Genomic DNA, 72,089 nt, shown 5'->3' with positions numbered 1-72,089 from the left:
CTAAAGGAAATACTCAAAAGCTGCCTTTCAGTTTTCAACTCAAGCAGACATTGCTTTTTTTTTTTAAGTATCCCTAACTTTTGCATAGGACGTATCCTATCGGGATTTTGATTCTTTTTTCTTTACCCTAATTTTTTCCTAGGACGCCCTTTACGGGTTTTCGTCCTAGCGGGTTTTTTTTATGCAATGCTTTTATTCTTCAATTGGGTTTTGTTGAAATTCCCTAGAAGTAAGGATTCATTCATTCTTGATCATTCCTCCTATCCCAACAGTTATCTTTTTCACATGGGGAACTCTTGGTGTTTGAATCGTCAATTTCGGCGTGTTATGCCCCCCAGTCTTCTTGCACAATTACTGGTTTTTTAAGTGCTTCCAATTTGATGTATCGAGTTTGCACTTGATTACCAGTGATCTCATTATTTGATTAACACACACAAGTTAGGTTTCCCTTTTTATTCTTATTTATTATTTACCAGGAAGACATGTTATCTATATGAGGTGCAAAATAGGATGCAAAGATGATTGAGAAATTTAACAAATATCATTCTCATTGATTTGTTTGTTTAGAGAACATTCTTTGTACAAGATCTTTCGGTGCACTTTGATGATGTTGTTGAGGCTACAGAAGCTCATGCTTGAATGATGTCCCTATAGACATGCTTGCTCATTCGTTGATTTGCAATTAGTTCTTGTTTCTTCTCAGATTCTCTTCTTGCTATTCCCATCAGAAGTAACCATCAATAGGATCTTGGGGTTCACCACCATTTTGGTGATTGCCAAAATTTTCATCTTTATTCACGAGATTGATGAGTCAAAAAAGAAAGATGCAGTTTGGAGTGATTTGATAATGAATTGGAGGTGTAAGGGAGCTTATCATCATTTTTTTAAACTCCCTAGGTTCATGATTTCTTGTTCATCAGCGGAGTTTTCTTTAGCTTTCCAAACTATGTTCTTTTGAAGCAAATTATTTTTCTTTTTTTTTTTTGCTTCAATTTCCTTTTTTGCGTGCCTCCTTTTCGAAATTTCAAATAATCTCCTATTTGAATTGAGGAATGACACCTTTCTAGATTGGAAGAAGTCTGAGAAGATGTAGACTTTGCCTTCTTTTGAAAGGATGACGAGAGTTCAAAGTCTAGTAGGCCTCCTTAGTATAAGGACACACGATTCTTGTACTTTAGAATGTTCTCCTTTCTCAAAAATCTTTGCATACTATGTGTCTTCCATTTTTAATGAATGTATATGCTAAACTAAAATATGCATGATATTTGTTTTCTACCTAAATTTTATCATTTTTTTTACTAAGGGTTATGATGCATGATTTTTTTTTGCTATATATATATATATATATATATTTTTTTTTTGAAATAAACTACCCTATATGATGCTTTAGAGTTAGGGTATACAGAAGGGATTTAAAATTTTTATCATATTTTTTTATTAATATCTATTTGTTTGTAATTCTTATCCATTTGAAATAAATAAACACAAACAAATGCAACACACATATGCTCAAACAAATGTCCACCCGCAAACAGTCACGTTTAAATCCTTGGTCTGTGGTCCCTGCAAGAAAAGTGCATTGTATAGGACGGTTCTAATCTCACTGGTCTTTAAGACCCCCAAGGTGCCCCCATTATAGGGACCCAGTATCTCTGTCGCCGTCACTTGGCAAACTCTAAGGTCTGTCGTAGTATTTCAGGCTAGAGTAACCGGTTATCACCTTGAGCGTGATTTCCGACAAGGCTCGCAGGCTCCAAGGCCAAACTTGGGCCAGTCGTACGTCAACCACTCCCTATGTTTAATACCCTCATGCCCCCGAGGTGTAGGGGGAACTGTTGTGTGCAAAGGTTTGTGTACAATTTTATTTTAAACAGGTGCAGAATTTAAATAAGCAAACAGATATCAAAGCCAAACAAAGAAAACAAACAAGGTAAAGGGGAAAAATATTTAAATTACTACTTTTTATAATACTAATTTCATCATTTATATGGGCCTGACCCTCTTAAAACGTCCCTAGTGGAGTCGCCATCTGTCGCAACCCGAAAATTTTCGATCTTGCGACTAATGGTTTAAACATCCTTTTGAAAGTCTCATCAATTAAGGAATGCCTGGACACCAGAATAATCCTTAATCAATGATTTTGAAAACATGTTCTATGGAGTCGCCACCAATGTTTTACTCAAAACATTAGAAAAAGAAAAAAAAAATTAAAGTCCAATAATGGCCTGAATAACCAGAATTGGGTTCGGGAGTCGATTACGTGTAGGGAAGGTATTAAGCACCCCTACAACGTCCTTAATCGGTACCCTATAATGAAGTTAACATTATAAATGATAATAATATAAATATTAAATCCCCTTTTATTAGTAATTATTTACATACTTGAAATTTAAATTATACAATTAATCCTAAAATGTCTACATGATTATTTTTATTATAACAATATTTATTATAGAGAAATAAATAAAAAAAGGAGAAAGAGATTAACTGAAATACCTCTTGAATGAGCTGTATTGAATCTTCAAAATAGGAAGATTTTGGGTGCTTTGTGGCAACCCTTCACACTATAATGCCTCACAAAAATCTCAAGAAATACAAAAGAGAGGGGGAGAGAGAAAAAAAGAAAAATTTCGTGCTCTAAGGAGTCTGGACGAAATTTTTTGGAGTCCTGAGAAATGAGTCCAATATGTCTATTTATAGCCTTTAGAAGGGGGTCCAGAACGGCCCGTTCCAAAATCGGAACGGCCCGTTCTGGATATGGCCGTTGCGTGTAAATTTTATAACTGGAACGGCCTGTTCCAAAATTGGAACGGCCCGTTCCAGAAATAAGATTAACATGTATTTTGGTATACTGGAACGGTCGTTCCAAAGAAACGTTTTTAGGCCCTTTTCTTAACCTGGAACGGCCCGTTCCAGTTTGGGAACGGCCCGTTCCAGTAAAGGTTTTGACCCTTATTTTATAAGCTTGGAATGGCCTGTTCCAATCTTGGAACGGTCCGTTCCAATCTTGGAACGACCCGTTCCAATTTCGGAATGGCCCATTCCTATTTAGGGTTTTTGGCCCTTTTAGAAACGTTGAACGGCCCGTTCCAAATTGGGAACGGCTCGTTTCGGTTTAGGAACAGCCCGTTCCAGTCTTCTAAAGTCAGCTTGTTTGGGCTTTTGGGCCCTCTAAAATCCTGTCCCGTTGTTTGCATGCCCCAGGACGAAATTGGGTGTCTACAGTTTGGACTGCAATGATCATACTATGTATGGGAGTAGAGCAGGGATAGGTTGGTGTATTGAGGCAGATCTGTAGCTGGCAAATAGAGATGATATTTTGTTGTTGTAGGCTACTTAGTGTAGCAATTTGGCTGTATTTTGTACTTTGACTTTGAGCCCCAAGCTAGAGACATATGTGTATAGATTCTATTTTTTATATATGTATGCTCTATTTTGCATGGTGTTGGTTGCTGTGTGACGGTTAGGCGGGTCGTTACACTTTTATGGTATCAAAGTAGTTCGAGTCTAGTGGACACTCTGTGGGGGTGGTTCCTTTAGGCTTTTGTTGTGCTGAACTCTGTGTTGTGTTGATTGCTGTGCTGATTTCTTTGTTGATTAGTTTAGTTATTGTGACACTCTTATTACCCCAACACATATATTGTAATAATGTAATTAAATTAAGGAAAATAAACTTTCAAAGTTGGTAAAAGGGTTCACATAAAAGCCTTCGCAAATGTTCTTGAATACCCAAAATGATTGAAAAATGAAAATTGGAAAATAAAACATAAGAGTTTACAAATTATTAGCATATAATAAATACAACTCCAAATCCATATAAAAATTCCATATCCTAGAATTTTCTGCCCCGATTCACAATATCATAGCACACCCACGATTCAACTGTTAGCATCCTAGATGCCACTCAAAGTCGGATCTTCCTCACCTAAAACATCCACAAATTGTACGGTGAGAAAAGAAAGCAAATATATATAAAGCACATAAGGAAAACGCAACATATCGTCTCATTATAACTCTATACTTAATAAAATATTCATAAACCTTTCAACATATCATAACTCGATCAATCATGCATCATCATCACGTCACAATACACAATCACACTAATCATCACAAATCTTGCACTTCACACTATGCCAAGGTCACGTTACCCATTTAACAATCCAAGGTCATGCTCACCCCTGATATAACACTGTGCCAAGGTCACGGATCCCCTGTAGCATATGTAGCCCAGGGTCGTGCTCACTCCCGACATGTTAACCAAGGTCACGATACCCACGTAACAATTCAAGGTCGTGCTCACCCCTAATATAACACTGTGCCAAGGTTACGTTTCCCCTGTAGCATATCTAGCCCAGGGTCATGCTCACCCCTGACATGTTATCCAAGGTCACGATACCCACGTAACAATTATGAGTCGTGCTCACCCCTGATATAACATTGAGCCAAGGTCACGTTACCCCTAACCTAGGGTCGTGCTCATCCCTGACATGTTATTCTAGGTCACGATACCCACGTAACAATCCAGGGTCGTGCTCACCCCTGGTCATAAGTGTGAAGAACCACAATCACATCACATTCACATTCCACACAACATCTCATCTCATGTTCACATACTCACATCATAATTCATTGGGTATTTAAGTCATAACATACCATTCGCAACATCATGTTATCAATTAATATAATAATCCATGGAATTACACATTTAATATAATCTTAACATAAACAGTAAAACTCTCAATTGTTCCAAAACCTAACTCACAGGCACTTTTCTACAATTTCGTTCTCGATCCCAAATCATCGTTCTTACAAATTAAATATATATTTCTAATCCTCAACACATACAGAATCTAATGGGATCATTAATTCTTCAAACAGAAATAATCCAATTTTTCCAAAACCTAACTTACAAGCACTTTTCTATAATGTCGTTATCTCTCCCAGAGCATCATTTTTACAAATTAATCATATATTTATAGTCCTAAATACATACAGAATCACATAAGACCAATAATTCTCCAAACAGAAATAATTATAAAATTACTCATAATCCTAAGGTACTCTTCCTCTACCCAATTCCTTCATGTAACTCTACATATAAATACTTACCTTTTCCCCCGTACCTGGATAAATAGCAGTTGAAACTAAAACAGAGATCTCCTTGGTATCCTCCTCTAAGTGCCCCTCGGTCTTCAGAGAGTGTAGAAGGGTAAGAAGAGAATGTTCAAGAAAGAAGTCAGAACTAAAAAAAATATGATTTTGGGAGTGCCAAAGTACTCAATTTATAGGCATCAAGTGTCTCTGAAACGGCCCGTTCCAAATCCAGAACGGCCGGTTCTAGACCCTTAAATCATGAGTAAAATTCACATCCAAAACGACCCATTCTCAAACCAGAACATCCCGTTCTGGGTTTGCATTAAAAACTCACAACGGTCATATTTTGGAACGATCCGTTCTCAACTAAGAATCATAGGCAAATTTAATAGTTTGGAACGGCCCGTTCCATTTTGGGAAAGGCCCGTTCCGAACCACTAAATCACCTTCATTTTAGTAACCTCGAACGTGCCGTTCTAAATTTGGAACGCCCCATTCTGGGCTACTAAAACACCCCTGGTAAATTACTAAATTATCCTCATTGGGCTTTTGGGCCCTCGTAGATTTTATGAAAATTGGGCTATTATAGTTATTGTATACTGAAGGTGTTGTTACTTTTGTAGACAATGACTAGAACCAACGAGCAGATAGCCCGTGCCATGGAGATGATGGCTATGGCTATGCAATAGTAGAATGCCTACTTTGCTAGGATGGATGTTGATAGATCTGCAGCTGGTGCAGCAAGACTAGTTGGATCACAAGAGAGTCGGGATCTAGCTAAGTTCCGCAAGTACCATCCTCTACAGTTCAAGGGTGATGCAGACCTAGAGGTAGCTGACCACTAGATCTATGAGCTGGAGAAGATCTTTACTATGTTGGGATGTTCTCAAGAGAGGAGGTTGGCATATGTTGTTTATATGATGGTTGGAGAAGCTGAACATTGGAGGAGAGGCACCCACCACATGTTGGTTCTTAGAGGTATTGTTGTTGACTGGGAATGCTTCAAGAGGGTATTTCTTGATAAGTATTTCCCCGAGAGTGTGAGGCATGCTAAGGAGGCTGAGTTCATGCGGTTGCACCAAGGAGGGATGTTAGTGTCTGACTATGCGATGAGATTCGAGCACTTGGCTCATTTCTATTTGCAAGCTATTTCTGAGGCCTGGAAATGCAGGAAGTTTGATGAGGGTTTGAGACAAAAGTTGAAGAGGGTGGTGGTGCCTATGGCCATCATGGAGTTTCTGGCCTTAGTGGAGAAGGCGAAGGTTGTTGAGCGGTTGGAAGGTGACAACCATGTGGTGAAGACTGTTGAGGGACCCGTTGGGTCCAAGAAAGGTGGAGGTCAAAGGAAGCCATATGATAGGCCCTAACCACAACAAGGGGGTCCTATCGTAAGGCAACCTACTAATGCTGCTAGAGGTAGGAAGCAGGGTGGAGGTTCCACTCTCAGGTGTTACAAGTGTGTTGGACCCCATTTTGTTCGGGATTGTCCTCACATAGAGAACCGGTGTTTCAGGTGTCATCAGATGGGTCATGAGTTAACCAACTGTCCTGCCAAAAATAGACTGGACAGGGGTGCTCCGAGAGGTGATAGACCTGCTAGTGGTGGGAGGGTGTTCGCCTTGACGGGGGTTGAAGCTTCCACTTCATCTGACCTTGTGAAGGGGAAGGGTAAAGCTGCTGGTAAGGTTGTGATAATTTTATTTTATTCTGGAGTTTCCCACTCTTTTATATCTTATGCTTGTGCTGCAATGTTGGGTGTGCTGGTGTGTGATTTGGGGTTGAGACTGTTAGTGTCGACGCCCGCTTCTGCTTCTATGGTTGCTTCTAAGTTGTGTGCTGGTTGTCCGATTGTGGTGAATGAGAAGAAGTATAAGGTGAACTTGATTTGTTTGCCTTTGGTGGATATTGTAACACCCCAAATTTTTCTATTAATACTACGAATAGTTATTATTTATTTTGTATTTATGAAGATTATTTCCTTATAATTATTTTGATTAATTAAATGGGTTTGATTGAATTTTTAAAGGTTTTTAATAATAATCATTTATGAAAATTATTTTGTACATAATATTATTAATTATGATATTTTGTTATAATTATTATTTGAAGAAAATCATGTTTTAAATTGTATTGATATTTTATTTTAATTTGATATATATATATATATATATATATATGTTATTTATTTATTTATTAATTAGTAATTTAGGATTTTCAAAGCCCCGGAACGGGCCGTTCCAATTTGGGAACGGGCCGTTCCAGATCGAGCATGCATGGGTAAAATTTTAATCCAGAACGGGACGTTCCAAAAGTGGAACGGGCCGTTCCAGATGTGGTTTTAAAGAACAATGTATTGACTCAGAACGGGCCGTTCTGGCTTTGGAACGGGCCATTCTGGGAGAGGCTTTTGTACCTGTTCTGTGTGCCCAGAACGGGTCGTTCCGGGTTTGGAACGAGTCGTTCTGGCCGTGTCCTGATGCCTATAAATAGAGCGTTTTGCACTCTTTAAAACTCATTTTTTTTCATTTTCTAGTATTTTTCCTCCTTCCCCTCTGAGGACGAAGAGGAACCTAGAGGGGGCAACCAATAAGTTTCGGCTCCTACTTATCGAGGTAAGGGGGAGTGAGAAACCTCGCTCTAGGTGTGGGATTGTATGCTGGGTAGTGGGATTGGCCCCCAATCCTGTATTTGTTGTATGCTTCTTTATGAGGAGTTTCTACCAATTATATTTGTTTCTTCTATTTGCTCTTTTTATATGTAAATAAATATATGATTTGAGATCTCTATGGGTTCATATAGGAAATCCTAAGGGAATGCATTGGTGATTGTAAGAGGAGATTGTTTAAAGAGTAATTATATGAGTAAATTATATTATTTTAAATGTTTATTGTATGAATTAGAATGTTATGTGGGTTCTTGTGGGAACCCTATGAGAAACAGGCAAATTTTAAATGTATTCTATTTTACCTTTTGAGTTTTCAGTTGTGTTCTTTAATGTTTATAGAGTGTAAATAAGTGTCTAATTTTGAAAATAAACAAGTTTTGATATGAATTAGTTTGCTCAGTGGGAACCCTATAAGAAATAGGCATATTTATAATATTTTATATTTTACCTTCTGATTGTTCTGTTGTATTCCTTGTTGTACGAGATGTATGAATATATGTTTACTTTTGAAAATAAACATGTTTTGATATGAATAAAAGTGCTCAGTGAAAATTATGAATATGATGTGATAATGCCAATGTGATGATGAAATGTAATGAGGAGATGTAATGATGAGATGTGTTGAGACATGATAATGTGATATGGGAATGAGACATGAGAATGTGATATGAGAAAAACATGGAGTCTTGATTGACATGCATCATATGCATAAATGTTTTTAAGGGTACGATATGGAATACACCGCCAGAGAAGGCCTCCTAGTGTAAAAGCTTTGGGGATTAGTCCTTGGGGATAGCTCAGTTTGGAAGTCCCAGTCTCGCCCATTGTGTGCAAGGGATTTATCTTGCGCGGCTTAGCTATCCCGACGAGACTCTAGTAGTATATCCTTCTAGTGAGAGTGCGTAGAGGGTGTGACCCGACATGTACTCCTAGACTACTCCTCGTGTATTGCTAGCGGCAATATGCCATGTGATGTTTTACTGGCGCCACATGCATGATAATATGTAGTTTGTGTCCATACATGTGCATTATCAATGTTATGTAATGAATTGATATTTTTATGTCTTGGATGAGTGAGATGTAATATTGTTATTAATATATCTACGCTATATCTGTCTTGTTTGTGTTTGGCTATTCGGTGTGCGTTCTTACACCGTGAGTCAGAGTGAGATGTTTCTCACTCCCTTCTTTTGTGTTGTTTCCCTTGTTTGATATACAGGAGACCATCAACAGCATGAGGCTGAGGATGTGGATGATGGAACTTAGGCTTCTATGTTGAGTTTTGCTCTGATAGGACATGTGACATCGGGACATAGATAGAGTTAGAATATGATGTTGTTTATGTTTTATTAAAGTATATATTTTGAAAAATTCAATTTTTATTCTTTGTAATTTTATTTGCTATTTGGATTAAGTACAAGAATGTGAATTCTCTACTCACATGATTATTGGAATTGTCGTTTCAATTTTAAATATTTTTTTTATCCAGTAAGATATTTCTTTTTATTATTATATATATATGTTGGGGTAGAGGGTGTCACAGATATTGACATAATCTTAGGGATGGATTGGTTGTCTGCCAACCGCATCCTTATAAATTGTGCCAATAGGCAGTTGATCTTTCCTCAAATAGAGGATGAGCTGTTGATTTCAGCTAGCCAAGCTGAAACTTTGATGAGAGATGGAGCAAAGTTCTGTATTCTGCTTGCTTCTATGAGTGTGGAGACCGAGAGGGTCATTGCTGAGATTGAGGTGGTGAGGGATTTTTTTGAGGTGTTTCGAGATGAGGTGCCTAGGTTACCTGCTACTAGGGAGATGGAGTTTAGTATTGACTTGGTTCCTGGTGCGGGGCCAGTGTCGGTTGCTCCCTATAGGATGGCCCCAGCTTGGTTGGTTGAGCTGAAGAGTCAGTTGGAAGATTTGTTGGAAACGCAGTTGGTGAGGCCGAGTGTGTCTCCATGGGGTGCTCCCGTGTTGTTGGTGAAGAAGAAGGATGGAGGTAGTCGACTGTGTGTTGATTACCGGCAGTTGAACAAATTGACCATTAAGAACAAATATCCATTTCCTCGGATAGATGACTTAATGGATCAATTGAAGGGAGCATCGGTGTTTTCAAAGATTGACTTGACGTTATGATATCACCAGATTAGGGTGAAGGAGGGTGACATACCTAAGACTGCTTTTAGGACTAGGTATGGTCACTATAAGTATGTTGTGATACTGTTTGGTGTGACCAACTCCTCGGCAATGTTCATGGATTACATGAACAGGATCTTCCGGCCCTTCGGGATAAATTTGTGGTGATGTTTATTGATGACATCCTGATTTATTCAAGGACCCCGGAGGAGCATGGAGAGCACTTGAGGTTGGTGTTGGAGATTTTGAAGGTGAAGCAGTTGTATGCCAAGCTATCTAAGTGTGAGTCATGGTTGGAAGAGGTGAAGTTCTAGGGCCATGTTATTTCAGTTGAGGGGATTGCTGTTGATCTAGCTAAGGTGGAGTCGGTGTTGCAGTGGAAGTGTCCAAGAACTGTCATCGATATTTGGAGTTTTGTGGGTCTAGCGGGTTACTATAAGAGGTTCATTGAGGGATTCTCCAAGATAGTAGCACCTCTAACCCAGTTGACTAGAAAGGATCAGCCTTTCATTTGGATAGACGCCTGTGAGCAGAGTTTTGATGAGCTGAAGAGGAGGTTGACTAATTCTCCTGTGTTGGTGTTGCTTGATTCTAGTGAGCATTTTGATGTGTATTGTGATGCTTCTCACCAGGGATTGAGGTGTGTACCGATGCAAAACAGGAAAATAGTGGCATATGCTTCAAGGAAATTGAATAACCATGAAAGGAATTATCCTACTCATGACTTGGAGTTGGCAGCAGTTGTTTTTACCTTGAAGATATGGAGGCATTATCTGTATGGTGCTCGGTTCAACGTCTTTAGTGATCACAAGAGTCTGAAGTACTTGTTTGATTAAAAGAAGATGAACATGCGGCAGAGGCAGTGGATGGAATTTCTAAAGGATTATGACTTTCAACTGATGTATCACCCTGGGAAGGCCAATGTTATGGCGGATGCGCTGAGTAGGAAATCCATCCACATGTCTAGTTTGATGGTGAAAGAGTTGGAGCTGGTAGAGGAATTCAAGGATTTGAATCTCTGTGTGGAGCTAGCTCAAGATCATATTAGTTGTGGGATGACTACCATAACTATTGAGTTCTTGAGGCAGATTGGATTGAAGCAGTTGCAGGATGTAGAGTTGGTGCGAATTCTTGGTTTACTGGGTACCAAGAAGGAAGTTGGTTTTGAGCTGGGCGGAGATGGAATTTTGAGGTTTAAGGGCAGAATTTTCCTACCTCAAGTTCTGAGTTGAAGAAAGCTATTATGGAGGAAGGCCACAAGAGTAGACTTAGCATACATCCTGGTATGACTAAGATGTACCAAGACCTAAAGAAGACTTTCTGGTGGTCTGGTATGAAGAGGGACATAGCTGAATATGTGGCGGCCTATCTAACTTGTCAGAAGGCAAAGGTGGAACACCAGAAGCCTGGTGGTTTGTTACAATAGATGGAGATTCCGGAATGGAAGTTGAATAGTATCATTATGGATTTCATTGTGGGATTGCCTAGGTCGGCTAGGAATAGTGATGTTATCTAGGTGATTGTTGATCGGTTGACCAAGTGTGCATATTTCTTGCCTGTCAACATCAAGTGGTCCTTAGAGAAGCTGACACAGTTGTATGTAAGGGAAATAGTACAGTTGAACGGGGTGCCTTCCAGTATTATTTCAGACAGAGACTGAGGTTCACTTTCAGATTTTGGCAGAGTCTACATCAAGCCTTAGGCAAGAATTTGAGGTTGAGTTATGCTTATCATCCTCAAACGGATGGTCAGTCAGAGAGGAAAATTCAGTCCTTGGAGGATCTGCTGAGGGCTTGTGTGTTAGACCACTTGGGAAGCTGGGAGGAAGTCCTACTGCTGGTAGAGTTCACGTACAGTAATAGCTTTCATGCTAGTATTGGGATGGCGCCATTTGAAGCCTTGTATGGCAGGAGGTGTATGACTCCTCTGTGTTGGTATCAAGATGGTGAGTCAGTGGTTGTGGAGCCAAAGCTAATCTTACAGAATACTGAGAAGGTGAAGCTGATTTAGGAGAGGATGAAGACTGCTCAAACTAGAAAGAAATCTTATGCTAATAAAAGGCAAAAGCCTTTAAAGTTTGCTGAAGGGGAGCATGTATTTCTGAAGGTGACCCTAACCTCTGGTGTGGGAAGGGTGTTGAAGCAAAGAAGTTGACACCTAGGTTTGTTGGTCCCTATTAGATCATCCATCATGTGGGTCCGGTCGCTTATCGATTGGCTTTGCCACTGTCTCTCTCAAACCTACACGATGTGTTTCAAGTATCCCAGCTGAGGAAGTATGTTCATGACCCTGGTCATGTGGTTGAGTTGGATGATGTGTGGGTGGAGGTGAATCTAACTTTTGAGAAGTCGCCTGTAACTGTGTTTGACTTCAAGCTAAAGGAGTTGAGAGGCAAGTCTATTGCCTTCGTGAAGGTGTTGTGGGATGCAGCTACAGGTTAGCCTACTTGGGAAGTTGAGCAGCAGTGCAGGGAGCGGTACCCTTTCCTATTCCCAAGTAAGTCTATTTTTGGGGACGAAAATTTCTGTTGTTGGGGAAGTTGTAAGACCCACGGCCTCTCCCTCCCATATCTCATTCTCTTCACTTCTCTTTTCTTTATTCTCCCAAAGCCCTAAATCTTGTTCCTGAATTTCCTTTCCTCTTAGGCTGAAGTAGTGAGTAAGGTGGTCCTTCCTTTAAACTCAAGTCATGCGGAGCTAGCTGAGAGTCGGATTTCTCATCTTCTTCTTCTTCTTTTCTCCTTCCCGGAAGCTTGAAACTTCTCCTCCGAGGTAAGGGAAGTTAGATATTTGCTGGATTGGTTGTAAATGAGTTTACAAACTCATGTGTTGGTTGCTTTTAGAAGATTGATGGTTTGATTAATGAAAAATGTGTTTTCGGGTTTTCGAGATTTTGGTGAAAATTTGGTGTTTTTATGTTTGGATAGTTGCATGCTGAAAAAGGGACGATTTTTGAGGTGTTGGATGGAAATGTGGTGTTTTGGGTGGATTGCATGTGCTTAGATTACTTGTTTTTGCAGGTTTTGGTGAAAATTTTTGAACTTGGAGAGCTGCTGCTTGGTAGGGCGCAAGCGCAGTTCTTGGCACCGGGCGCGTGACCATCAGAGGGCTCTATTGGTCAAGCCTGCCAGGTGCAAGGTTGTGTGCGCCGGGCGAGCTTGAGAATGGAAGCCCCTGGATGGCTCATGCCGGGTGTGGTTGGACCATGCTGGGTGCGTTATCAGTTAGGAACTCACTTTGTTGGGGTTCTGGTATGGCGTTGGGCGTGACTACGTCTCGCTGGGCGTGGATACTCCTTGGGAGTCTCTACCAAAGGGGCGCCAAGCGCAGTTGGTATTGTGTCAAGCATGAGACCTTGGGAAGGTCTCTACCTTCCCTGCGCCGAGTGCAATTTGAATTGCACCGGGCGCGTGAGACTCCTTAGAGTCTCTGCCTTCAATTGCGCTAGGCTCAATTGGTATTGCACCGGGTGCGTTTGAGGCTTGGGGCTCTCTGGTTGGTCCATGCCGGGCGCGAGTACTCTTGTGCCGGGTGAGAATGTGTTCTTTCTATATATGCTGATATATGCTGATATATGCTGATTTAAGTTGTTAATAATGAATGTTGCTGAGCTGAGTAATGATTGTGTTGTGCTGTTAGATGTTCAGGCTAAATTATGATGTTTAAGCTATATTGTTGTAAAAGTTGAGTTGTGCCGTATGTTATATGTTGTTATTACTGCTATGTTGTGCTGTATTGAATGTTGATATAAACTGTTGTAAACCGTAAGGCTGAGCTGTTGTAGGCCAAAAGGCTGAGCTGTTGTAGGCCGTAAGGCTAAGCTATTGTAAGCTATAAGGCTGAGCTGTTGTAGGTCGTAAAGCTGAGCTGTTGTAGGCCGTAAGGCTGAGCTGTTGTAGGAGATCTCCAAGTTGATATGTGTGACGACACATTGTTTGTTTAATGTTGTTTTTGATGAATGATGTGAGTTGTATATGTGATATGTTGTATGCTGATCTTGCTGAACTTAATGATGTGCTGATAAGATGTAGCTGTTTATAATTTTATTTATATATACATATGCTGATTCTTTTCACTAGCTTACCCTTGTTGTTTCCATGTGGTTTGGACTGCAATGATCATACTATGTATTAGAACATAATAGGGATAGGTTGGTGTATTGAGGCAGATCTGCAGCTGGCAGATAGAGATGATATTTTGTTGTTGTAGGCTACTTAGTGTAGCAATTTGGCTGTATTTTGTACTTTGACTTTGAGCCCCAAGCTAGACATATGTGTATAGGTTCTATTTTTATATATGTATACTCTATTCTGCATGGTGTTGGTTGCTGTGTGACGGCCAGGCGGGTCGTTACAAATGTAATATATAGTTTTAAATATATAAAAATATAAATTAATTAGTTACATTAAATTATTGAAAAATTTGAAAAAATTTAACCCAAATAATCAAGAATATATATAATTATAACTAGCTGGTTGAATTAATAAAATTCATATTTTATATTAAATTTATAATAAGTGATATAACTTATAGAGAAAGTGGGAGGGAGAGTGAGGAATATTTTTGGCTAATGATATATGTAACACCTAGTTTTTTTAAAAGATGGCATTTTCGTAATTATTGATGGTCGTTCCAAAAGAAGGAATATGCTTGTTTTTAAAGACCTAGAACGGGCCTGGAACGGGCCGTTCTGGTATGGAGAACGGGCCGTTCTGAAAGCAGTACGGGTCGTTCTGCTGAGATTGACAACGGGTCGTTCTGGTTTCAGAACGGGCCGTTCTGCTTTTTGGGAACGGGCCGTTCTGATTTTGGAACGGGCCGTTCCAGTTGAAAAATTTGCCCATGTTTGAAGGATCCGGAACGGGCCGTTCCGAAATCAGTACAGGCCGTTCCGGGTGCATCAGATTGCTTATAAATAGGGCCAAGGGGGGTGAAAATTTTATACTGAGTAAGAAGTGAAAATTTTAGAGAGAGAAAGAGGAGAGAGAGAGAGAGAGAAAGAAAGAAAGAAAGAGAGGGAAAGAAAGAGGGAATCTAGAAGAGGAGACTCTGCCCAAGTTTCAACTTCGCTTATCCAGGTAAGGGGGGAGTGAGAAACCTCGCTCAAGGGTGTGGGGATAATTGTTGGATAGTTTGTTTGTCAGATTGGCCCCCAATCCCTTGCCGTTGTTCTGTCTGATTTTCTATTTACTCTACTTTGCTCTTTGTTGAAGGTGCCATTGTTCTATCTGATTTTCTATTTACTCTACTTTGCTCTTTGTTGAAGGTGCCGTTGTTCTGTTTGATTTTCTATTTACTCTACTTTGCTCTTTGTTGAAGGTGTCATTGTTCTGTTTGATTTTCTATTCACTCTACTTTGTTCTTTGTTGAAAGTAATAAATGAATATGAAATTAATGTTAATAATAAATGAGTTTTAATATGAATAAGAATGTTCTCTGAATCTCTGTGAATACCTATGCGGACCTTATGAGGAGTATTTATGACATGACCATGGAAATATGGACAAATGACATGAGACCTAAGAATGGACTATTGAGACAAACTATGATTATGAGACTATGACAAATGAGGACATGATGTACTAAATGAAATTCTGTAATAAGTTAAATGTTGAGTTAATGAAATAATGAATGTATGACATGCATCATATGCATATATTACTCCAGGTGTGCCGCTGAGGCCGCATACCAGTGATGTAACTTGCTAACGAGGTGTACTTTAGGGTCACTAGTGATGTAACTTGCTAACGAGGTGTACCTTAGGGTCACCAGCGATGTAACTTGCTAATAAGGTGTACCTTGGGGTCACCAGCGATGTAACTTGTTAACAAGGTGTACCTTAGGGTCACCAGTGATGTAACCAGGTGTACCTTAGGGTCACCAGTGATGTAACCAGGTGTACCTTTGGGTCACCAGTGATGATATGTGAAACTTCCTTATGGCGCCACATGCATGCATTTATGAGTCGAGTTCATGACATTATTGCATGATAAATGAATGCATATGTGATATTGATGTATGTGTATTGTTTACATGTGACTTATATTTGTTGAGTGTGTGTGGGTGCTATCTAACCTTTATTTCTGCACCTGAAACTGAGTGAGATGTTTCTCACTCCCTTATTGTTCTTGTGTATGTTTAAATTATGATGCAGGTGATCAGCATCATGAGGATGTTGGTGATGAGGCTTAAAGGCTTCAATTGGGCATGCTCTGATAGGATGTGACATCGGGGCATAGTTATTTTAGTTTAATATGTTATTGTTTTAATAACTTTAGTTTCTCTTCTTTCGTAATTTCTAACGAAGAGATAATGTAGATAAAGTTTATAATTCAAGGAAAATATATGTTAAGAATTGTAATTTGAACGTTCTTGATAAAATACCAGAATGAATATCTTTGTTATATTTTTATTACATGATTTGGAAAATATAAATTAATCCCTAACCAGGAGGCACTGCCACCTTTACCGGAGTTAATTTATATTTCCTGTATTATTATTATTATTATTATTATATATATATATATATATATATATATATATATGATTTCTTGTTATCATTAAATTGTATTAAAAATCTTAACTTCTTTTCTTTTGTAATTTTTACATTGGAGTTATGATTTATGAGTTATGAATGTGAATCTTCTACCTTGTGATATTTGCGACATTTGTCAACTATGAAAGATTTTATTTACTCAAAAAAAAAAAAAGAATTTTTTTTATTATTATTACAGTTGTTGTATATTAATGTTGGGGTAGAAGGGTGTCACAATATATACACTTCCTTTTTTTTATATAAGTACACCTCCTTAATTTTTAATTATTTTTTAATATTCATAATTTTTTACTTTTAAAATTTTTAATTTTACATCTCTAACTTTTAATTTATTATTTTTTCTTTTTCACACACCTCCTACCTTCTTTTTTTTTTTTTTTTTTCAGTTTTCACATACACTATCATGATTTTCTCTAATTCCTCACCTATTTCAATGGATAGTTTTAGTTCTCTCAATTTTTATATTATTTTTTATTTTCTCACCTCTTTCACTTTTTCACATGCACCCAAATCATAAAACTGGTAGGCAACAACATTGTAGTTACGTGTAGCTTCTTCGACAGTTTCTATCAAACTAGACACACATTTTTTCTTTCAACACTTCCTTTCCTTTCACCCCTTCAAAAGACACCTCCTTTCCTTTCATTAAGTTTGCTGTTGTGTAAAAGAGATTTTCACTATTCTAAAGTATTATGCAGATAGTGAAATTAGCGAGAAAATTGAAAGAGGAAGGAAAAAAGAATAATGTAAAATTAAAAGAATTAAAATTATCTACCAAAATAGGTGGGAGTGAAAAAAAATTGAGGGGGTGCATGTGAAAATAAGGGAAAAAGCTATGTAAAAAAAATTGTTAAATTAAATGTTAGGAGTGTAAAATTAAAAATTAAAGATATTTTAAGAATTTAATTATTTTTTTTAAAAAGGGAGTGTACTTATTAAAAAACAGAAGTATATATATCATGATCCATATTTTTTTCTTTCTCATTTTTTTTCTAGCCATTAACATATGCTTAATAATAAATGGGTCTACAGTAACATGTGCTGTTGTAAAGTCTTGAGTTCACTTATAGGTTAAAATAGATAAATATCTACTTAATATAAATTTTCATGGGCTTGGGCCTTTTATATACTTTGAGAGCTTATGGGCTTGTCAAATTTTAGTGGGCTTTAGTAATTCTCATGTGCCAAATCAACAAATTGTACTAGCATAGAATTTATTGTAACCATGCAATCTCTAAAAGGTATTAGGAGAAATTACCTTACTTAAGTTTTTGAGAAATATTAGTTTTTATAAAGTCTCAGAATATTTCCATCAATATCACAAAAGAAATTAACTGATTTTTTTAGTGAGATTTCTTCTTCTAATAATGATTTTTTATTAGGTTTGTCAAATTTTGGTGGACTAGATTTTTTTTTCTGTTTCTAATGGTGTTGGCCTTCATTTTTTTTTTATTTCTAAAACAGTTGTTGATTTAAAAATTTAATATCAAATTAACCTTTTTCTTTCTCTCAATTATATTTCTATTTAATAAAGATTCACTTCACCAACTACTTACTTTTTTTTTACTAGAATGGACTGTACAACCAATGAGCACATAAATATTAATTCAACTAAATGAGATATTAAATAAGAAAGTTTTAGTACAATTTTATATCTATTAAATGTTTCTTGATCTATCTGCATTAACCTTAAACTATTGAAAAATGAGAATGAGAGGGTATGATCAAGTTCCTGTTTGAGTTGTTTGAACAAAATATTAGAATTGTTTCAAGACAAAACTTAAATAAATAATATATGTTATTGGTATTATTTTTCAATAAAAAAAATTTATTTTAGTATTATATATTTATATTAAATATAATTTTTAATTATACAAGTAAAACTCTATTTTTAATTGAATATCAATTACCAAGCTTGTTCCAACCACATCCAATAATTTATTTTAATTTATTTGAATTGCTAGTCAACACCCTGAGCCCAATAAAACTAGTGCTGTAAAAAGAAAAAGAAAAATCCCCTTTGCTTTTACATTTTTTTTTGTCTTTTCAAGAAGCTTTGGATCAAGAAGCCCCCAGGCCTGATATCCATGTCTTCAAAAGAAATTTATTTTCTGTTTTATTTTGTGAGACCCCGTAACTCTTTTCCTCCTTTCCCCTTCTTCACTCACTTGCACTTCTCGTTTGCATTTTGGGGGTTGCTGATCCTTCTTCCTCCCAAGCCTTAACCCTGATTCAAATTCCTTTCTTTCTAGCTGAGACCGTGTGTGACCTTAGAGACCCTTCTTTGCAAGCTTGTAGCCGGTCGGAGCTGAACGCGAGTGGAGTTCTCTTCCTCTTCATCTCTTTTTCTCATTGTGTTATTCCCAGAAGCTATGACTGATCAAGGAGGTGCATTCTCTCCAACTTGAAGCTGTTCGGAGCAAGTCGTGTGCGGATCCTCTTTTCTTCTCCTTCCACTTCCCGAAGCTCGGATTTCTTCAAACCGAGGTAAGGGAAGCTAGATAGTTGTTGTTTTTGGATGTAATGAATTCCAAAATTCCTTTGTCCTTTGATGATTTACTGGGTCTTGGTTGAGATTGCTGAAAGTGGTGCTTTGGGGGTTTTCGGGGTGTTGAGGGAAATTTTGAGAACTTCTTTGTTTGTGTTTGCATGTATGAAAAGGTAGTGTTTTTATGATCTTTGCTGAAAAATGGAACTTTTGGGTGGATTACATGTGGGTCTTCTGGCTGTTTTGTAGGATTTTGGTTAAGTTTTTCGAACTTGGTGGGTTGCTAATGAACCTCGAGCTGAGCGCGATTCTTCGCGCTGAGCGCGATTCTTCGCGCCGAGCGCGAGACCACCTGGGGGCTCCTTTCTGTCAAGCCCACTAGGCGCAACGATGTGTGCGCCGGGCGAGCTTGAGAGGGTAAGCCCCTGGTTGGCCCACGCTGGGCGGGACAGGGACCGCCCCGAGCGCGCAAGCAATATTTTAAGTGGTGGTTCTGCGCTAAGCGCGACCCTAGTCGCGCTGGGCGTAAGACTCTGTGGGAGTCTCTGATAGGAGGGCGCTAGGCGCAACTTGATTTGCGCTGGGCGCGAGACCAAGGGAAGGTCTCTGTCTTCCCCGCGCTGGGCGCAGGGCTAGGCTCGCTGGGCGTGTAAGACTCCATGGAGTCTCTGTCTGGAAAGCGCTGGGCGCAATTCTCAATTGCGCCAAGCGCGCAAGGAGCCACGCTGGGCGGGGGACGACTTGCGCTGGGCGCGATGTCCCCTGATGCTCTCTGAATGAACAGCGCTGGGCGCGCCCTTGAGCGCGCCGAGCATGCATTAGGCTGATGACTTGAGGTGTTCTTGGACGATAGACCTTGCTGAAATTACTAAGATAGTTTATTTAAGCCGAATCACACTGGAATTTGATGTATATTGTTGTAATGAAATGGGAGGTTAGCGATGTTGTTGAATGCTGATTCATACTATTGGTGTGTTGTGTTGTATATTTACTAAGTTGTATGTTGTGTATGACCACTATGGTGGTGCTGTTCTAGCCGTTGAACTGGTGTCGTAGTTAGCCACTAAAAGGTGGTGCTGTTATTGCCGCTATGCGGTGCTGTTGTATAGCCACTAGAGTGGTGCTGTTATTGCTGCTATGCAGTACTGGGAATGGTTGAATGCTGTGATATGGCACACGCTGTCCGATGAGCTAATAGATAGAGCTGAGTCAAAATTTACATTGTGATTCTATTGTATATTGATTTATTTACACTAGCTTACCCTTTGTTGTTTCCATGATGTTTGGACTGCAATGATCATACTATGTATGGGAGCAGAGCAGGGATAGGTGGGAGTCTTGTGGTGTGTCTTCAGCAGACCGGTGGAGCTGATCTCTGTTATGATTCTTTTGTTGTTGAGCTACTTGGGACAGTAGCATATGATTGTATTTTTTTTTGGTACACTTTAACTCTGTTTCAGATTGGATCATGTATATGTATATTCTAGACTCTATATATATACAGTTGTTCTTTTTTGTGCGGTGTTTCTAGTGTGCTGTGCCGGGTGTAGTGACCAGTCGGGTCGTTACACTTTAGTGGTATCAGAGCAGGTCGAGTCTAGTGGACACTCTTTGGGGGTGGTCCCTTTAGGCTTTTTGCTGTGTTAACTCTGTGCTGTGTTGTTTTGCTGTGATGTCTGCTGTGCTGAAAATTGCTGTGATGATTTGTTGAGCTATTGATTGGTGTTTGGTTTAGTTATTGTTTACTAAATATGCTGTTACTTTTGTAGACGATGACTAGGACCAATGAGCAGATAGCTCATGCCATTGAGATGATGGCCATGGCTATGCAACAGCAAAATGCCTATTTTGCTAGGATGGAGGCTGAGAGAGCTGCAGCTGGTGCAGCAAGACCTGCAGGGTCACAGGAAAGCCAGGATCTTGCTGAGTTCCAAAAGTGTAATCCTCCACAGTTTACAGGGGATGCAGATCCAGAGGTAGCTGACTGCTGGATCCGTGAGCTAGAGAAGATCTTTACTGTCTTGGGATGTCTTCCAGAGAGGAGGTTAGCATATGATGTGTACATGCTTGTGGGGGAGGTTGAGCATTGGTGGAGGGGCACCTGTCAGATGCTTGTTGCTAGAGGAGTTACAGTCGACTGGGAATGCTTCAGGACGGTGTTCATGGAGAAATATTTCCCTGAGAGCATGAGGCACGCTAAGGAGGCTGAGTTTATGAGGCTACACCAGGGAGGGATGACGATTTCTGAATATGCGATGAAATTCGAGCACCTGGCTCGTTTTTATTCGCATAGTATAGCTGAGGCCTGGAAATGCAAGAAGTTTGCTGATGGCTTGAGATATGAGCTGAGGAGAGTGGTGGTGCCTATGGCCATCACTGAGTTTCTGGCCTTAGTGGAGAAGGCAAAAGTGGTGGAACGGTTGGATGGTGGCAACCGGGTTGTGAGGACTGCTGGAGGGCCATCTGGGTCCAAGAAGGGTGAGAGTCAGAGGAAGTCGTACGACAGGCCGTAGTCACAGCAAGGGGGTTCTGTTGGTCGGCAATCTTCTAGTGCTGCTAGTGGAGGTAGACAGAGTGGAGGTGCCACTCTGAGATGTTTCAGGTGTGTTGGGCTCCACTTTGTTAGGGACTGTCCGCACACGGAGAGTCGTTGCTTCCGATGTCATCAGATGGGCCACGAGTCAGCCAACTACCCTGCTAGGGGCAGACCAGAGAGGAGTACTCCGAGGGGTGATGTGTAGAGAGCTGATACTCAGAGGAGTAGTGCACAGAGAGCTGATACTCAAAGGGGTGATAGACCCACTACTGCTGGTAGAGTATTTGCCATGACAGGTGCTGAGGCTTCGACTTCTTCCGTCTTGTGAAGGGGAAGGGCAAAGCTGCTGGTAAGGATGTGATGATCCTCTTTGACTCTGGTGCTTCCCATTCCTTTATATCTTATGCATGTGCTGCTGTGTTGGGTGTACCTGTGTGTGATTTGGGGTTGAGACTGTTAGTGTCTATGCCCGCTTCTGCTTCTGTGATTGCTTCTGAATTGTGTGTGGGTTGCCCGGTTGTGGTGAATGAGAAGAAAGGTGAACCTGATTTGTTTACCTTTGGTGGATATTGACATAATCTTGGGAATGGATTGGTTTTCTGCCAATCGCATTCTAATAGATTGTGCCAATAAGCGGTTGATCTGTCCTCAGGAGGAGGATGAGCTGTTGATCTCAGCTGGCCAAGCTGAGTCCTTGCTGAGAGATGGGGCAGAGTGCTGTCTTCTGCTTGCTGCATTGAGTGTTGAGACCGAGCGGGTCATCTCTGAAATTGATGTGGTGCGGGATTTTGCCGAGGTGTTCCCCGATGAGGTGCCTGGGTTGCCTCCTGTTAGGGAGATAGAATTCAGCATTGACTTGGTTCCAGGTGCGGGACCAGTGTCGGTGGCTCCCTATAGGATGGCTCCTGCTGAGCTGGTTGAGCTGAAGGGTCAGTTGGAGGACCTGTTGGAGAAATAGTTGGTGCGGCCGAGTGTATCGCCGTGGGGTGCTCTTGTGTTGTTGGTAAAGAAGAAGGATAGAGGTAGTCGACTGTGTGTTGATTTTCGGCAGCTGAACAAGTTGACCATTAAGAACAAATATCCACTTCCCCGGATAGATGACTTAATGGATCAACTGAGGGGCGCGTCGGTGTTTTCTAAGATTGACTTGAGGTCAGGATACCACCAGATTCGGGTGAAGGAGGGTGACATACCGAAGACCGCTTTCAGGACTAGGTATGGTCACTATGAGTATGTTGTGATGCCGTTCGGTGTGACCAACGCCCCCGTAGTGTTCATGGATTACATGAACAGGATCTTCCGGCCGTTCTTGGATAAATTCGTGGTGGTGTTTATTGATGATATCTTGATTTATTCAAGAACCCTGGAAGAGCATGGAGAGCACTTAAGGATAGTGTTGGAGATTTTGAAAGCGAAGCAGCTGTATGCTAAGCTTTCAAAATGTGAGTTCTGGTTGGATGAGGTGAAGTTCTTGAGCCACGTGATTTAAGCTGAGGGGATTGTTATTGATCCGGCTAAGGTGGAGTCGGTGTTGCAGTGGGAGCGCCCGAGGACTGTCACGGATATTCGGAGCTTTGTGGGCTTAGTGGGTTACTATCAGAGGTTCATTGAAGGATTCTCTAAGATAGTAGCGCCTCTGACCCAGCTGACTAGGAAGGAGCAGCCATTCATTTGGACTGATGCCTGTGAGCAGAGTTTTGTTGAGCTTAAGAGAAGGTTAACTACTTCTCCTGTGCTGGTGTTGCCGGATTCTGGTGAGCCTTTTGACGTGTACTGTGATGCTTCTCACCAGGGTCTGGGCTGTGTGCTGATGCAAAACGGGAGAGTGGTGGCATATGCTTCAAGGCAACTGAAGATTCATGAGAGGAACTATCCCACTCATGACTTGGAGTTAGCAGCTGTGGTGTTTGCCTTGAAAATATGGAGGCATTACTTATATGGTGCCCGGTTCAGCGTCTTCAATGATCATAAGAGTCTAAAGTACTTGTTTGATCAGAAGGAGCTGAACATGAGGCAGAGGCGGTGGATGGAGTTTCTGAAGGATTATGATTTTCAGTTGATGTATCATCCGGGCAAGGCCAATGTAGTGGCAGATGCGCTGAGTAGGAAATCCATCCACATGTCGAGTATGATGGTGAGAGAGATGGAGCTGGTCGAGAAATTCAGGGATTTGAATCTCTGTGTGGAGTTAGCTCAGGATCACATTAGTTGTGGGGCAGTTACCATAACTAATGAGTTCTTGAGGCAAGTTGGACTCAAGCAGTTGCAGGATGAGGAGTTGATGAGACTTCTTGGTTTGCTGGGTACCGAGAAAGCTGCTGGTTTTGAACTGGGAGAAGATGGGATCTTGAGGTTCAGAGGCAGGATTTGTTTACCTCAGGATGCTGAGCTGAGGAGAGCTGTATTGGAAGAAGGCCACAAGAGTAGACTTAGCATACACCCGGGTATGACTAAGATGTACCAAGACCTTAGGAAGAATTTCTGGTGGTCTGGTATGAAGAGGGAGATCGCTGAGTATGTGGCGGCCTGTCTGACCTGTCAGAAGGCAAAGGTTGAGCATCAGAAGCCGAGTGGGTTGATGCAACAAATTGAGATTCCCGAGTGGAAATGGGATAACATTACTATGGATTTTATTGTGGGGTTGCCTAGGTCAGCTAGGAATAGTGATGCTATCTGGGTGATTGTTGATCGGTTGACCAAGTGTGCCATTTCTTGCCTGTCAACATCAAGTGGTCCTTGGAGAAGCTGACGCAGTTGTATGTAAAGGAGATAGTACAGTTGCACGGGGTGCTTTCTAGTATTATCTCTGACCGAGATCCGAGGTTCACTTCTAGATTTTGGCAGAGTCTACATCGGGCCCTAGGCACAAAGTTGAAGCTGAGTTCTGCTTATCATCCACAGACGGGTGGTCAGTCAGAGAGGACAATCCAGTCCTTGGAGGATTTGCTGAGGGCCTGTGTGTTAGACCGCTTGGGTAGCTGGGAAGAGGTCCTACCGCTGGTGGAGTTTACTTATAACAATAGCTTTCATGCTAGCATTGGGATGGCACCATATGAAGCCCTGTATGGCAGAAGATGTAGGACTCCTCTGTGCTGGTACCAGGAGGGTGAGTCAGTGGTTGTGGGACCGGAGTTGATCCTACAGACTACTGAGAAGGTGAAGATGATTCAGGAGAAGATGAGGACTGCTCAGAGTAGGCAGAAATCTTATGCTGACAAGAGGCGTAAGCCTTTGGAGTTTGCCGAAGGAGAGCATGTTTTCCTGAAGGTGACTCCGACTTCTGGTGTGGGCAGAGCGTTGAGGGCAAGAAAGTTGACACCAAGGTTTGTGGGTCCCTATCAGATCATACAACGTGTAGGTCCAGTTGCTTATCGGTTGGCTTTTCCACCGTTTCTTTCCAACCTACACGATGTGTTTCATGTGTCTCAGCTGAGAAAATATGTTCATGACCCGAGTCATGTAGTGGAGTTGGATGACGTGCAAGTGAAGGAGAACCTGACCTTTGAGAAGTTGCCGGTAGCGGTAGTGGATCATAAGTTGAAAGAGCTGAGGGGCAAGTCCATTGCTCTGGTGAAGGTACTGTGGGATGCAGCTACCGGCAAGGCTACTTGGGAAGTGGAGCAGCAATGCAGGGAGCGGTACACGTTTCTTTTCCCAAGTAAGTCTATTTTCGGGGATGAAAACTCTTGTTGTTGGGGAGGTTGTGAGACCCCGTAACTCTTTTCCTCCTTTCCCCTTCTTCACTCACTTGCACTTCTCATTTTCATTTTGGGGGTTGCTGATCCTTCTTCCTCCCAAGCCTTATCCCTGATTCGAATTCCTTTCTTTCTAGCTAAGACCGTGTGTGACCTTGGAGACCCTTCTTTGCAAGCTTGAAGCCGGTCGGAGCTGAACGCGAGTGGAGTTCTCTTCCTCTTCATCTCTTCTTCTCATTGTGTTATTCCCGGAAGCTGTGACTGATCAAGGAGGTGCATTCTCTCCAACTTGAAGCTGTTCGGAGCAAGTCGTGTGCGGATCCTCTTTTCTTCTCCTTCCACTTCCCGAAGCTCAGATTTCTTCAAACCGAGGTAAGGGAAGCTAGATAGTTGCTGTTTTTGGCTGTAATGGATTCCGAAATTCCTTTGTCCTTTGATGATTTACTGGGTCTTGGTTGAGATTGCTGAAAGTGGTGCTTTAGGGGTTTTCGGGGTGTCGAGGGAAATTTTGAGAACTTCTTTGTTTATGTTTGCATGTATGAAAAGGTAGTGTTTTTATGATCTTTGCTGAAAAATGGAACTTTTGGGTGGATTGCATGTGGGTCTTCTGGCTGTTTTGCAGGATTTTGGTTAAGTTTTTCGAACTTGGTGGGTTGCTAATGAACCTCGCGCTGAGCGCAGGTCTTTGCGCCGAGCGCGAGACCACCTGGGGGCTCCTTTCTGTCAAGCCCGCTAGGCGCAAAGATGTGTGCGCCGGGCGAGCTTGAGAGGGTAAGCCCCTGGTTGGCCCACGCTGGGCGGGACAGAGACCGCGCCGAGCGCGCAAGCAATATTTTAAGTGGTGGTTCTGCGCTAAGCGCGACCCTAGTCGCGCTGGGCGTAAGACTCTATGGGAGTCTCTGCCAAGAGGGCACTAGGCGCAACTTGATTTGCACTGGGCGCGAGACCAAGGGAAGGTCTCTGCCTTCCCCGCGCTGGGCGTAGGGCTAGGCTCGCTGGGCGTGCAAGACTCCATGGAGTCTCTGTCTGGCAAGCGCTGGGCGCAATTGATTGCGCCCAGCGCGCAAGGAGCCACGCTGGGCGGGGGACGACTTGCGCTGGGCGCGATGTCCCCTGATGCTCTCTGAATGAACAGCGCTGGGTGCGCCCTTGAGCGCGCCGAGCATGCATTAGGCTGATGACTTGAGGTGTTCTTGGACGATAGACCTTGCTGAAATTACTAAGATAGTTTGATGGAAGAACTTTGGAGGAGGCCGGATTGATGTAGCTTCCTTCAAGTCTTTCCCTAGATCTTTGGCTCCTAGAATCCTTCCAATGCTTGTGTAAGGCTCCAATGGAGGGAGGAACCTCACGGCCACCTTAAGATGGTGGGGAAACCTCTCAAGAATGCGCCACTCTTGGTGAAGGGATAAGCATTCTTCAACCCGCCACACTTGTCTTTGGAAAAGTGATAAGAGATTGGTTTTGCACAAAGAGGTTTAGGACCTTTGGGAGGAGAGAAATCTGATCTCTAATCTGAATACTCAATTCTCATTAATGCCAAAAGTGTCATACAAGTGAAAATTTGAGGCTATATAGGCGTGGCCACCTAGGGGTTAAGCTAGACTAGATCATGGTTCACTAGGAACCATGGTTGGGTCCGTCCAACTTAGGGAGCAAGAAAAGACTAGACCATGGCTCACTAAGAACCATGGTTGAGCCTTCCTAAACCGCCCTTGTGTAGAAGAGAAAAGAGGTCCAAGCATTTGGCCAAGTGTGCACCAATGTGAACACAAGGTGTGAACACAAAGGTGTGGACGGTTTTGATTGGTTTCATTTAACTCCACCCGGTTTGAAAATGGTTCATTTGGTTTAGTTAGGTTCATTCAATGTGAATGGAACCTAGCTAAATCAAATCTATGAAAAATTAGGAGTTAAATGAGTCCAATATGAAAAACCTTTATCCTAAGACCACATTTGGCTAAAATGCTAGGAGCACACTTTAGTCTACTAATGCCACTCCTATGCCTACTTCTAAAAGAAAAAAGGTGCCTCCAAAATACAAAGGCAAAACAATCCTATACAAAGTCTACTATATACAATATATACAATGGGACTACTCAAGATACTACTAAGGAGAAAAGTACACAATGCTCATGGTGAGCAAGGGTCTAAGAAGCACCTCCTCCTTAGATGTCTCTTCTAGCTTCCTTACCACCTTTATCCTAAGACCACATTTGGCTAAAATGCTAGGAGCACACTTTAGTCTACTAATGCCACTCCTATGCCTACTTCTAAAAGAAAAAAGGTGCCTCCAAAATACAAAGGCAAAACAATCCTATACAAAGTCTACTATATACAATATATACAATGGGACTACTCAAGATACTACTAAGGAGAAAAGTACACAATGCTCATGGTGAGCAAGGGTCTAAGAAGCACCTCCTCCTTAGATGTCTCTTCTAGCTTCCTTACCATGGACCTTGTCAAAGGTCCAATGGCCTTCATGTATTCCTCTTCCTTGGATGGTCCTCCATCATACCCTCCTTCTTGGGAAGGATCTGTCCTCAGATCTACCTCTTCATCATCCATGTTAGCATTCCCTGAAAAAGGCATAAGATCACAAACATTAAATGTACTACTAACACCATAATCAGAAGGTAAATCTATTTTGTAGGCATTGTCATTTATTCTTTGGAGTACTTTGAATGGACCATCTCCTCTCGGACTTAGTTTAGACTTCCTTTGAGTAGGAAATCTTTCCTTTCGCAAATGAAGCCAAACTAAGTCTCCTTCCTCAAAAATAATTTGTTTTCTCCCTTTGTTGTTGTATTCCATATATTTTTGAGTTTGTTTTTCTATGTGGTCTTTAACCTTCTCATGGAGTTTTCTTATAAAATCAGCCTTAGAAACTCCTTCTTTGTGAACATAAGAAGAAGTACTAGGCAAAGGAAGTATATCCAAAGGTGTGAGAGGGTTAAAGCCATAAACAACCTCAAAAGGAGAAAGATTGGTAGTCTTGTGGACTACCCTATTATATGCAAACTCTATATGAGGAAGATGTTCATCCCAAGACTTCTTGTTGTTCTTTAAAATGACCCTCAATAGAGTAGATAAGGATCTATTTACTACTTCAGTTTGCCCATCGGTTTGTGGGTGACAAGTAGTAGAAAATAGAAGTTGAGTTCCTAGTTTTTCCCAAAGTGTTTTCCAAAAGTGACTAAGGAACTTAACATCCCTATCCGAGACTATTGTTTTAGGGATTCCATGTAATCTCACAACTTCTTTAAAGAATAGTCTTGAGATATGGCTAGCATCATCTACCTTGTGGCATGGAATAAAGTGAGCCATCTTTGAAAATCGGTCCACTACCACAAAGATAGAATCATGACCCCTTTGGGTTCTTGGGAGACCAAGTACAAAATCCATGCTAATGTCTTCCCAAGGGGTGCTAGCTATAGGTAGAGGTGTATAGAGTCCATGAGGCATAACTCTTGATTTAGCTTGTAAACAAGCTATGCATTTTGAGCAATGCCTTTGGACATCTATTCTCATGTGTGGCCAATAAAATTTTTCTTTTACAAAACTTAGAGTTTTATCAACTCCAAAATGGCCCATGAGACCTCCTTCATGACTTTCCTTTACTAAGAGCTTCCGAATGGATCCTTTGGGTATGCAAATCTTTCCCATTTTATACAAGTACCCATCATTGATGTAGAATCCATCAAAGGCCCTTTTAAGACATTGCTTGTAAGTGGACTGAAAATCTAGATCATTTTCATACAATTCCCTAATGTTGTCAAATCCAAGAATTTGGGAACTCAAGGTAGTAAGTAATGTGTATCTTCTAGAAAGGGCATCGGCCACCACATTACTTTTTCCCTTCTTGTACTTGATCACATATGGAAATTGCTCTAAATATTCTACCCACTTAGCATGTCTCTTATTTAACTTACCTTGCCCTCTCAAATACTTTAGTGACTCATGATCGGTATGAATGATGAAGTCTTTAGTCACTAAATAATGCTCCCAAGTTTTGAGGGCTCTTATAAGAGCATAGAGCTCTTTATCATAGGTGGGGTAATTCAAGGTGGGACCTCTAAGTTTTTCACTAAAATAAGCAATGGGGTGGCCACCTTGAAGTAGGACCGCACCTATCCCTAAACCACTTGCATCACATTCTAGCTCAAAAGTTTGAGAAAAGTTTGGAAGAGCTAGAATAGGTGCATGTGTAAGTTGGTCTTTTAAGTTATGAAAAGCCTTCTCTTGCTTCTCCCCCCATACAAAAGGCACATCCTTCTTGACCAACTCATTAAGAGGAGATGCTATGGTGGAGAAGTCTTTAACAAACCTCCTATAGAAGCTTGCTAAACCATGGAAACTCCTAATGTCTCCCACATTCTTAGGGGTAGGCCACTCTTGGATGGCTCTAACCTTCTCGGGGTCCACCTTAACCCCCTCCTTGCTAACTATAAACCCTAAGAAATTCACACTTTCTTGGCAAAATACGCATTTTTCTAAGTTAGCATAGAGATGGTTTTCCCTAAGAAGAAGCAAGACATTTCTAAGGTGTTCTAGGTGTTCTTTAAGGCTTTTACTATAGATTAGGATATCATCAAAATAAACAACTACAAATCTACCTATACAATCCCTTAAGATATGGTTCATTAACCTCATAAAGGTGCTAGGAGCATTGGTCAAACCAAAAGGCATGACTAACCATTCATATAATCCAAACTTGGTTTTAAAAGCGGTTTTCCATTCATCTCCTTCCTTGATCCTTATTTGATGATAACCACTCTTAAGATCAATTTTAGAAAATATGAGTGCTCCATGCAACTCATCTAGCATGTCATCTAACCTAGGGATTGGATGCCTATACTTAATGGTTATATTATTTACAGCTCGACAATCCGTGCACATTCTCCAAGTCCCATCTTTCTTTGGAACTAAAAGAACCGGCACAACACAAGGGCTTAAGCTCTTTTGAACCCATCCCCTCTTCATCAAATCTTCAACTTGGGTCTCTATTTCTTTTGTTTCTTGGGGGTTGGTCCTATAGGCGGGCCTATTGGGTAGGCTTGCCCCGGGAACCAAATCAATTTGATGTTCTATTCCCCTTAAAGGAGGAAGCCCACTTGGAACTTCTTTGGGAAATAGGTCATCAAATTCCTTTAAAAGGTTTTGAACCCCCTTTGGTAGAGACTCAAATCCAAAATTTGTGGCAGCAAGTGTCTCTTTAGCATAGAGAAGGAAAAGAGGTTGATCAACTAGGAGACATTGTTTAATGGAATGATTTATAGAAAATTGACTCCTAGGGACAACTACCTTGGAAGGGACACTTCCTTCCAACTCTATAACCTTCTCTTCCTCTTTTTCACAACTTAAGAGGTTTTTTTTTTTCTCTCTCTCTTTTTTTTCTTCCTCAATTTTCTTTTTCATGGCCACTTGATCTTCTAACACTTGGGAAGGTGTAAGAGGGATCAAGGTATGCTTTTTACCTAGATGGACTAGGCGGATCTTATTGGTGACACCATCATGGATGGCTTGTCTATCATGTTGCCACGGTCTACCAAGTAAAATATGACTTGCATCCATGGGAATGATATCACATAAAATTTCATCTTTGTACTTCCCAATGGAAAAGGGCACATTTACTTGATCTTTGACTTCTATAGGTCCATCCTCATTAAGCCACTGGAGTTTGTAAGATTTAGGATGGGCTATAGTAGTCAAGTTAAGCTTATCAACTAACCTTTGGCTTACAAAATTGTTACAAGAGCCACTATCAACAATGAGAGAACATGTTTTCTTGAAAATCTTGCATCTAGAATGAAAGAGATTCTCTCGTTGTGATTGGTCTTGTTCCTTAAGTTGGTTAGTCAACAATCTATGGGCAATTAATAGATCACCCTCACATGGCGCTTCCTCACTAGAACTATGGCTTTCGTCCTCTTCATTTAAGGAGGATGAAGAAGATGAAGTGCTCTCCTCACTTAGGATCTCATTGCCCCTAATGATCATGGTTTTTTTTGTAGGGCATTGGGAAGCTATGTGTCCCCTTCCTAAGCACTTAAAACATTTTATGGAGCTAGTCCTAGTATCATGGGAAGGTCTTTCCTTAGGTTTCTCTTTTAGTGACTTATCCTTTGAATAGGAGGGGGTACCCTCCTTCTTGAAGTCTTTCTTAGGGTAGGGGGTAGTTTCCTTCCTAAAACTAGGTTTTCTTTTTAATTGTTGTTCTACCCTCACACAAAGTTGAACTAGTTCATTTAGGTCTCTATATGGCAATAGCTCAACTTTATCCCTAATCTCTAGGTTTAAGCCACTTTGAAACCTAGCTATGGTGGTTCTTTCTTCCTCCCTAATTCCCGCTCTCATCATAAGCAACTCCATTTGTTGCCTATATTCCTCAACACTCAAATTTCTTTGTTGGAGTCTTTGGAGCTTGTCCATTAACTCCCTCTCAAAGTATGGAGGAATGTGCCTTCTCCTCAAGGCACTCCTTAGCTCATTCCAATATTGGATTGGAGGCTCATGATGAATTTGTTTTTCTCTAACTAGGGAAGTCCACCAATACATGGCATACCCTTGAAAGCTAAGAGTAGCCATGGGAACCTTTCGGTCTTCACCTACATTGTGGCAAGTGAAGAGTTGTTCAACCTTCATCTCCCAATCTAAATAGTCATCCACACTATCCTTGCCATGGAAGGGAGGAAGGTCAAACCTAGGTTCTTTAGGAGTTGTTTTATGCTTAGGCCTATGGTGCCTAGGGGATCTTTGGTAGTAACCATCATCATGATGACTACTATGCAACCCTTCACTTGTTAGTGAGTGTGTGTGCGAGTGATAGCCTTTGGACCTAGAAGGTCCATGACCCTCATGGCCGTGGGGTTTGCTAGTCTCACCCACAACAAGTTTATTTAACAACTCTCTAATTGTTTCATTGTTTTTTTCATTTTCTAGTTCTTTTTTTCTAATGTATTCCTTAAGTTCCCTAAGTTCTTCCTTAGTACTCTTATGGCTCTTAGGGGAGTGATGACCATGCACACTACTATTATGAGAATGATCACTCATTTTTGCAAGGTAAAAGGTTTTCACAAGTCTTTGAAAATTGCAAAGTGAGTGATAAAAGTTTTCACAAAAGCTTGTTTGGTGTAGTACTAAGTACTTAGAGGTCTAAGTATACAAGTTGCACTATCAAGGGAGGTGAGCTACAAGGAGCCACTTAATAACCAAGCCTCTTCAAGTGGAAATTACTAAACCCCTTTGTACTTTTCTTACAAAACAAAGTTCCACACAAGACAAGTAAAGTAGTGTGTGTGTGTGCACGAAACCCCTAGTAGGCAATAGAAGCCTTCTAAACGAACCTAGGAGCTAAACAATTAAAATGAAAGCAAATAAAGCATATACTAGTCGCTTATCCTAAGGTGAAAGTCCAAGTAGCACCTAAGGCTTTTTGGGACACTTTCACCAACCTAGAAATCCGGTTTATGAAAGCTAAAACTAAATCTAGCCGGTTCCTAGTGGAAGCCCAAGGTGGCACTTAAAGCCTTTGGGGACCCTTCCACAAGCACTAATCGAGGCTAATAGAAATTAAGTAGGACTATTTAGGAGGTGGTGGAGCTTACTTAATGTCCAAACAGCCACCCCTAAATGCAAGTTGAATACAAGAGAAATCACACAAAACTATTCAACAAAATTATGAAGTTACAACTCAAATAGTCAATACAAAACAATGGTTCTTCTTGGCCTATCTTCCACCAAGGCAGCTGGGACAGTTTGGTGCAGTTTTGAACCCCAGGGAAACGCCCCAAATTGGCTGGAACCAAGTCCTCTTCAAGGTCTTACAAACAGCCACAAGGTTCCACCAAGGCCGCCACAAAGATACACCAAAACTGCCACCAATCTACACCAAGGCCGCCACCAATTGCCACCAATTTTCACCTACAAATTCAAAGCAAATTTTGGCTGCACAAGGAGCAAACAAGTCAGCCTCTCTTAATGTGTTTCACTCAGCAATTATGTACCTCAATCCTCCTTCAAGGCTAAACTCCTTTGAGGTCAACCACATGCCTCAATTATACCTTCCTTCCAAGTGTAATGACTTGAACAAGGCCTATAACTTGACCAAGCTTAGCAAGCAAAACAAGAGAGGAAAGAGGCCAAAGAAGTAAAACTGAAAAGCACAATTTGGGAAGGGCAAAACTCTAATGGAAATTGATGAGACAAACAAAGAGAGCCAAAAAGACACAAAGCAACAATTAAGACTAATTTCAAAGCTAGCACTCAAAAGATTTTCCTAAGAATGGCACTAGATTTGATTACAAAAACCAAAAACAAAATTTGTGCAATGCTAAGATGATTTTTAAAACTCTTTTCAGCCACTGGACAGTGAGGAAACCACATACAAAAATTCGCACAAAAAAACAATAGGCCAAGTGCTACAAATTGCTAATTTTTCAACTTGAATCTTTCTATGCTCTTTTGTTTCTTTTGTTTTCTTTTCTTGTTCCTTTCTTTTTGAATTCTCTTTTTTTTTTTTTTTTTCTTTCTTTAAACACAGAATGTTAAGCACTTTAAACAGAGGCCAATCACAAATTCAAAGGTTTCCAAGTGGTGGAGAAAAGAAGAGAAAGAAGAGGAGAAATTCCAAGTGCACTTAGGCAAAATTTTCAGCACTTTTTAGTACTAGTTTTGTTCCATTTTGTCACTTCTTTTAGCACACTTAAAGAACGTTTTCTAGGCACTTCTTTCTCTGTTTTCTTTAATCAAAGCAAGCACAAGACACACAAAAGAATTGCTGGTCAACAATTGCTATGAAACTAATAGCAAAGAATTTCACAAAATGACTCTAGAACATGTTAGGTCTAATAACATGCATAGGCATTAATTTGTGAGCACTCTAAGAATGATTTTAACATGCAACCAGCAATGACACAACTCAAGTTCAGAGATTAATATTTCAAGATTCAAAAAGAAAAAGGGACTACACGGATTTAATGACAAGCAAAGCAACTACACATGACTCTAAGACAAAACTAGTAGATTAAGAAATGTAAAAGATTTGTTTTCTTGATTCTTTCTTGGAGTTCTTTTTGGACCGAAACTTGTAGGGACACAAAAGAAAATAAAGACAATCCTAAATCATAGAGAAAGATACACAAAGATTACCTACAGCACATACCAAGATTGATTCACAAGGATTAGCAAAAATGAATCAAGAAAGGCAAGACAATGTGAGTGAGTTCTATAGATTTATAAGTGTGACACAAGAATCACTCAAGGCACATACCAAGACTCAAAGAAAAGGAAAAGAAGACAAGGAGAACAGAACAAGACTCAAGCAAGATTATGCAAGATACACAAAAAGAAAACAAAGAAGCAAGGGAATTCGGATTACTTGGAGACCTAGCTCTTGATACCAAATGATGGAAGAACTTTGGAGGAGGCCGGATTGATGTAGCTTCCTTCAAGTCTTTCCCTAGATCTTTGGCTCCTAGAATCCTTCCAATGCTTGTGTAAGGCTCCAATGGAGGGAGGAACCTCACGGCCACCTTAAGATGGTGGGGAAACCTCTCAAGAATGCGCCACTCTTGGTGAAGGGATAAGCATTCTTCAACCCGCCACACTTGTCTTTGGAAAAGTGATAAGAGATTGGTTTTGCACAAAGAGGTTTAGGACCTTTGGGAGGAGAGAAATCTGATCTCTAATCTGAATACTCAATTCTCATTAATGCCAAAAGTGTCATACAAGTGAAAATTTGAGGCTATATAGGCGTGGCCACCTAGGGGTTAAGCTAGACTAGATCATGGTTCACTAGGAACCATGGTTGGGTCCGTCCAACTTAGGGAGCAAGAAAAGACTAGACCATGGCTCACTAAGAACCATGGTTGAGCCTTCCTAAACCGCCCTTGTGTAGAAGAGAAAAGAGGTCCAAGCATTTGGCCAAGTGTGCACCAATGTGAACACAAGGTGTGAACACAAAGGTGTGGACGGTTTTGATTGGTTTCATTTAACTCCACCCGGTTTGAAAATGGTTCATTTGGTTTAGTTAGGTTCATTCAATGTGAATGGAACCTAGCTAAATCAAATCTATGAAAAATTAGGAGTTAAATGAGTCCAATATGAAAAACCTTTATCCTAAGACCACATTTGGCTAAAATGCTAGGAGCACACTTTAGTCTACTAATGCCACTCCTATGCCTACTTCTAAAAGAAAAAAGGTGCCTCCAAAATACAAAGGCAAAACAATCCTATACAAAGTCTACTATATACAATATATACAATGGGACTACTCAAGATACTACTAAGGAGAAAAGTACACAATGCTCATGGTGAGCAAGGGTCTAAGAAGCACCTCCTCCTTAGATGTCTCTTCTAGCTTCCTTACCATGGACCTTGTCAAAGGTCCAATGGCCTTCATGTATTCCTCTTCCTTGGATGGTCCTCCATCATAGTTTCTTTAAGCCGAATCGCGCTGGAATTTGATGTATATTGTTGTAATGAAATGGGGGGTTAGCGATGTTGTTGAATGTTGATTCATACTATTGGTGTGTTGTGTTGTATATTTACTAAGTTGTATGCTGTGTATGACCACTATGGTGGTGCTGTTCTAGCCGTTGAACCGGTGCCGTAGTTAGCCACTAAAAGGTGGTGCTATTATTGCCGCTACGCGGTGCTGTTGTATAGCCACTAGAGTGGTGCTGTTATTGCTGCTATGCAGTGCCGAGAATGGTTGAATGTTGTGGTATGGCACAAGCTGTCCGATGAGCTAATAGATAGAGCTGAGTCAAAATTTACATTGTGATTCTATTGTATATTGATTTATTTACACTAGCTTACCCTTTGTTGTTTCCATGATGTTTGGACTGTAATGATCATACTATGTATGGGAGCAGAGCAGGGATAGGTGGGAGTCTTGTGGTGTGTCTTCAGCAGACCAGTGGAGTCGATCTTTGTTATGATTCTTTTGTTGTTGAGTTACTTGGGACAGTAGCATATGATTGTATTTCTTTTTGGTACACTTTAACTCTGTTTCAGATTGGATCATGTATATATATATTCTAAACTCTATATATATACAGTTGTTCTTTTCTGTGCAGTGTTTCTAGTGTGCTGTGTCGGGTGTAGTGACTAGCCGGGTCGTTACATGTTTTAGTTAAATAATAACACTTTCTTTTATTAATAAATTAATGAAATCAAGACACATCATACTTATATTTATTTTTTAAAAAAAATAACTTTAAAAATAATTATGTAATGTATAAATACTTTATAGAAGTTTTTATTTGTAATAGAAATGTAATCTACATATACAAACATATTTAAAGAACCACTTGAATTTAAATTCCTTGTTGTACAGACCATGAATAAATTTTTCATAATTTTTTTTCCTTCAAACTATATTTTATTAATTTTTAAAAATTTAGTTCCTTTGTAAGTGTTATTGATTCCAGATTCAGAATCTGGTTTGAAAGATTTATATATATATTTTTATTAAAGGGCATTTTTCTTTTCCTGACTCCATAATTTTTTTTAAAAAAATAGTTATTGTTCTTCGTTCTGTCAATATATCAGTCTTTGCTGCGGTAAATTTCAACTGTGTGTGCTTACAATAATAGTTTAAATTTCTAAATAATTTTTTAACATAAGTTTTTTTTTATGAATTTTATAATTATTTTCTAACTACTTTTTTCTTTTAAGCTAATTTACTATATCAAATAGTTTTTTTTTTAATATTCAAACGAAACTAAATATCTTAAATTACTTTTCAATAAACTTACTTATGACAAAACATTATTTTGATTATAATCTATAATAATAGTCAATTATTCATATAATCGATGATCTATAAGTTTAGGTAATTGTTCGAGCAAAAGTTATATACAAATTTATAGTAATAAACATATAATTTTACATTTTTAAAATAAAAATATACATTACAATTGTTTTGTACGAGATTTTATATTTTAAAAATGCAAAATAATTTTTTCTTTTTAACATCTTCAAAATTATTTTTCATTATACAAGTAATTAAGCCATTATTGTTTTTCATAGATAGACATGATCCACCGTAGTATTTCAAAGCTGATAATCAAAGACTAATTCGTGTTCGAAAGGTGTGACTTTCGATTGCCAAATATTATACTAAGCAATTATTTAATCATTCATTTTTCACATTAAACTTTTTTCTTTTTAAAAAAGTATAATATGAACTTGTGTAAGTCATCATCTCTTGACCAACCCGCACAACACGCACACGCACAACTGCACGCGCACACACGCACACACACGTGAGCGCGCACATGCACAAACACGCGTGCGCACGCTCACGCACTCCTGCACAACACGCACACGCACACGCACACCTCACAACACGCACACACACACCCACAACCACAACCACACCCACACACAAGCACACGTAGACTCGCACAACATGCACATGCACACGCACACCGCACAACACGCACACACACACGCACACGCACACCCGCACAACAGGCACATGCACACGCACACGCACACGCACACCCGGAAAACACACACACACGCACACACAGCACACGCACATGCATACCCACACAATATCTATATTATCAAATAAATATAAATATTATATAATCAATATTATATGTGTGTAATTATAGTAATTTTGTTTTTGTGATTTTTTCCACATTCTATGTTTTAATACTTTATGTACATATGTTACAACTATTATATATTTAATTTAATATTTTTTTAATACTACTATCTGATATAATTGATATCTACATTGTTATAAGAATATAATTGATATCTACACACACGCACACACACATGCGCGTACACACACACGCACACACACGCGCACGCACATGCACACCAGCACAATATCTATATTATCAAATAAATATAAATATTATATAATCAATATTACATGTGTGTAATTATAGTAATTCTGTTTTTGTGATTTTTTCCACATTCTATGTTTTAATACTTTATGTACATATGTTACAACTATTATATATTTAATTTAATATTTTTTTAATACTACTATCTGATATAATTGATATCTACATTGTTATAAAAATATAATTGATATCTACACACACGCACACACACATGCGCGTACACACACACGCACACACACGCGCACGCACATGCACACCCGCACAATATCTATATTATCAAATAAATATAAATATTATATAATCAATATTACATGTGTGTAATTATAGTAATTCTGTTTTTGTGATTTTGTCCACATTCTATGTTTTAATACTTTATGTACATATGTTACAATTATTATATATTTAATTTAATATTTTTTAATACTACTATCTAATATAATTGATATCTACATTGTCATAAAAATATAATTGATACCTACACACACACATATATATATATATATATATATATATATATATATATATATGAACTTGTAACACCCCAATTTTTAAAAAAAAACTATTATTATTATATGGTTTTTGGTCATAATTATTTTTATTGTTATAGACGAATATATTGTATACACACACACACACACACACACACATATATATATATATATATATATATATATATAAACTTGTAACATCACATTTTTCAGAAAACGCTATTATTATTATACGGTATTTGGTCATAATTATTTTTATTATTATAGACGAATATATTGTATATGTTTTAAATAATTATTTTTTATGTTTTGAATAATTATTTTGTACGTATTTAATAAGTATTTTTATTAATATTTTAAATTATTATTTATATGTTTTAATGGATAATTTAGGAGACAAGTGAGATACAACCTCCTATATTTTTACAATTAAATTAATTATATATTTTATTATAAAATCTAAAAGGTTGATTTATAGGATAATTTGATATTGAAATTATATTATTATATTCTGGTTAGAAATATTTTATTATTATTATTATTAGGGAAAAAGTATTTTGTATTATATATCATTTATTTAATTTATTTATTTAATTATTTTGGGTACATAGAAGCGGGTCGGGAAGAGAAGCGAGTTGGGTTCACTCGACTTAGTGGATTATTTTAAGAAAAGGGGTCAGACAAAGTTAACTCTATCTGTGTCATTTTGCAATGTGGAGGGTTATGAGAAATAAAGAGGGGAAACAAAGAGCTTTGAGGAGGAGTGTTTAGGAGGTGTTCGGAAATGATTTCCAAATGGCATTAGAATATTTGGATTAATGCAATCAGGTATGGGGTGTCGCAACCCGAAAATTTCCGATCTCGCGACCTATGGTTTAGACATCCTTTTAAAAGTCTCATTGATTAAGGAATGCCCGGACACCAGACTAATCCTTAATTAATGGTTTTGAAAATAGGTTCATGGAGTCGCCACCAATTTTTTACTCAAAACATTGGAAAAAGAACAGATTTTTAAAGGTCCAATAATGGCCTTGATAACCAGAATTGGGTTCGGGGGTCCGTTACGTGTAGGGAAGGTATTAAGCACCCCTACAACGCCCTTAATCGGTACCCTATGACAAAGTTAACATCATAAACAATAATAATATAAATATTAAATCCCCTTTATTAATATTTATTTACATGCTTAAAATATAAATTAAGTGATTAACCCTAAAATATCTACATTATGACGTTTATTATAACAAAAAAAAAGATAAAGATGAGAAATAAAAGGGAGAGAAGAAGATTGACTGAAATACCTCTTGAACAAACTTTATTGAATCTTCGAATATGGAGAAGGTGCTTTGTGGCGACCTTTCACACTACAGTATGTCTCACAGATCTCAAGAAATACAATACGAGGGAGAGATAATATAGAGATGCGACACAAATCTCAAGAAAAATAATAGAAGGGAGAGAGATAGAGAATTTTCGTGCTCAAAAGAGTCTTATTTGAAATTTCTCTGGCCGCCTGGAGAACTGTGCTCGAGACCTCTATTTATAGGAATCAGAAGGGGCCAGAACGGCCTGTTCCGGATTCAAAATTGCCCGTTCTGGGCTACTCCGTTGTGGGTAAAATAAGAAACTAGAACGGCCTGTTCCAAAAGTGGAACCGCTCGTTCTGGTTTCAAATTTTACTTACACAAAGATGTTCTGGAACAACCCGTTCCAGATTAGGGTTTTAGGCCCATTTGATGATTTGGAACGGCCCGTTCCATCTTTAGAACGGCCCGTTCTACAGCTGCCCCTCTTTACTCGTCTTTTGGAGTAGCTATGTGTTGCTTTTCCAAAGGCAAGTAAAGACATAGACATTTCGTCCGGGTCTCCTCCTCGTCTCCTTGGTGTTGGCGCTTCTACGTTCCTTCTCTTGGATAGGTGTATTTGCTTGTGTCCTCGCCCTTTAGAGCAGTTGAGTGTTGTTGACGAACTGTACACCTGATCTTCGATCTTCAAGTAGATGTATCCTAGCGGGTAGTTTTGCTCTTTTCTTTTGCCCTAATTTTTGCCTAGGATGCCTTTTGCGGGTTTTCATCCCAGTGGGTTATTTTCATTTTTTTATTTCCTTCTTTTTCTTTTTTGGAATGTTTAAATTTTGACAACCATAAACAAATATGTCATTGGGATAGGACAAGACAGAAAAGAAAGAAAGGATGATTTAAAATGAATGGGTGGTTGAGGTAGGTCAGTGTTTAAGTTTTTAAACAAACATTTCCTTGGATAATTATTATAATCACTCTTCTAATTATCTTGGACTACATGTCTGAGTCTCGGGCAGAGTCTTCCAAAATTTTTGGCCTTTTGCAAGAGTATTCAAACCGCCTTTTGATTTTCAACTTGAAAAGTCGTCACTTGCTATTTTTTAATTTTTATATCCCTAATTTTTGCATAGGACATATCCTAGCGGGAACCTTTTTTTTTTTGCCTTGGACGCCCTTTTTGGTTTTTCATCCTAGCAGTATTTTGCAAGTGATGTCTTTGGGGCATAACACTTCTTTGCTTTAACGAAACCTTCTGCTATATGCGTTAACGCTGCCCCCGTCCCGTACACCGAGGACAAAGATGTTGCCCCGGCCTACGGGTGTTGAGAGTTCTTTCATGGACCGAGATTTGTGCTTCTTTTGTCAGCCAAATTAAGTTATGTTTTTGTAAGACTCATCTTGTGTAGTGAGAATCTTATGTTTTTGCATTTGATCACTTTCTTATCCTTGTATGCTTCAATGGAGTGATCTCCTTATCTACCTTAGACTGAGATAATGCATCGTAGATGTTCGAAGCTTTGATTAATTTTATTATCTTCGGTCATGTCTATTTTTTATTTTTTTTGTATTTGGGCACTATGATTGGTTTTAGATTTTAGTGATAAAATGGAGAAGGAAATGAAACAGAGATTTGTAGAAATGACATATCTTATTGATGAATGTAAAAACTTATACAAGCCTTTATTTTGAACTCATGACCATAGGCGAAGGTCATGAGTTTGAGCATGAATTTAAATTTACTTATTTATTTTTTTTAAAAAAAAAAAAAAGAGAACCCCCTACTCTATTAATCTCTCAATCTTATACTCCAAGGTCATTCCTCGTCATGCTTGTGCAGTGGGTGCTTGTCGATGTTAGGTGTGTTGGTGTCAAATTTCAACCACCCAGCGTCTACAAGTCCTTGCACGCGAAATTGTAGGGTCTTGCATCGCTCCACGGAGTGCCCTGGAGTGTTAGAGTGATAATCACACCTTTCTTCAGGTTTGTACCACGGCGGGTAAGGAGGGTCCATCTTCTTCGTTGGAGGAAGTCGGACTATCATCGAAGCCTCTAGGAGTTGGGGTAGTAGCTATGTGTATGTGATGGGGATTTTGTCTACAACCTTGTCGTCTCTAGGCTTTGCCTGTGGTGTGACTTGACTTTTTGGAGTAAAGATGACAGCGTGGACCCTTTCTTCCCTCTTCCTTTCATAGATCTTCCTAGGATCATAACTTGTCGGAGCCTTCCCTATCTTCCCGCTTTTTAAGCCTTGCTCAACCCTTTCTCCTATGGTGACTATGTCGGCAAAAAGGGTCGACGTGTTCCCTATCATCTTGTCATAATAGGGGCCACTTAAAGAGTTGATGAACATTGTCACCATCTCCTTGTCAGATAATGAAGGCTCTATTTGCGCAGCCAATTCTCTCCATCTCTGTGCATAGGTTTTGAAAGACTCATCGCCTTTCTTGCTCAAGCTTTGTAAATCAGACCTATCAGGAATTAGGTCAATGTTATACTTGTTTCAACGAAGAAAAGCATCGGCTAACTATTTCCATGTTTGGATCTTTCCTCCATCCAGCTGCATGTACCAGTTGAGAGCGGCATCTGAAAGGCTTTCCTGAAAATAGTGTATCAGGAGCTTTTCATTGTCCACGTAGGCTGCCATCTTCCTACAGTACATTGTTAGATGTCCTTTTGGACAACTAGCTCCGGTGTACTTTTGGAAGTCAGGGATTTTGAACTTGGCGGGGAATTGGATGTCTTGCACCAAGCACATATCCGCAGCCTCTTGACCATCAAGACTGTGGCCTTCCACAACTCCCAGTCTTTCTTCCAAAGCGTTCAGATGATCTTTGGAAATGTTACCGACGTTGCTAGTAGTATTGTCATGTTGCAATTTGTTCATAGCCTCAAGCATTCTAGCCATTTGTTCCTTGAGCTGTTCAAGCTCCTCATTGAGGACACGATTTCTTTCCTCTAGGTCTTCTATAGCTTTTATCTTTTGAGCTCGTGTGAGTACGGAATTTTGAAAAGCCACCTTTAAGGGATAAGATAATTTCTTATTAAGCTTATTTAAATGATAATGCATGAAGGAAGTCTCTCAACAAAGACTTGGTAGCCACTCCTTTGAACATGATATCAAAGTGTCCCTTTTCGCAAATTTTTACGATGTAACAAAGGTCATACTAATTGGAGTTCATCAGTCTTTGTGAGAAATCTCCTTGTGATCATAGGAATATATGTGGTATGCATGTCCCTCCTTTTTACTCTTTTTTTTATATTTTTTTTTATTTTTTATTTTTTGGAAAATGCATGATGCCCCCTTTTTAAATAGGGAATGTATGATTCTCACAGATCTTATTTTCACACTAGGTTTTCTCTCACATGATAATGCATTTATTTATTTTTTTATTTTTTTGTGTTTTTCTTTGCCTTAGGGGAATTATAAAAAATAAATGAATGGTTTGAATAGATAAAATGCAACAAGCATATGCTCATACAATCCACAAGCAGTTGCGTATAAATCCATGGTCTGTGGTCCTTGTTAAGAAAAGTGCATTGTATAGGACGGTTCTAATTATCCTCACTTTGGTCTTAAGGTCCCCAAGGTGCCCCCATTATAGGAACCTAGTATCTCTGTCGCCGTCACCTAGCAAACTCTAAGGTCTGTCACAGTATTTCGGGCTAGAGTAACCGATTATCACCTTGAGTGTGATTTCCGACAAGGCTCGCAGGCTCCAAGGCCAAACTTGGGCCGGTCGTACGTCAACCACTCCCTATGTTTAATACCCTCATGCCCCCGGGTGTAGGGGGAACTGTTGGGTGCAAAGGTTTGTGTACAATTTTTATTCCAAACATATGCAGAATTTAAATAAACAAACAGATACCAAAGCTAAATCAAAGAGGAAAAATATTTAAATTATTTATTCTTATTTTATTAACTTCATCATTTATTTGGGCTTGACCCTCTTAAAACGTACTCAGTGGAGTCACCATCTGTCACAACCCAAAAATTTCTGATCTCGCGACCTATGGTTTAGACATCCTTTTAAAAGTCTCATTGATTAAGGAATGCCTGGACACCAGACTAATCCTTAATTAATGGTTTTGAAAATAGGTTCATGGAGTCGCCACCAATGTTTTTCTCAAAATATTGGAAAAAGAACAGATTTTTAAAGGTCCAATAATGGCCTTGATAACCAGAATTGGGTTCGGGGGTCCGTTACGTGTAGGGAAGGTATTAAGCACCCCTACAACGCCCTTAATCGGTACCCTATGACAAAGTTAACATCATAAACAATAATAATATAAATATTAAATCCCCTTTATTAATATTTATTTACATGCTTAAAATATAAATTAAGTGATTAACCCTAAAATATCTACATTATAACGTTTATTATAACAAAAAAAGAGATAAAGATGAGAAATAAAAGGGAGAGAAGAAGATTGACTGAATTACCTCTTGAACAAGCTTTATTGAATCTTCGAATATGGAGAAGGTGCTTTGTGGCGACCTTTCACACTACAGTATGCCTCACAAATCTCAAGAAATACAATACGAGGGAGAGAGAATATAGAGATGTGACACAAATCTCAAGAAAAATAATAGAAGGGAGAGAGATAGAGAATTTTCGTGCTCAAAGGAGTTTTATTCGAAATTTCTCTGGCCGCTTGGAGAACTGTGCCCGAGGCCTCTATTTATAGGAATCAGAAGGGGCCAGAACGGCCTGTTCCGGATTCAAAACGGCCCGTTCTAGGCTACTCCATTTTGGGTAAAATAAGAAACTGGAACGGCCTATTCCAAAAGTGAAACGGCCCATTTTGGCTTCAAATTTTACTTACACAAAGCTGTTCTGGAACGGCCCGTTCCAGATTAGGGTTTTAGGCCCATTTGATGATTTGGAACGGCCCGTTCCATCTTTAGAACAGCCAGTTCTGGGAAAGTTTTTTATAGGTAAAATAGGAATCTGGAACGGCCCGTTCTGGGTGCAAATCTTGCTTATAACAACCTGTTTTGGAACGGCCCGTTCCGGTCTTGGGAATGGCCCGTTCCAGTCTTGGGAATGGCCCGTTCCGGTGTTGGAACAGCCCGTTCTGGGCTATTAAAACCAACTTATTTAGGCTTTAGGTCTTCTGATGTCCTGTCTTGTTGTTTGCCTATTTCGGGAGCTCCTTCCCTTCATAACGGAGGTCATTTTCCTTGTTTGTGTGCCCCCGGACGAAACTGGGTGTCTACATGGGGAAAATGGGATTTTTGTATGTGAAGTCACATGAGAGAATGGGAAAAAGGAAAGTTCCCTAGGATTTTGGTAATTTATATTTGTTTCTATTTAGATGCCTAATGATTCTGATAATTTCTTTGTGGACTTGTGAGTGTATTTTTTGATATTAGATATTAAACTAGATGTTCTGAGAGAGAGATTGAGTTGTTTGTAATGTTCATGTGAGTTAGGGTTTATGAGGGATTGAAGTTTTGTTAATTGGTATGTTGTTTTGTTAAATTGATTATTCAATCAGATTTTATATTTATTTATAAATATGGTTATTTTATTTTTTGATATTAGATATTAAACTAGATGTTCTGAGAGAGAGATTGAGTTGTTTGTAATGTTCATGTGAGTTAGGGTTCATGAGGGATTGAAGTTTTGTTAATTGGTATGTTGTTTTGTTAAATTGATTATTCAATCAGATTTTATATTTATTTATAAATATGGTTATTATATTTTTTGGTGAAATTGATAATCTAGATGATAATTGAATTCATTGGGATGTGCTCTTTAAGTTAGGATTCTTGTAGATTAATGAGCACCCATAATTAAATAAATTAATGTGTAATTGAGAGATTTTACTTTTGGATGTACCTTAGTATTTTTGTAATATTTTTCTGTGTGATTAACCAAATCAATTTCCGTTTGTTAGGTTAGAAAGTAGGCACTTGGGGCTATAATTTAGATTCTAGAATCGTATAAAAATGTTAAGAATTGATTGATTTATGCAGTTATAAGTTCAATTTCCATTCGAGTGCGTGAAATATTATGTTTTGTGTTGTCAGCCATGCGAGGTGACCTTAACGCCATTTTTAGGCTTTCTATTATTCACAAAAGTTGGAGCTTTGGTTGTTATATTTCTAATTACTTTGAAATCACTCAAAAAGGATGTGTATAACTCAAGTTATGGTCAAAATAGTCAGTAGAGATCAAGCTATCAGGATTTACAATGCTCGACGCAGGTGTTTTATTTTGGTTTGCATTTTTGACATTTTGGCACCCCCTTTTTGGCATGTTTGTGATAATTTATGATTTATTAGTGATTCTTTATAATACTTATAATATGATTGAATGAGTTTGATGTGAGATTGTGAAATATGGTATTATATTGATGGATTTTGATGATGGTTATGAATTGTATGATATCCAGTAATGACTATTGTATGAATAAATATAAATGGTGTGTGGTAGATGGAATTTAAACTAGTTGTAAATAAAAAGATTGATGTGTATGAGGAGGTTGTGCAAGATATGTGTATGACTTATTATTTTATGTTAAAATGTTGGTTGTGTATGTGATGTGGAATTGAGTTGTGGATTGTGGTGTGATGTCTTGGCATAAATGTATGTGTTGCACGACATTAGGCATGTAATGTGATAGTGGTTACATGAACATGACATAGTGCGAGATGTGTGGCAGTTAGCATAGATGTATGCGTGGCATGATGCCGGGTGTGTGATGCGACAACGGTGGCGTGAGCATGACATGGTGCTAGTTGTGTGATATGGTGGATATGAATGATTTGTGTATCTGTGTGATTTGGGATGTGATGATAAAATATATTGACTTAATATTTGTGAAATTTATGATTGGTTGTTTTTAGGTGAGGAAGTTCCAAACATGAGTGACATTCAAGATGTCAATAGTTGAGTCATGGGAGTGCTATGATAATGTGACCTCGGGGCAACAAACTTTTAGATCATTAATTTTAATGTAATTGGAGTTTGTATTTATTTCTTTTGAAACGGTTTATGAACTTATCGATTTTCTAAACCTTGTTTTAATCCATTTGGATATTGGAAGTACATTTTTTTTTAATATGTGAACCATTTTACCCGATTTTGGTAATTCATTCTACTTATTATTTTATTATGTATGTTAGGGTAGAATGAGTATCTCAAAACTATTTGATATCGTTGGATTTGTAGGTTTTGTTTTGGTATACTCCTAAAATAGATCTATTATTTAAAAAATGTCATTTTTAAAATTTGTTGTTTCATAAATGATTTTAAAAGTCGACTTATAAAATCAGTTATCAAATAATTAATTTTAAAAATTTACTTTTAAAATTGATTATTTGATAATTGATTATGAAAAACCTAAGCCTTAAACTTGTCCATTTTTAAAATCGATTGACGACTAATTTTAAAAGGCAAGACTTACCAAATTTTGCTCTTTTAAAATCCTACAAAAAATCAATTTTACAAGTAAAAGATTATCAATTTTAAAAGTCTTTTTCTCACTAGTGTTTGTATTTCACCTCTTATTAGTCATAATTGTCTTATATGTCAATTTGACACAAAATTATCCCTATTTTTCATGTCTTCAAACCCAACAATCATCCTCACTCTCCTTACATTTCTCAACACCTCTTCCAACTCTAAAAAAGACTCCTTTGCCCATTCAAACGATGACCTCCTCTACTCCCAAGTACCCTCCCACCTCCCCTCAAACCACTTACATGCATCTCCCACCTTCATCCCCTTATCTCAACACTACAAGAAAAATGCTGATTTTTTACGGAAATTTCCGACGGAAATAGGTAAATTTTTGACGAATTTTTTGTTTTCCGATGAATTTCCGACGGCTTTCAATCCTTCGGAAAAAGTGGCGTCGGAAAAAAGATCCATCAGAAATAATTTTTCCAACGGAAATTTTCGACGAAAAATTCTGTCGAAAAATTCCATCGGAAATTTCTGACAGAAATATCAGTCGAAAAATTCCGAAAATTTTCGACGGAAATATCCGTAAGAAATTTCTGACGGAATTTTCCGTCGGAAATTATAATTTTTTTTTAATTTTAATAAATTTATTAATGTAACAACTCTCATATTTGGCCTCTCTAGGATTCTATTTCATGATATTTCACTGTTTAGCGTGTTTTATCCTTACTTGTGCAATTTCTGGGAAACTTCCCAGAAGGTCACCCATCCCAGTACTACTCCAAGTCCAGCACGCTTAATTGTGAAGTTCTGATGAGTAAGCTACCGAAATGTATATATGTTGTCAGTATAACTTATACAAATTAATTCATTTAAGTCATCCTCAAATATACAATCTCATATTTGTACTATAATAATAATATATAATAATTTTATATTAACAATAATAATAAAAATAATAATAATAATATTTAATTATTCTTTTTTTTATATGTACTTACTTTTATAATTAACATCTACTTATTTCTATTTAAAATTATAATTTAAATTATTTAATTTTATAATTTATAATGATAATATAATTTATAAAATTATAAATATTTATTTATTACATACTTATAAATTAAATTTTAATATTTTAAATAAATTATTAATTAATTTAATATATTTATTTACCTTAAATCAAACATATAAAATTCAAAAAATGTATTTATCCTTGTTTTTTTTTAATTATCAACTATTAATAAAATACTAACTTTAAATCTTATCTAATTATATATAATATTCTCATATCAAATTTAAGACCAGATATTAGTTATACAAAAATATTAAAATCATATAGTAAATTTTCAATAAGATTTTAGTTAAATAATTTAAAATAATTAATGTTTCAATTATATTGTTAATTAGCAAATAATTTATTCCAAAACTAATTAATTTTTTTATATTAATTATTAGTAAAATTTAATAACTTTTAATTTAGCAATTAATTGGATCGATGAAATTCAACACACACCATGAGTTATTGCACGGAATAACTTTACCAAGAGTTATTTTGTAAGTTATCTTAAATCAAACATATAAAATTAAAAAAAATGTATTTATAACCCCCTCATATATATATATATATTAAATGTGACTTTTACTAAGTATTACACCGCTCAATAACTTTATATTAAATGTGAATTTGGTAAATTCAACTTTTAGATTGAAAGTTCATATCTCTTATAGATTATATATACAAAACTTTATATTAATCCAAGATAATTTGATACTCCATTTTTATAAAACAAAATTGATGTAATATATTCATTTCAAAATACACTAAAATATGAACACTTTGATTACCTTCCAGTTGTTGTTCAATTTTAACAAAATTTGATATACACGTATAAAGTGATATGAACTTTCAATTTAACGATTGGATTTACAAAATTCACATTTACACCAGTATAATTATAACCCCCTATATTATATATATATATATATATACATATATATATATATACATATATATTTATATATACATATATATATATATATATATATATATATATACAGGGACGAATGCACGTTTGGAATAGTGGGGCACTTGCCCCCACTACTATTTGACATATACATAATTTTTTATCTAAAAAATAATAATTTTAAAAATAATAATTATATTCTAATAAAATAAATATATAGATTCAGAAAAAATGTTTATTTATTTGATATCTGTCAAATTTTTGAAAGAAATTAATTCTCATGTGATAAAACTTTTTTCTTAATAACGAATTAATTTTTTTTAAAATTTTAATTATAATAGATATATATATAATGTAATATATTAAAATAAATAATTTTTTGATAAAATAAAATTTGTAGCATGCATGTTTATCTTTTGTGTTTTTTATTTATTGTATATACTTTGATTGAAAAAATCAAAATAGTAAAATTATATATATTGATTAAAAAAATCAAAATAAGAAAAATCAGAAGATTTATGTTTCATTTAGAATTGTTATTATAAGATATATTTTAAAATAAATTATCATCTAAATTTTTTTATAAAATTTAACATATTTATTTTTATTTTTAATAGTATTAAATTATTATAAAATAAGTCTTTATGATTGTAGTTCTACCCAAACATTTAAAAAATGTATATGATAGATAAATAAGTCATACTTAAGATATATTTTTAAAGAAAGTTAGGTTCAAACCAACTAAATTATAATAAAATATAATATGAGCTAATTTATTTTCATCTTTAATACTAATCGTAGATATAAAAAACTTGTAATAAATAATTATAATATATATTTATACCTTTAAAAGTTATATATAAAATTTTTAAACTACAAATATATATAAGAAATTAAAAATAAGAAATTAAAAATAAGAAATTAAAATAAGAAATTAAAAATAAGAATTCAAAAAAATAAAAATAAGAAATTTTCGACGGATTTATATTTTCGTCAGAAATTTCTGACGGAAATATAAATCCGTCGAAAATTTCTGACGGAATATTTCGTCAAAAATAATCCGTCAGAAATTTCTGACGGATTTATTTTTCCGTCAGAAATTTCCGACGGAATATTCCGTCAGAAATTTCTGACAGATTTATATTTCTGTCGAAAATTTTCCACAGATCCATATCCGTCGAAAATTTTCTGTCGAAAATTTACATTTTTCTTGTAGTGCAAGCTACATTATATACTCTTTGAAATCTATCTTTTATAACTCCACCCTTCATCCAGGATCATGTTAAAACAAATTTTTATTACCGAAATTCACCCTCTTATAGATCGACCTTGAAAATCACTTCTCTTGAAAATTTGAATTGTCTTTCATTCTATTGATATTGTGTAACACCCCAGTTTTCAAAAAGGTTATTATTATTATTATTATTATTATTATTATTATTATTATTATTATTATTATATGGTATTTGGTCATTATTTTAATAATTATAGAGGAATATTATTTTGTACGTTTTAAATAATTACTATTTTGGACAATTATTTTGTACGTATTAAATAAGTATTTTTATTAGAATTTTTAAATAAATATTTATATGTTTTAAGAGAAGGTTGATTTTATATGATATTTTGTTATTGAAATTATATTATTATATTCTCGGTCAGAAATATATTATTATTATAAAGGAAAACTATTTTATAATATATACATGTATTTATTTTATTTAATTATTTTGAGGAAAAAGAGAAGTAGGTTAGAAGAGAAGGAAAATGGGTTGGGTTGACCAAGCCCAATGGATTAATTTTAAGAAAGGAGTCAGGTAGCTTTAACCCTATGTGCCTCATTTGCGTTCTGAAGGGTTAAGAAAAAAAAAAGAGGAGAAACAAAGAGCTCTAAGGAAGAGTTGTAACATCCCGAATTTTTCTACTAATACTACGAATAATTATTATTTATTTTTGTATTTATGAAGATTATTTCCTTATAATTATTGTGATTAATTAAATGGGTTTGATTGAAGTTTTAAAGGTTTTTAATAATATTCATTTATGAAAATTATTTTGTATAATATTATTAATTATGATATTTTTGTTATAATTATTATTTGAAGAAAATCATGTTTTAAATTATATTGATATTTTATTTTGATATATATATATATACGTTATTTATTTATTTATTTATTAATCAGTAATTTGGATTTTCATAACTCTGGAACGGGCCGTTCCAAATCAAGCATTCGTGAGTAAAATTTTAACCCAGAACGGGCCGTTCCACTTTAGGAACGGGCCGTTCCGGATGTGATTTTAAAAGAACAAAGTTTGTCTCAGAACGGGCCGTTCCACATTGAAACGGGCCGTTCTAGAAACCCCAGAACGGGCCGTTCTGGTTTTGGAACGGGCCGTTCTGGGAGAGGCTTTTGTACCTATTCCGTGTGCCCAGAACGGGCCATTCTAGATTCGGAACGGGCCGTTCTGGCCGCGACCTGATGCCTATAAATAAAGCGTTTTGCACTCTCTAAAACTCATTTTTCATTTTCTAATCTTCTTCCTCCTTTCTCTCTGAAGACGAAGGGGAACCTAGAGGGGGCGACCAACAAGATTCGGCTCCTGCTTATCGAGGTAAGGGGGGAGTGAGAAACCTCGCTCTGGGTGTGGGATTGTATGTTGGGTAGTGGGATTGGCCCCCAATCCTGTGTTTGCTGTATTTTTATGTATGCTCATGTGAGGGGTTTCTCCCAATTGTATCTGTTTTGCTTATTATTTTTCTTATATGCAATTAATTGTATGACTTGAGATCTCTATGGGTTCCTATGGGAAACCCTATGAGAAAACAGGCAAAATATGAATGTTTTCTATTTTGCCTTCTGATTACTTTGTTGTGTTCCTTGTTGGATGTGATGCATGAGTATGTGGTTAATTTTGAAAATAAATATGTTTTAATATGATCTAGAGTGCTCTGTGGGTTCCTGCGGGAAACCCTATGATAAATAGGAAAAATATGAAATATTTTCTGTTTTGATTTCTGATTTTTCTGTTATATTCCTTGTTTGATGAGATGTAAAAATTTGTATTTAATTTTATAAATAAATGAGTTTTTATATAAATTAAAGTGCTCTGTGAAGGCTTGGTGAATATGATGAGATAATGCGATAATGTGAAATGTGATTGAGACATGAGATATGAAATGTGATAATGAAATATGATGAGATAATGTGATGATGTGATATGACTATGGGAAATGATAATGTGATATGAGAATGCATATAGTCTTGATTGACATGCATCATTTTCATAAGTGTTTTAAGGGTACGATATGGAATACACCGCCAGAGAAGGCCCCCTAGTGTAAAAGCTTTGGGGATTAGTCCTTGGGGATAGCTCGGTTTGGAAGTCCCTAGTGAGAGTGCGCAGAGGGTGTGACCCGGCATGTACTCCTAGACTACTCTTCGTGTATTGCTAGCGGCAATATGCCATGTGATGTTTTACTGGCGCCACATGCATGATAATGTGAAGTCCGTGTCCATGCATGTGCATCTTTATTATTAAATGATGATAAATTACTATTTGTATGACTTGGATGATTGAATAAACTATTGGTGTTGATTGATCTATGAGGTAACTGTATTGTTTGTGTTTGGCTATCCGATGTGCGTTCCTACACCGTGAGCCAGAGTGAGATGTTTCTCACTCCCTTCTTTTGTGTTGTTTCTCTTGTTTGATATACAGGTGATCATCAGCGTGAGGCTGAGGATGTTGGTGATGAAGCTTAGGCTTCTATGTTGGGTTTTGCTCTGATAGGACATGTGACATCGGGACATAGATAGAATTAGTTTAAAGATGTTCTTATTAAAGTATTTTGGAAATTTCAATTTTATTTCTTTGTAATTTTACCGGCATGTTATTTGGATTAAGTTTATGAATGTGAACTCTTTACCCTTACGTGGCTGGAAATTTGATTTTTAATGATGAAAATTTTTATATTTTTTATAATTACTGTATATGTATGTTAGGGTAGAGGGTGTCACAAGAGTACTCAAGAATGATCTTAGATCACACCAAGACCATTCGTCTTCTTCTCATCCAGGTAAGGGGGGAGTGAGAAATCTCGCTCGGGGTGTGGGAATAATTTTTGGGTAGTCGGATTGGCCCTCAATCCCTTGCCTGATGCATGCTTCTAGGAACATGCAAAGTATGAATATTTCTGTTTTGCCTTCTAATTACTTTGTTGTGTTCCTTGTTGGATGTGATGCATGAGTATGTGGTTAATTTTGAAAATGAATATGTTTTTATATGAATTAGAGTGTTTTGTGGGTTCCTACGGGAAACCCTATGAGAAAACGGGCAAAATATGAATGTTTTCTGTTTTGCCTTCTGATTGTTCAATTGTGTTCCTTGTTGGATGTGATGTATGAGTATGTGATTAACTTTGAAAATAAAGATGTTTTGATATGAATTAGAATGTTCTATGGGTTCCTACGTGAAACCCTATGAGAAAACAGGAAAAATATGAATGTTTTCTGTTTTGTTTTTTGAATGTTCTGTTGTGTTCGTATTATGATGTAGAGTGTAAATATGTATTCAATTTCAAAATTAGATAAGTTTTGATATGAATTAGAGTGCTCTATGGGTTTCTATGCGAAATACTAAGAGGAATAATTATAAGAATGACTATGCGAAATATGAACACATGATGATGAGACATGATGCGAATGAAATGTGCTACTGTGAAAATTGTGAATATGCTATGATGATGAGATATGATGATGTGACATGGTGATGAAACATGATGACGAGACATGAGGATGAGACATGACGATATTATATGAGGATGAGACATGATAATGTGATATGAGAATGCATAGGGTCTTGAATGACATGAATCATTTTCATTTATGAGATAACAAGTTGTACCTTAGGGGCACTGGTGATGTAACAGGCTAACAAGGTGTACCTTAGGGGCACTGGTGATGTGACAAGCTAACAAGGTGTACCTTAGGGGCATTGGTGATGTAACAAGCTAACAAGGTGTACCTTAAGGTCACTGGTGATGTAACAAGCTAACAATGTGTACCTTAGGGTCACCAGGGATGTAACAGGGTAACAAGGTGTACCTTAGGGTCACTGGTGATGTAACAGGCTAACAAGGTGTACCTTGGGTCACCAATGATGAAATGATGAGATATGTGATGAGACACATGACTGGCACCACATGCATTTATGAGTCGAGTCCATGATATCATTGCATGATAAATGAGTATACATGTGATACTGATTATATATGTGTATTGTTTATATGTGATTGGTGTTTATGACTTGTAATTTGTTTGTTGTGTGTGTGTGCTATCTAACCTTTATTTCTGCACATGAACCTGAGTGAGATGTTTCTCACTCCCTTGTTATTTTTCTGTTTAAATTGTGTTGCAGTTGATCATCAGCATAAGGATGTTTTTGATGAGGTATAGGCTTCAGTTGGGATGCTCTGATAGGATATGTGACATCGGGGCATAGCTAGGCTTAGTTTAGGATGCTATTTCTATTAAACTATTTGAAAACTCAGTTTTATTTCTGTGTAATTTCTGTGTTGAAGATATTATTTGAGTTTATGAATGTGAATCCTCTACGTAAGATATTTGAGAATTTGGTTTTATTTATGAAAGATTTTAATTAAAACATTTTTTTTAAAACATTTGAGCAACTCCTATTACTACTCACCCATTCTTCTGTTCCATTAGCATATTTTCCTCTAAGCACCCTATACCACAACTTTTTTCTCTCAATTTTCATCCTTCGATGCCATTTTCCTAACAATTCCAAATTAAAAGCTTTAAGATTTATTATTCCCAAACCTTTTTCGTCCTTCGCTATACACATGCACCTTTTCCCACGCCACCCAATGAACTTTATGTTTTTCTGCATTCCCACCCCACAAAACAAATTTAAACAGAGATTCAAGTTTAGAAATTATATCTTTCGAAGCTTGGAAAAAAGAAAGAAAGTAGATCAGAAGAGATGCCAAGACTAATTTGATTAAAAACACCCTTCCACATGTTGAAATGTGTTTGCCTTCCCAAAACATTAATCTATTTCCCACCAATTCCACTATTGATTTCCACTTCTTTCTTTCTTGGATTAGCCCCAATCGGTAACCCCAATTATTCAAAAGGTAGGAATCCAACCTTACAATTCAAATAACCGTCGCATCCATTAACATTCATTAACAACATTCACCCCTACCAATTGACTTTTATGATCGTTCACCTTTAAACCAAAATTCAATTATGTATGTATCTAAACATGTAAAAGCTTATTTTATCCTAAATATATTTATGTATGTATGAATTACATTGCTTTTATAGACAAGTATGAATTATAATTTTTTATACACAAAGTATGAATAATATTACATCTAAAAGGCTAATGCAATGTATATATTTATACTTGATTTAATAGTTAATGATGGAATAACACTAAGGCAAAGAAGACCAAGAGGTGATATATTGAAGGAGGCAAGAGGAATGGGTTAGTGTCGAAAAACCATAGGAGGAGTAAGCCTACTTTTGGGCCTTAGCTCCTAAGTTTTTATAGCATTTATTTTTATTCCTATTTTTGCCCTTGTCTTTAATTTCCTATTTTACCCTTGTATTTTGGGGTATCTTAGTCATAGGATTTATTTTCTTTTGTATTTCCCATTTTACCCTTGTATTATGGGGTGTTTTAGATCATAGGTTTTTAATTTTGGGCTAAGGTATTTAATTAGGGAGCTAGACACATTTTTGGTGGGGCAAATGATAAACACACCTCCACTCTCATATAAATACACCTCCTTTTTAAAAAAAAAATATATAATGTCTATATTATCCTTAAAAAAAATTTCTAAATTTACACCCCCTTTCCCTGCACCCTCTTCCCCGCACCCCCCTTCCCCTCACCCCACACCCTCCTTCTCCGCGCAATATATAATAAATAGGAGCAGTAATATATAGGTTTAATTACTGCTACATTTCATGGCTTCTCTCCTCGTCCTCACCACTGTCCAACCTGGAACTCATTGGAGCGGTGGTGCCGAGGTTGAGATACACCAACCTTGAATCCAAGTTGAGGTTACTTGTTGTTGTTGTTGCCGCTGCTGCTACTGTTGTTGTGGTCCTCGGTCATAGGTGGAGGGTAGATGGGTGCCGCGGAAGAAGGAGCATTGTTGTTGTTGTTGTTGACATTGCCTTCTTCTCGCGACATGACAAGAGTCGCGCGGGGGTCCGCCTTCCACTTCCTCAAGGGTCTCTACAACGCTTCCAAGGGCCACCGCCTCCCAGGCCCTCCGCCTCAACGTCCCCCGCGTCGGCGGCAGCTTCACCGTCTGGGGCGGCCTCTTCTCCACCTTCGACTGCACCATGGTCTACCTCCGCCAGAAGGAGGACCCCTGGAACTCCGGCGCCGGCGGCTTCCTCTCCATGCGCTAGGGCCTCCCCGCCTCCACCCGCTTCGCCGCGTTCGGCGGCGTTCTTCTCGCCCTCATCGAGGGCGCCGGCATCATGCTCAACAAGTTCCTCAGCGCCCAGCAGCCCATGCCCATCATCATCGACGAGCCTTTACCCCCCAGCGGGATGCCCGCTCCTCTGACTCCGCCGTTTGACTCCGCTGTGCCGTCGTGGCTCGGCGGCTGGTTCGGCGGCGAGAAGAAGGACGAGCCTGTGGGTGCTGGAGGAAAGAGGTTTAGGTAGAAGAAGGGTGTGGGGTGCGAGAAAGGGAGGGTGTGGGATGCGGGGAAAGGAGGTGCGGAAAACGGGGGTACCGAGAAGAGAAGGGAATATAAATTTAGGAATTTTATTTTTTTTAAGGGTAATTTAGATATTTTATATATATTTTTTTAAAAAGAGGGTGTGTTCATAGGTGAGTGGAGGTGTGTTTATCATCTGCCGTGTTTGGACCTATTTTTGGACTTAGAAAGGCTTAGGCCCAAGTGGAGGGCAAAGGTTGCATGGTCTTATCATGCACTTAGATGTAGCCTAACTAATCCCAAAGATTTCATCCTTGGCCATCAAGTTGCATCTAGGGTTAATTTAGGTTTCATTTGGTGTGCATTTGGCACCCTAAATGCAACCCTAGATGCCTCCCACTCCTATAAATACCCTAGGCACTACACCTTGTAAATACTTTGGAAATTGAATATAAAGAGAGCATTTTGCCTTTATATTATCCTTAGTCACCTTGGCTATTTCGGCCAACTCCCATTCTATCTCCACCTTAGGAGAAAAACTCTAGAAGTGGCCTTCATCTACCTTGAAGTGAGCCAAACCCTAGAGTACCCTCTCAAACCTTTCATCAAACACTTCACCCACACTCTCCATATTTATCCATTCCACCATATTCCTTCTCCAAACAAGACGCCACCTTTGAAGAACTTGATCCAAGGAGTTAAGGTGTCCTCACATTGATCAATCAATCCATCAATGCTAGCAAGGATGCCATCAAGTGGTATCTAGAGCCAAAGGTTCTTCAAGGGTAACGTTTTTGGTCTCTCATAAATTCGGTCATGTCTAATGTGTCTTCTTGTTTGTCTTAAAATTTGTGCTTGATATACACATTCTCTTGATCTATATGTCTTATGTTGATCATTGATTCATGCTCTAAATTTTCTTATGAATCATCCTTGTGCCTAGGATTCCTTGTGTAGGATTCGCCCATTTTTGGTTTAAGTGTGGGTGGTTGGAAAATTTTGGTGCATGCTAAGAAAATGATGATCATATGATTTTCTTTTTTTTAATCTATTAAGTTTTGTCACAAGAGTATGATTCTTCTTAATTTTTCTTGAAAGAAAATTCCAAGTACACATGCCTAAACACTTTCATGATCAAAATATGATATGCATGCCTTGTGTTTGTTGAAATGGTCGTGGGGTTTAGAGTGCTTTAGAGAGTCAATCATGCATGCTAATTAGTGCTAGCATGTTCTACATCACTTAGAATATCATGTGTTATTAATTCCTTTACACATACTTGCTTCAAATTTTCAGCCAATTTTTTGTGCATTCCTTGGTGAACTTGTATGCCTACATGATGTTTGATAATTTGTGTGAAATTGATTTCAATATGCCTATCTTTGCTGCTGGACTTGGGCTATTAAAAACCTAAGAAAAACACTCAAATTTTATCTCATTGAGCTAGTGTAAGTTGCTAAAAGAATCCTCCAAAAAGTTGCTAACAAAACCACCAAAAACAAGTGTAAAACCCAAGCAAAGGAATATTATAAAATTCAAAAAAAAAAGAGGAGAAAAGTGGCTGGACTTTGAACATCAAAAATCGAGACTTGGACAAGCCCAAAAAGAACAAAGAAACCAAAAACAAGAAAAAGGGAACCCTTTGCTAGACTTGTGGAGTTTTGGACCAACTTTCGTACCATAGCACTTGGAGTTAATTCTTGGACCATTGGACAATACTTAATGGCCGAATGAGACAATAAATCAAACATGTTAAGTGCATAATTTTTCTTTTAAGCCTACTTGCTAAATTATATTATAGTGCCATTCTAGGAATTACTCTTTTGTGTGCTTTCCTTTTATTAATGTGCCTTAATTTCAGTTTTTGAGTCTTCTTTCTACTCTTAAGTTTGTCTCATAAATTCCATTTGAGTTTAGCCTTTTCTTAATTGTGCCTTTTTAGTTTTTTCTTTCTTGGCCTCTTGTACTCTTGGGTTGTGTTTTCTTCTTGACCTAGGTGAGGAAAACTTCTAAAACACTACACACTTTCTTGGTGGATTGAGTGGAGGGGTTGTCCGATTGGAGTTCAAGGAACTTTGGAGGATCACACCAATTCAAAGAGTGCAAACACCATTTCAAGACTAACATTGGGTGTTCATTGTGAAGGGGTGGAGAATTGAAGACTTGGAGGCTTTCTTTTTCTACTTATTTTTTTCTTGTTAAATTTTCGGCCTCTTGTGTTTTTGGCCTTGGTTTCATTCATTTTTTTGGTTTGTAATTGGCCATTTTTAAACCTCTTCATTTTGGTTTAGTTTCGTGTAGTTGAAGGTGATTTGAAAACCTTCACCTAGGACTTCGACTAGTATATGTTTTAAGTGCTTTTCTTTTGCATGTTTTAAAGCTTTTGGTAGTATAATTGCTTAGGTCTTTATTTTGTCTAAATTTTCGTTTAGAAGGCCTTTCTTTTGCCTACTAGAGGGTCGTGCACACACACACAAGTATTGTGAAAAATTGTTTTGTGAGAAAATTTTGAAAAAGCTTAGTGATTTTTACTTGAAAAGGCTTGGTTTTTAAGTGATTCTTAGTAGTCCACCTCCCTTGATAGTTCACTTTGTACACTTAGGCCTTTTCATACCAATCTTGCATCTTGAAAACCTTTTTTTGTGAAAACCTTTTTTTGTGAAAACCTTTTTATCACTCATTCTTTGTGAAAACCTTTTTACCAACCTTTTGAAAACAAATTTGTGAAAACCTTTTCTTGATCAAAGATGAGTGATCATTCTAGTATACATGGTCATAATTCTTGTAGTACTAGGTCTAGTGTTAGAGATGAGATTAGAGAATTAAAAGAGTACATAAGAAAAAAAGAAGAGGAGCACATAAAAAGAGAGGAAGAAATTAGAAAAAGGGAGAAAGAAAATACTAGGAATAAGGGGGAAATAAAACAATTACTTGCAAAATTAGTTGAGAGGAGAGAAACTAGTGGATCCAAACCTAGGGTTGTCCCAACTAGGTATCAAAATTCCAAAGAGGTTAGAATCCCTAAGAGTATGCATGAGGAAGAAAATAAAAAAGAGAGGAAGAACTTAGAAGAAAAGAAAAAGAAAAGAAAGAAAAAAAGAAGAAAAATATAAAGAGGGTTAAAGAGTGGTTAGAACAAGAAAAACAACAACCAACACTCTTAGAAAAGAGTAAGGAGGATAATGTTTCTTCCAAAGGGCTTATGCTTGAAGAGAGTCACTTTCCCATTGAAAATGATTTAAAAAAGACTCTCTTTATTCATCAAGACCTTAACTCTTTCTCTCACGTTGCCACTAGTCATGAAGTGGAGATTCAAAAAGAAGTCCTTTTTAAAGAAAAAGAATCTCAACTTCAAGATTTAGTGAAGAAGAAGTGGACTTCACTTAGTACCACCTCTTGTACTATTTCCTTGGTGGTGCCCAAGGTAGATAAGCCTTCTTTCTTTAAGACTCTTTCTACTTTAGTTTTCTTCATAAAGCACCCAACTTTTGGTTTGCATAGTTTGTTGGATACATCTCATGGTGTTGTATATTCTATTTTTGATCTTGAAGGAAGTTCAAACTTATTTAAACTTAACTTGGATACTTCCCTACAAGACAAACTTAGATTATATGAGTTTTCTAGACTCCCCTTAACACCTTTTTCTCATATGTGTCTAACAAATAATGCAATACAAAGTTGTTTAGGTAATTTTTTAGTTAAGTTTTCTTTATTTTCCAATACATACCTAGGTCACTACATTGGGTACCTCCAACAAGATATTTTAGTTCTAAGGACTAGTGCTTTAGTGTGCTATAGTTTTAGTCTTTTTAATTTTTTCGATTTTAGTTATACACCTAGACTTCACCATGGGGAGGATCCTATCCTTAACATTAGAGAGTATAGTCCTTTTAGTTTAGACAATATTTTTAGCATTTTTAGTGGAACTCCTCTTAGGATACACTTTCCATTTCTATCATATACTGTCACCTTTAATTCCTATTTTTATGTTTTTGTTGGTCATGAGGCCCACCAAGAAGAACCTCTTGATTTGAGGTCAAATCCTTTTCAAGAGGGAGGGAATGATGGAATAACACTAAGGTCAAGAAGACCAAGAGGTGATATATTGAAGGAGGCAAGAGGAATGGGTTAGTGTTGAAAAACCATAGGAGGAGTAAGCCTACTTTTGGGCCTTAGCTCCTAAGTTTTTATAGCATTTATTTTTATTCCTATTTTTTCCCTTGTCTTTAATTTCCTATTTTACCCTTGTATTTTGGGGTATCTTAGTCATACGATTTATTTTCTTTTGTATTTCTCATTTTACCCTTGTATTATGGGGTGTTTTAGATCATAGGTTTTTAATTTTGGGTTAAGGTATTTAATTAGGGAGCTAGACACATTTTTGGTGGTGTTTGGACCTATTTTTGGACTTAGAAAGGCTTAGGCCCAAGTGGAGGGCAAAGGTTGCATGGTCTTATCATGCACCTAGATGTAGCCTAACTAAACCCAAAGATTTCATCCTTGGCCACCAAGTTGCATCTAGGGTTAATTTGGGTTTCATTTGGTGTGCATTTGGCACCCTAAATGCAACCCTAGATGCCTCCCACTCCTATAAATACCCTAGGCACTACACCTTGTAAATACTTTGGAAATTGAATATAAAGAGAGCATTTTGCCTTTATATCATCCTTAGTTACCTTGGCTATTTTCGGCCAGCTCTCATCCTATCTCCACCTTAAGAGAAAAACCCTAGAAGTGGCCTTCATCTACCTTGAAGTGAGCCAAACCCTAGAGTGCCCTCTCAAACCTTTCATCAAACACTTCACCCACACTCTCCATATTTATCCATTCGACCATATTCCTTCTCCAAACAAGACGCAACCTTTGAAGAACTTGATCCAAGGAGTCAAGGTGTCCTCACATTGATCAATCAATCCATCAATGCTAGCAAGGATGCCATCATTCTTCCTTGTAATGTCATTCCTGATATTGAAAAAAATTAAAAGATAAACCAAATTTATCAAGTTAATAAACCAATAATTTAACTCATAATTTTACTTGCTGAACTGAATGCCACTAAATACCCACTAGAAAATTTTTGTCTTTGATGTCAAGGGGTCTTCTTGAGTAGCAATACTCATCAAAATAAGATTTTAATGGTCACATCATGAGAAACATAAACTCATATTGGATCCTGAACCATTTTTATCAAAATTAATAGATTTAAAACAAGGTTTGAAAGGACCTTGTAAAATAGAAAAGTAAAAAATCCTAAAAAATTATTAGCAATTTTTTTTTAAATTTAAAATATTTTAATATAATCAAAAGGTAATTATTGTCATCTAACAATTTAAATTAATAATATATCTTGTACAAGAGATATCTTTTAGGAAAAAAAATGATATGTATCATGTATATAAAACAAGTTGTAAAAGTAAAACTATTATGTTACAAGTTTTTAATTTTTGGCATATAACATTAAAATTTACACACCTGGATTGTTGTGCATATATGATATGGTCTTGTTCAAATTTCCAAGCCAAAGTTTCTTAGCAAATGTTATATACACTGATTTCAACAATGGTGTATTAAGATCATCTCTCAAAAATGTTTTCGTACTTGGAATATTGTTCACCCTCATTGTTTCTAAGTTAGGCCAATTAAAACATCCTCCTTCCTGACAAAAGTTGACAAGCTTTAGAAGATCCTTGAGCACAAGACATTTCATTTTAGGGAAAATGGTAGCCACCTTTTCACCTTTATCACTAGATATTACCTCTTCTACTTTCTCACAATTACACAATCTAAGTATTTTGAGTTTTTTAAGATTTTGGGCCTGAGAAAGTGAGAATAAGCTTTTGAGGCAATGGCAATGAATAATGAAAAGTGAAACCAAATTAAGGAAAAATGGAACTTGAGGTTCCTTGTTCCATAAACATGTCAATTTACTTAGGTTACTCATTGCTAACACCCTTAGTTGAGGAAGCATTTCTTGGTTATCATGATTTGGTTTGTCACCTTCAAGGATAAATACCTCGGCCAATAATTCACATTTTTCCAAAGTCAATTTTTTTAGCTTGTTGAATCTTACTATCATGGCGGGGGAGAAGACACTCAATAACTTTTTGTTGTTTCTCAAAGTAAGATTTTCCAACTCACAAAATGATTCAGAAGGACAATTGTAGTGCCAAAGCTCCTCAACCGGTTGATTCATTACATAAAGTACCTTCAATTTTTCCAATGACAACTACAAAGAACAAAAAATAATTTGCAATGATTTGGAACAAAGATGAATAAAAAAAACTATGTATACATAGACCCTCCCGATAATGAATATTATTTCTAAAATGTTAAAGTGAAGAAACTTACTGAATTTGGAAAGAAATAGTTTGAATTATCTAATTCTGGATGAACTTTCTCCTCATTAGACTCTTCAACAAAAGTCTTCAAACTAGGACAATTTTCTATTTTCAGTGTTTCTAAGGATGGAAATTCAGCTACAATAGGAAAGACAATAGAGAGATTTAATAGATTTACGAGGGAAACATCCTTCAACTGAGAAAAGGTGGTTTTCCCTCTCCTTCCTTCTTCTTCATGGATGATCATAATTTTATGCAAGGCCAAACAATCTGTAATTTCCATATTTTTTAGCACTTGAGATATGGGCAACCATTCAAGAGACTCACAATTCTTCACTTGTAGGATTTTCAGGTCTTGATAGAGCTTGACAATTTCTTCGTTGATGATTTGAGTTAAATTAGGTAGATTATTCAAGATCAATTCATCTAACTGTTGTAGGAGCTCAATTGAATGAGATATTGTTCCATCAATGTTGAATAACATTTTCAATTCCATACAATCACTCACAATGAGTTTCTTCAATTTTCCTAACTCTTGTAAAGTCTTAGATGACATAAACCAACTTGCCACAACTACGTAATGTAAGTTCATTTAGCTCAAAGAAAGACTTCTCATCAATAATTGTGGATGATGCATTTGCGGTTGCAAACCCATTTGTGAATGATGTCAATTGAGGACATTTTTCTATTGTCAATGTTTTTAGACTTGGCAATTCTACTCCATTATTGTAGAAACATTTCAATCTTGAGAGAGACTTCAACTCTACCTTGGTTAGTGATGGGAACTTTGGTGGTGGTCTCTTATCACTAGAAGAATAAACTAAATCTGTTAATGACTCACATGCCTCTAACTTTAATTCATTTAGTTGGTGGAGCTCCTCTGTTGTAGAATAATAGAATAGAAGTATTAGAGAGGGGCAACTTTTGATGTGTATCAATTGGAGATTTTCGAGGCCAAAAAATCTTGTTGGATTCGTAGACCATATTTCTGTTAGCTGATATATTTCTATTAATTTTAATTCCCTCATCTGTGTGAAATATATACCATGTTGATCTTCATCAAGGATAAGATCAAGAGGAATGTAAAACAAACATCCCTTTTTGCATTGTTGAATGTTGATAACTTCAAGTTTATTTGACCTCTTCATCAAAATAACAAGAAAATCAACCAACACGTTATCGCAATTTTTTGCCCATAATAGTAACAAGTTGGTGAAATGCGATGGTCGAAGATTATCTAATATCTTGCATAATTCCTCATTGTCACCAATTTCATACTTAGTAATTTTTTATAATTCATCATCCTGTAAATTTTTTGACACTTGTTACCATTTTGTGCAACTGGAGTGGAAATTGTTCAAACAGTGTAAAAGACTCACTAATTATATATCCAATACCTTGAAAGATGTAAGGTAATCTATTTTTTGTAATTAAGTCTCCCAAATTTTAAATTTAAATGCACATTTTTTTATCAAAAATTCTTTATGTACATATTTGAAATTTATGTTTAGTTTAAGATAAAAAATTCAAGTGTTAAATTTAGGATAATTTGAAGAATTTTTTGAAAGTTGTAAAATAGGATTTAATTTGACAAATAAATTTTTTGATACTTTTCAATTTTGGTTGAAATTTAATGTTTTGGTTAACGAGTTTTGAGCAGAGAAAGATTTAAAACAATTTAATAGTATTAAATTTTTATAACGAATTTAAGTAGGAAATGAGAATTTAAAGACTTATAATAGAACAATATTTATAAAAGGATCAAAAGTCACTTGATCTAAAAAATAAATGGACTTAATTAATTAAAAAAGTTTGGATTTGAAAATCGTAGTTAATCACAACTAAAGAAGGCAAAAGCATAACCATAAACAAGCTTAATGTTTTTAGTCTATTATGGCAAAATAGTGTTTTGATAGAGAACTAACCCATGATTCAAAAAAATTGGTAACTTGTGTATCAATATTATGTTGCACTTGATTTTCCATGATGAATGATTTTAATCGTGACTCTTTTATCTTTCTAAATCCAAACTTCTTTAAGTTAGGGCAATGGTTCAAAATAAGATTCTCCAAGTATGGCCATTCAACAATGACTCCTGAGGAAAAACTCTTTAGAATGGGCAAGTCTTCACAATGCACTGTATTTGTTTCCGGAAATTTCATTCTTATTGTGGCATCTTTTACTTTTTTAAGATAGTAAGATCTTTCCTGTATAATCCAAGGCAATTCTTCATAATAAGCCAATTTTTCTTAAGGTTGTTAGGATGTAAACAAATAATAAGAATTAATTGGGGACGTAAATTTATACTGTCATATAAATTTAATGTTGTCAACTTACAATATAATAAATTAAAAGAATACTAACACTGATGAAAAATATAAAAATTGGTGGGTCTTTCATTCTATATAATGATCCTCTTTCTTAAGTTTTTGGTTTTCAATAAAATATATTCAATGAGAAATGATATTAAGAAGAGTATGTTAGAGGATGTATTGTTAACACTGTTCACAAACTTAATATTCTCAAATAATTAATCTATTATTTATATTTTATTTTAAAATTATTAAATTAAAAATATTTACTAAAATAAAAATCTCTCTCTCTCTGAAACATACTCTGAATTTGTGCTAGATTTAAGAATCATTAATTTGGTGACTATAATAAAACATTGTGATTTGATTTGTTTACTAAACATGTAAAGTAAAATAAGTTGTATTGCAATAGTAGGAAAACGAAAATGAGTAGTGATAGTATGAAGAAAAAGTGATAAATATTTGTCACCCATATGTCATACGCCTTCTCGAAGCAGAAGCCAATAGTGTCATGAAGCATATGGAAGAAACTCCTTTCCCAAACGTCGAGTGGTAAATCCATAGCCGCAAATATATATGAATATAGTTTGTCCTTGGTATGTGCTTTTATGGAAGAAACTCCTCTTTATGTGCTTTTATATATCAAACCTCAACTCAACTGTTTTTATTACAAGGACTCAAAAACAATACATATAGTAGTCAAAAATAATATAAACTAATTCAAATATAATGCAACTGTGAATCTTATTCATAGATAACCAAGATTTTCTTTATTATTATAGTACTAATTAGAGACAGAAAATGGTATGTTTAATAGAAATTAAATAACTAACTATATATATGCTTTTATGATGTGTATGGATTTGAATAATTCAAAATGAAATGGATTATGGTAGTGTAGCTGCATGATGGCTGTCCATCAGTAATTTAGTTAAATTTAGCTGCTTGAGACTCTCCAAGAAATATAATTTCATATCCGTGAAGTGGAAATATTTATAACTTTAGAATGAATGCTTCAATTTTTTATTCTATCAATACACATCAAGTTTAAGTAATTCCTTTCTTTGATTCTACCAATTTTCAAAAATAATTCCTTACTTAAAACTAATGCCAGGATCTAGAATAAGAATATCACAATTACTTTGTCACCACGGAATGCATGCTTTTTCATACTTTCTTTTTTATATTAGAATGGTATTAACTAACGATAATAAAATATTTAAAACGTTTTCATTTATGAATTCAAATAATGTATTTATTATAAAAAAATCATTTATAGAATTATGGTAATTAATGTTAATAAAAAAATTTAAACAATATTTTGTTAAAAAATGTACCTTGACTACTTATTTAAACAACGTGAGTCTCTCATATCACTTGTACCAACCTAAATTAGCATGTTAGTGAAATATCAAAATAAAAGAAATTAGAAAAAATATTTTATTAATTTTTATACATTATAAAAAATGTTTTTGTAAATTAAATATTCTTTATGAAACTATCGTATTATACATGAAAAAAGATATAATAGAAAATTATTTATAAATCTATCTTACTATTTATAAATAAATAACATAAAGGGAACAACTTTTGTAACATATTTTTTCCTCCAAATTTTTTATATATATAAATGTTGTTATAAAATAATCTAATATTGAAAATTATTAAAACCAAACAAATATATCAAAAAATTAATTACTAATAACTGCTACATTTATGTTTGATTAATTAATAATTAATTATACTAATAATATTAATTTACAAATTATCAACACTACTAGGTCTAAAATTCAAATAAAAATATAAATTATAAAAATTATTCATAAAAGATGTATTAAGAACTTACATACAACGAAAGCAAATACAATATCTATATTATCAAATAAAAGCAAATAAAATATCCATATTATCAAATAAATATAAATATTATATAATCAATATTATATGTGTGTAATTATAGTAATATTTTTTTAATACTACTATCTAATATAATTGATATCTATATTATTATAACAATATAATTGATATCTACACATACACACACACATAGATATATATGAATTTGCTAATTTACATCCACTTGTTTTTTCAAAAGAAGAAAATTAGCAAGTTATATTTAGGTGCATTTTAAAAATTACTATAGTTATAACTTGCTAATATATTCCTTCTAAAAAAAATTTAATTATTATAATATATATATATATATATATATATATATATATATATAATAGAGAATAAGTACAATATTTTATATAATTAGAATATATCAAATTTTTATTACAACATTTTTAGTAAAATAAAACAGAATTATATAATATTTATTCCTAGTTTTATATTGATCTAATTAATAAAATAGAATCATCTAATATTTATTCATAATTTTATTATTTTATTTTTAATTAGACTCTTAAATTTTAGTTAATATATTTAAAATAAATAGATAAATACTAGTGTTTTATTTTTATAAAAATTTCATATATATTTATATAAATAAATATACATGATATTCAATTATATTATAAATATTTATAATATCTTACTATTAGATACAAAACAACTTATTATAATATAAGATGGAATGATTCAATGGTTTGTGTAGTTATGTATAAGAACTACAAGTTCCAAGTCATAGGTTCAAGTCATGCCAGAGTGATGCAAATGAAAGCCATATATATGTGTAAAGCAAGAGTGAAAACATAGCAATTTAATTTACTTATCTTAAGGTAAGGGGGAGGAGAACTTTATCTCTTTAAAATTTTATATACTACTATATGTTTATTTATTTATTTTATTTTATATGTATATTTATTTAGTGAGGTGTCCATAACCTCATTTATTTTCTTAATTGATGGAATCATGCTTTGGAGTGCAAGAGGTGACATACTCAAAGAACCAAGAGGAGTTGGCTAGACATGAAGGTTTGGGCCAGTCAGGGCCCAATGGGCCTGATGGGCCTGGGAAGGCCCAAGTTGAACTTTTCATGGGCCATTTTTTGTTATAGTTATTTTCATATGTTTTGTATACATCATGTTAGTATAGGTATCATATATTTTGGTCTTGTATTTTGGACCACATAGAGTAGCATTTTAGGTTTTAGGCTAGTTGGGCCTAGTTTTGGGCTTCATGGGCCTTTGGGCTTTTGGTACCCAATATTGGGCTAATTTTCATTCTTGTAATTTTTCCTTTCCATTGTAATTGTTTGACCAATGTAATTAGGTCATTAGAATAGGAAAATACAAGGAATACTAAAGTATGCTAATTAGGTTAAATTAGGTTTAATTTGGAAGTCATTTAAGTTACATTTGAGTCACATGTTTAGCACCATGGGTGGCTGAACATGTGCCACTCAAATTAACCCTAAATGACTCTCAAATCACACCTAAATGCACCTTGGTACCTAAATTTTCGGACTTACACATGTGCACCAAAGTTTGAATTCAAAATTCAAATTTGAATTCAAACTTTAGGCGCCATTTTGTGAGGCTTTAGTTTAGGCACCTATGGGTCACAATTCCGTGTATACTTAAGCCATTCTTTCACCTTTTGTATTCACTTTGAACCTTATATGAAATTTGAGAGCCAAGAGCCGAATTTCCTTTTCAAAGTCCTCTAGAGAATTCATCTAAAAAACCTAGGGAGTTCATCTTCTTCCTACTCTTTGAAGTGAGTCTTCCATTGATCTTTAAGCTTGGATGCTTCCATCCAAGGCTTGAACCTTCATCCATCCGTGTTCCTTCATCAATTAAGTTCCATTTCATTTGGTAATATCTCCTTGAAGAGGATCCGTGGCTAGGAGGAGCTAAGGAGAAGAACATTCATCACTTCTCACTAACCTCTTCCATCATTAATCTATAATTATTTTTACCCATAATAATTAATATAGTGTTCATATTTATGTTGTTTAATTATTTTATAATGATTGTCATTTTTATTTATATGATAGGTATTCTTAATATATATTTTTTATAATCAACTATAATATAATTTTGATATCTTGGACTCGTCTTGTTATTATTCCTTCATGTATTTATGAAGATAAATATTGTTCTATAGCCATAGAAGATAAAGTTTGAATTATTTGTAGCTGGAGGTTTGACCTTGGGAATTTAAATGAGTAAGGAATGAAGGTGAAATACCCTCCTGTTGGTTAAGGTAAAATATCCTTTTATTGGTTGATAATATGATGATGCCCATTTATCCTGACTATTCACTACAAATATAATTCAAATTTTTATTTTATTTTATTTTTATGAAGAAGAATTAATACATATTTATTAATATTAAATACTTCTATGCATATTGTTATTGATATTTATTGAATAATTTTTCTCACTTCTTATTTTTCTTGTTTAAAATATTTAATTAAATATAATGAAAGATAGATGGATCTACCAACCATACCAGGCCCTTTCACTTTCTTTATTACTGTAGTTTTTTTGGGTACCAGTTGGGGTATGCATGCGTTTGCAAATGCCTTTACATTTCAAGGGATAGGATTATCAACTTTTGTATTTTCACCAACCCAACAAAATCCCGTTATCATAGATGGCCAGATAGTAGTCACTTTTTATTTACCTCCAACAAATCATGTTATTCCAATAGTAAACTTATATCAACCTGACATGTAAATACTATAGTAGGAGTATGAAAAACTATAGTTTGTAAATAAGTACGTTATTGTAATTAGTTTTGAATGGTTTGTAATGTAACTATCAGCTAGTTATATGTAAGCAAGTTTACAAAACTATCCTTCGTGTTATGCATAATAATATTAACAATATGTATATATATACTTGTATTAATAATCTATAAAATAAAAATATTATATATATATATAATATTACACAAAATCAGGCGTTTACAAAAATATGTTTCACGGTTATATGAAAGAAAGATGTTATAATTTAGGAAATAAATATAAATAAAAAATTGAATCTTACTTAAGGTTGAATTGAAAGTGGAGGTGCTGAAGGACCTTATAAACTAGCTTGCATTTGAGGGTCGTACAACACAACCTTCTTCTCCTTCTCCTTTTCCTCCTATCAGCTCTTAGGGAAGTTATGCTACCCCTAACACATCAAAGGAGGATGCAATTGATGCAGCACAACCCCTTGTGCAATTATTCATTGATGGCTTGTCGGAGTAGTTCGTTACCAAAGGTAAGGTGGGCATTTTGGGGTCAGCCATTTACCACCAGGAGATTACAATAGTTGGAGGTTGTTGACATTAGAGAGCATGATGGTCAAGTCCATGTGCCCACTGCAAAGGTTCAAATAGTGGGGCAGGCCTAGGTACCTTTATCCTATGGCCATTTAGGCTAACTAGGGTCAATGTGGCAAAGGTAATCAATGTTTCAATATATTACATTCTAATGATGTTCTTAATTAATTACATTTTACTAATTTAATGGTATATGGTGTTTAGGTACCTTTTAGAAAAGGGAAAGTTGTTGTTGCTACTAATGCAACAACTTTTGAGTTTTCTCTAATCCATTGACCAACTTGATGCCATGAACATAGCTTTTAAGGATGACCTCCTTTAAATATTAGTGGTGCAGTTATGTATTAGGTGAGTATTATTTGTAATGATTCTTAATTTGATATATTCAATTACATGCTCCTTAGATTATATTTATATTCACAATTATAAGCATCTTTATCATGTGGTTGTGGGAATTTCAAATGCCTTTTATTTTGGTTTCATTTACCCAATTGCCATCTAATCTATTGGTAACAAAGACACTTAGAGGAATCAGTATTTGATAGACTGGTTCAAGGATGGAGGAAAGAATGTACTTAGAACCTTATTTGAAAAAGTAAGTATTTATGTTATGTTTAATTTTAAGTTTACTGTAACTTCAGTGTTTCTAACAATATTAAAAAAAAAATGCAGTGCACGTTAAGAGCTCCTCGTGATAATTTTGAGGTAGTTTCTTATAGTTTTCTTGTGTTCATTACATAAAAAAATTATTGAATTACCTATTAGACACATCATCAATTTGTAAGTATCTACTATCAATCTTTGTCAATTCTGTTTATAATTTCATGAAAAAAATAAATATTATATCGTTTAATTTTTTATTTATCATTTTCTTTCATAGGTCTTTGGAAGTAAACTTGAGGTTGCGGGGGCTTCTTTTGGAAGCTAGGAAGAAGCTCTAGTATATTACCCCTAAAGTAAGTCAACCATCAATCAAATAGTAGTTAGAGTTCAATTAAAATATATTCTAAGTATGATTTATTTATGTTGTATATATTATAGTGTCCACATCAAGCTAGTAATCATAACTGTGGCTATTAAGTGATGAAGCATATGTTCACCATCATTACTAACAACATTAGGGACTCATGGAGAGAGGTAATACATTTTTAATTCATATTTTTTAATTTAAATGATTATACAATAATATAATGATCGACTAATGTTTAATTTATCTTTATTTTGAATTAATTGTATAAGTATGCAAAAATCTACATCCATTTTTCCATGGTGACATGGAAAATATACGTAGTG

At 36.3% G+C, this 72,089-nt stretch overlaps 3 protein-coding genes across 3 annotated transcripts; 2 read left to right on the top strand and 1 right to left on the bottom strand.

Moving 5' to 3' along the window:
- Positions 1–5,969: 5,969 nt before the first annotated feature.
- Positions 5,970–6,464, top strand: LOC145954990 (uncharacterized). Its single transcript, XM_083069684.1, has one exon. The coding sequence runs from the start codon at positions 5,970–5,972 to the stop codon at positions 6,462–6,464; it is 495 nt and encodes a 164-aa protein (XP_082925810.1).
- A 156-nt stretch (positions 6,465–6,620) lies between these two features.
- LOC145954989 (uncharacterized) lies at positions 6,621–7,687 on the top strand. Its single transcript, XM_083069683.1, has 2 exons — positions 6,621–6,971; positions 7,631–7,687. Exons 1-2 carry the CDS (start codon positions 6,621–6,623, stop codon positions 7,685–7,687), a joined length of 408 nt encoding a protein of 135 aa, XP_082925809.1.
- Positions 7,688–62,316: 54,629 nt separating this feature from the next.
- LOC145949267 (uncharacterized) lies at positions 62,317–65,482 on the bottom strand. Its single transcript, XM_083068335.1, has 2 exons — positions 63,275–65,482; positions 62,317–63,152 (listed from the first exon to the last, which is right to left on the bottom strand). The coding sequence occupies exons 1-2, from the start codon at positions 63,854–63,856 to the stop codon at positions 62,391–62,393; spliced, it is 1,344 nt and encodes a 447-aa protein (XP_082924461.1). The 5' UTR covers positions 63,857–65,482; the 3' UTR covers positions 62,317–62,390.
- Between the last annotated feature and the right edge of the window lie 6,607 nt (positions 65,483–72,089).

This window comes from Cajanus cajan, chromosome 2, assembly GCF_000230855.2.
Source record: "Cajanus cajan strain Asha chromosome 2, NIPB_CcT2T_4, whole genome shotgun sequence".
Classification (NCBI taxonomy): domain Eukaryota; kingdom Viridiplantae; phylum Streptophyta; class Magnoliopsida; order Fabales; family Fabaceae; genus Cajanus; species Cajanus cajan.
This window is presented reverse-complemented; position numbering and strand designations above follow the sequence as displayed.

Coding starts and splice junctions, on each gene's coding strand:
- LOC145954990 (XM_083069684.1), top strand. CDS start 5,970: ATGTTGGGATGTTCTCAAGAGAGGAGGTTGGCATATGTTGTTTATATG.
- LOC145949267 (XM_083068335.1), bottom strand. CDS start 63,856: ATGAACTTACATTACGTAGTTGTGGCAAGTTGGTTTATGTCATCTAAG. Junction 63,153..63,274: donor ACTATTTCTTTCCAAATTCA/GTAAGTTTCTTC, acceptor TGTTCTTTGTAG/TTGTCATTGGAAAAATTGAA.
- LOC145954989 (XM_083069683.1), top strand. CDS start 6,621: ATGGGTCATGAGTTAACCAACTGTCCTGCCAAAAATAGACTGGACAGG. Junction 6,972..7,630: donor TGAATGAGAAGAAGTATAAG/GTGAACTTGATT, acceptor TTCATTTTCTAG/TATTTTTCCTCCTTCCCCTC.